Source organism: Theobroma cacao, chromosome 10, assembly GCF_000208745.1.
Source record: "Theobroma cacao cultivar B97-61/B2 chromosome 10, Criollo_cocoa_genome_V2, whole genome shotgun sequence".
NCBI lineage: Eukaryota > Viridiplantae > Streptophyta > Magnoliopsida > Malvales > Malvaceae > Theobroma > Theobroma cacao.
Genome location: NC_030859.1, coordinates 1,741,804 through 1,811,638, shown reverse-complemented (window position 1 = coordinate 1,811,638; position 69,835 = coordinate 1,741,804). Strand labels below are relative to the sequence as shown.

At 33.2% G+C, this 69,835-nt stretch overlaps 8 protein-coding genes and 1 non-coding gene across 13 annotated transcripts; 4 read left to right on the top strand and 5 right to left on the bottom strand.

Annotated features, from left to right (window-relative positions):
- Positions 4,610-6,255, top strand: LOC18586044 (aspartic proteinase PCS1). The gene has a single exon (XM_018129251.1). The coding sequence runs from the start codon at positions 4,711-4,713 to the stop codon at positions 6,049-6,051; it is 1,341 nt and encodes a 446-aa protein (XP_017984740.1). The 5' UTR covers positions 4,610-4,710; the 3' UTR covers positions 6,052-6,255.
- LOC18586043 (E3 ubiquitin-protein ligase SDIR1) lies at positions 7,665-11,353 on the top strand. 3 transcript variants are annotated; one of them, XM_007009183.2, is made up of 9 exons: positions 7,677-7,857; positions 8,252-8,449; positions 8,736-8,790; positions 8,879-8,931; positions 9,041-9,269; positions 9,429-9,543; positions 10,141-10,183; positions 10,608-10,733; positions 10,987-11,353. In XM_007009183.2, exons 2-9 carry the CDS (start codon positions 8,372-8,374, stop codon positions 11,104-11,106), a joined length of 819 nt encoding a protein of 272 aa, XP_007009245.1. In that variant the 5' UTR covers positions 7,677-7,857; positions 8,252-8,371; the 3' UTR covers positions 11,107-11,353. The 3 variants fall into 3 exon arrangements, with proteins under 3 accessions (XP_017984741.1, XP_007009245.1, XP_017984742.1); XM_018129252.1 differs by lacking the exons at positions 10,608-10,733; positions 10,987-11,353 and adding an exon at positions 10,399-10,589 and having other exon boundaries at positions 7,665-7,857; XM_018129253.1 differs by lacking the exons at positions 7,677-7,857; positions 8,736-8,790.
- Positions 11,496-13,884, bottom strand: LOC18586042 (peptidyl-prolyl cis-trans isomerase FKBP20-1). Its single transcript, XM_018129254.1, has 6 exons — positions 13,671-13,884; positions 12,732-12,861; positions 12,439-12,572; positions 12,281-12,360; positions 11,961-12,053; positions 11,496-11,851 (listed from the first exon to the last, which is right to left on the bottom strand). Exons 2-6 carry the CDS (start codon positions 12,838-12,840, stop codon positions 11,701-11,703), a joined length of 567 nt encoding a protein of 188 aa, XP_017984743.1. The 5' UTR covers positions 12,841-12,861; positions 13,671-13,884; the 3' UTR covers positions 11,496-11,700.
- Positions 41,505-41,577, bottom strand: TRNAF-GAA. Its single transcript has one exon. It is a non-coding gene; the product is annotated as a tRNA-Phe (tRNA).
- Positions 41,683-46,222, top strand: LOC18586039 (actin-related protein 5). Of its 2 annotated transcripts, XM_018129344.1 has the most exons (12): positions 41,683-41,845; positions 41,923-41,993; positions 42,080-42,204; positions 42,440-42,484; positions 42,794-42,896; positions 43,134-43,243; positions 43,645-43,754; positions 43,843-43,933; positions 44,001-44,444; positions 44,743-44,870; positions 45,098-45,437; positions 45,539-46,222. In XM_018129344.1, the coding sequence occupies exons 1-12, from the start codon at positions 41,745-41,747 to the stop codon at positions 46,046-46,048; spliced, it is 2,178 nt and encodes a 725-aa protein (XP_017984833.1). In that variant the 5' UTR covers positions 41,683-41,744; the 3' UTR covers positions 46,049-46,222. The 2 variants fall into 2 exon arrangements, with proteins under 2 accessions (XP_017984833.1, XP_017984834.1); XM_018129345.1 differs by lacking the exons at positions 41,683-41,845; positions 41,923-41,993; positions 42,080-42,204 and having other exon boundaries at positions 42,789-42,896.
- Positions 46,432-49,539, top strand: LOC18586038 (protein FIZZY-RELATED 3). Its single transcript, XM_018129346.1, has 10 exons — positions 46,432-47,267; positions 47,456-47,578; positions 47,723-47,827; positions 47,953-48,132; positions 48,257-48,319; positions 48,437-48,631; positions 48,729-48,830; positions 48,923-48,985; positions 49,092-49,160; positions 49,255-49,539. The coding sequence occupies exons 1-10, from the start codon at positions 46,764-46,766 to the stop codon at positions 49,306-49,308; spliced, it is 1,458 nt and encodes a 485-aa protein (XP_017984835.1). The 5' UTR covers positions 46,432-46,763; the 3' UTR covers positions 49,309-49,539.
- On the bottom strand, positions 49,708-53,427 carry LOC18586037 (ribosomal RNA large subunit methyltransferase E). Of its 2 annotated transcripts, none has more exons than XM_007009174.2 (7): positions 52,457-53,427; positions 51,620-51,736; positions 51,453-51,539; positions 51,296-51,358; positions 51,098-51,199; positions 50,288-50,537; positions 49,708-50,202 (listed from the first exon to the last, which is right to left on the bottom strand). In XM_007009174.2, the coding sequence occupies exons 2-7, from the start codon at positions 51,695-51,697 to the stop codon at positions 50,090-50,092; spliced, it is 693 nt and encodes a 230-aa protein (XP_007009236.1). In that variant the 5' UTR covers positions 51,698-51,736; positions 52,457-53,427; the 3' UTR covers positions 49,708-50,089. The 2 variants fall into 2 exon arrangements, with proteins under 2 accessions (XP_007009236.1, XP_017984841.1); XM_018129352.1 differs by having other exon boundaries at positions 51,620-51,721.
- LOC18586036 (scarecrow-like protein 30) lies at positions 53,587-57,267 on the bottom strand. Its single transcript, XM_007009171.2, has 3 exons — positions 57,173-57,267; positions 54,204-56,763; positions 53,587-53,998 (listed from the first exon to the last, which is right to left on the bottom strand). The coding sequence occupies exon 2, from the start codon at positions 56,526-56,528 to the stop codon at positions 54,315-54,317; it is 2,214 nt and encodes a 737-aa protein (XP_007009233.2). The 5' UTR covers positions 56,529-56,763; positions 57,173-57,267; the 3' UTR covers positions 53,587-53,998; positions 54,204-54,314.
- On the bottom strand, positions 62,473-67,157 carry LOC18586035 (telomere repeat-binding protein 3). The gene is made up of 10 exons (XM_018129390.1): positions 66,893-67,157; positions 66,061-66,180; positions 65,089-65,935; positions 64,762-64,965; positions 64,611-64,673; positions 64,449-64,528; positions 64,107-64,351; positions 63,684-64,001; positions 63,448-63,511; positions 62,473-62,983 (listed from the first exon to the last, which is right to left on the bottom strand). The coding sequence occupies exons 2-10, from the start codon at positions 66,139-66,141 to the stop codon at positions 62,759-62,761; spliced, it is 2,127 nt and encodes a 708-aa protein (XP_017984879.1). The 5' UTR covers positions 66,142-66,180; positions 66,893-67,157; the 3' UTR covers positions 62,473-62,758.

Below are 69,835 nucleotides of genomic sequence, written 5' to 3'. Positions count from 1 at the left end.
CAATTATTTCAACTCGATAAGAATCAAGCAATGAAATGTATATATATGATAATGATTGATGTTGCTTAATTAACCCATTTTTGATACATCAATGAAGAAAAAGTCTTAAAGATGATTACAAGGGTAATAGTAATTCAACCTCTATTATTGTCAATGCTTGGCCTTGAATAAATCCAAAATGTTAACATATTGCAAGGATACAAGCATATAATCCAATTATCAAAAAAAAAAAAGAAAACTAAATTTGTACCTTAAATGCACATAACACTTAATACAAAATATTAGCCATGCAAAGAAAATTGTTTAGTATATGCAAAGAAAATAATGGAGCAATTCAAGACAATTTGTAGTTCAAAATTAGAGACAAACAAAGAGAATAATTGATTGAAAATTGTGAAAAACATATGCTAATGGACCCTTTTTTTGTGGTTGAAAAGGATGAAAGAAAGAAATCAAATGGACCATCATGGTCTAGAATCTAATGTCAAAAGGTCAACATGGATTAAACAATTAACATGATAATGTTGGATTGAATAATCTTAATTCTTAGACATAATATTTAAAAAAATTAAATTATTCAAAAATATTTAAATAAATTCTTATTTTTTATTGTGTTTAATTAAACTCTTATATTTTTATTTTGAATCAAATAAATTTTTATGATTAATAATTGACTAACCATTATTAATCAAAATATCATTTGACATACATTTGATATCATGTGGCATACTCACATGTCATAATGATACAATGTAACATGATGGCTTAATCACATGGTACTTTCACACTCCGCATCGACATCACGTAAGTATAAATAACAAGTTTCATTTTAATTAATGACAATTAGTCATAAAAGCATACTCGACCCAAAATAATAATAAAAAAAAAAGACAAACTGATATTGATTAAGTGAAATGGCTTGGGTACATAATGCTGCTTAAAGTCTTCAGCCTTGATTAGCAGAAGACTTTTTGCAGCCAAAAGGCCTACATGTACCCATCTCACATCCCTTGTCTGTACATTTTCACTAAGAACCATCATCTACCATCTTCTCCTTGCTCTAAAGGAAAGAATAGAGACTTAATTGAAAAGTATTATACCTAATTTCTATGATTTAATCAATAATAATAGTAATAAAAATAATAATAATTAAAAAGTATGAAGGGGATTGATCATCAAAACCCACGGGCCTTATGTCTCCCCTATACTAACAACTCTATTGATTAGAAGAAGTGAAAATGATAGGGGGGGGGGGGGGGTCGAATTTATTGAAATTGGGATTTTTTTAGGCTTATAAAGCATCAAATTCAAATCACACTTTGCATGAAGCTTTACCTTCTTCTATCCTTTTCTTGGTGACTCTTTGATTATGAAAGCTCACCCAATTCTTTTGTTTTCTTTTGTTTGACTTCTCCCAATATTTTGGCCCATTCTGTAAGCAATACTATATATTATACCTGCATCCAAGGATTGAAAAACCATCTTTTCTGTTAAGTATTTTTTTTATTTAAACAATTTTGAAAGAATAATCATATAATTCTTCTTAGTCTAATGATTGGATGCACAAGATTTTTGTCCCATTGGCATACATATATATATCTACACTTGTACAATCGATTTAATTTTTAATTTTTCCCGAATTTTAGAACTAAATAAGATATTAATAAGACGGGAATTAAGGTAGAGAGTGACTAAATTAATTTTTACCTTCTTTAACCCCTTTGGTAAAATTTAGAAAGCAAGGAGAATTTTTAAGAAAATAAAATTTAAAATTAATGTATTGTCTCTTCTTAAATTTCGTAAAATTAATATATTTAATACAATTTTTTTTCTAAAATAATATTTTAACTATTTTTAATCAATATTTATAAACACCCGTTAATCGGAAAAAAAAAAAAGAAGACAACTGTTTCATTAGCGATGATTATGAAAGGCAGTCACCATCTTAATCTAGCTATCAACAACTAATGAATAATTGGCAATGAGCAAGTGAAAATGGATGGATTTGAAAAGATGGAGAAGAGAGAGACAATGAAACAGCTATATATGTATATGTGTATATACTAATTACGTGTCATAAAAAATTATGTCTTTTTATGGAGAAAACGTGTATCATAACTGTTGAAAGACAAATTTTCCTATAAATATTGGATGCAAGATAGATAGTGAAAGATTTATATGTTTGCCAGCACTTGAAGTTAATGTATAATTTTTGACTTTAATATTCTTCCAAAAAGTTTAGTGAAAGAAGCTTCTTTCGGTAGTGGATTTTGCAATGTATGGTGAAAGCATCACGATTCCTTATACCGGTAAGATGGGACTTGAATTTATAAGTAATTATAACATGTATGTTTTTTGAATTGAAAATATAAACTCGTGACAAAAGTATATTTTGATATTAGAAAACAGAGACGTTTTGATCAAATATGGATTAAATTCGCAGTTACCAAACAATAAATATGTCTTTTGAATTGAAAATATAATCTCGTGATAAATGTAGATTTTGACATTAGAAATGGAGACGTTTTGGCCAAAAATTGGGTCAAATTCGGCGTTACCTAATAATCGTAGGAAAAAAAAGATGAAGAAACCCAATTTAGTGTGTCTCGAAGAAAAATTGTATGTTTTTGTTGTGACATTTTTCAAAGGCATTAAATTCAGTATAAATTTTGTACCAGAAAAGTTCAATCTTTCATACCATGATCTATGGAACTCGATTGGTAAGGGAAATTAAACTTAAAAAGTTTACCAAACTTTTAAACCTAAATGCGAGTTTGATCCAATTTTTATATTCATTTGTGATTTTATTCATCAGAAATTTTTTTTAACCAAACATGAAATATATTTCATTACTAAACACTATATAATACATCAAATTTATAATCGAAGAAATGAAAAAACAAAAACAAAGATTTAGGACCAACTCTTTATCGGATTCATTCTTTAATATTATTTTATCAATATATAATAATTATATGGTGTATATTAAGAATTATTTAATTATGATCGTAATCTATCGATAGATACAATCTTGTATATTAAAACACATAGTATAAATCGATCAATCATTCAATAATTGCATAAACAATAATTGAGATTGAGTCTATTTTGGTTTTAATCATATAATTCAACAAAATCTAAAAAAAAAATCAAAGGTGTGATTGATTGACTAATTAAAACCCTATCATTTAGCTGTTCTTCACCCCCCCAACCCCAAGACCAAAGTCTGCCGAATGTAATTTATTTCAAACCTTTCTTTAATTAAGTGTCATTATCAAAATTAATTACCCATTTTCTATTAATTAAAAGAATCCAAAAAAAAAAAAAAAAGTCAAGGACTTAAATTAGAGGTTGGTTCTTGGATGGTTCTTCTTCTTCCTTGGTTTCTATAAAAATTTACCAACTTTTTGTCCCCAGTTGCACCTTCCACACAACGCTTTCTAAAAGGGCATGTCGGTTCATTGAGATAAATAATAATAATAAGGAAACCTTGTCTCCATGCACTATTTAACCTACTTCTACTATATATAATTTATTATTTATTACCATAAAACTCTTTATTTACATAGTCAGGTCAACTCTACTCGTAAATAAAATTAATTTAAAATTTTTACTTCAAACATCTCCGATTTTAAACTTACAAAAAAAATATAATTTACGAGCTTCATTTACATAAATTGACCGATTCGATTAATAAGTATTTATAAATACAAATTAACAATAATAATTCTTTATTTTTTTAATCCGAACATATGATATAAGTTGAATTTCTCAAAAACCAAATTTTGGAAGTAAATATTACTTCACCCAAACTTTACTCCAAAGTCCCACCAATAAGCAACAACCTTTAGTTTTTTTTTTTAAGGGAAATTATAAAGAAAAGATAATTAGTAATTTAATTACCCCAATTAATTGGATTTGTTCTTCAAAATTCAAATAAAATTTTAATTACTCACAATTAGATTTTCTCTTTCTAACGCAGCCAGACAAAAGGCTCACAAGTCTATATAATCATATGTCAAAATCATGCACAAAACACTAAAAGTGTGCTGTATTCCATATGTTTTTTCACTTATAAAAAAAAAGAAATTTTAAAAAAATTTACCCTTTGTTTTATTATTCCTAGTTGACATAGATAAATTAAAAGATACAGCTTGTTTGCTCTGTTGCAGTACAATTAATACTGGGATATTCTATATAAATAAATAATATAAGATTTGGGAAATCAAATATGACTATTTTTCTCTTTTGTTTTTTGGAAACTATTTTGATTTAAAGTGGTAACTACCATCATAATTATCTTTTGAACTTCATCGGGATTTTTGTCTTATTTTTTATTTTTTGTCTTATTTTTATTATAGTAAAAATAAAAATAAAATTATATGACAAAAGTAGTAATGGTTGTCTTTTTTAAAAAAAAAAAATCATAAGAAAACCCCCAAAATTGTACTGTATTTTCACCTAGATCACACAAGAATTATCAGGAAATATATATATATTTTATTTTGGTATGAAAATAAAAAATAAAAAAATTTAAAATATTAATAAAATTTAAATAAAAGATTTTGCTGCCCTTCCGACACAACCCTAGTACTATTTAAGGAACCAAAGCCACTCACAACTCAAACCTTGAAACACACCCAACCCTCCCAGCTTTCACGTACCAAAGGCAAAGCCCCGACTGGAAAACACAAAGGAAGAAGAAGATCAATGTCTTCTTTTCGTTTTCTTCTTCTCTTCACGATTTTCCTTCTTCTTCTCCATCAAAACTTTTCTTTTCCTTCCAAACAAACACTCCTTTTACCGCTCAAAAAGACTCTTGGTCATGACCCACGTGCTTTTCGTCGAAGCTCTAAATTGCTTTCCTCCTCCGCCATCGCCACCGCCACCAACAAGCTTGCTTTCCACCATAACGTAACTTTGACAGTTTCTTTATCCGTCGGCTCGCCCCCGCAGAATGTTACTATGGTCCTCGACACAGGAAGTGAACTATCTTGGCTTCACTGTAAGAAAGCTCCCAACTTAAACTCCATCTTCACACCTCAAGCTTCCAAGTCTTACAAGCCCGTCCCTTGTTCTTTGCCAATTTGTAGAACCCGTACCCGAGACTTAACCGTGCCGGCTTCCTGCGACCCGAACAACAAGCTCTGCCACGTGGCAGTCTCGTATGCTGACGCTTCCTCGATTGAAGGAAATCTCGCGTATGAAAATTTTGTAATCGGAACCTCGACTCGACCTGGGTTTTTATTCGGGTGCATGGACTCGGGTTTCAGCTCGAACTCGGAGGAAGATTCGAAAACGACCGGGTTAATGGGCATGAACCGTGGGTCCTTATCTTTCGTAAGTCAAATGGGTTTTCCCAAATTCTCCTACTGCATATCGGGTTTTGACTCGTCTGGCGTTTTACTTCTCGGTGACGCGAGCTTCTCATGGCTTAAGGGGTTAAGTTATACTCCTTTGATTCAAATATCCGACCCGTTACCATATTATGATCGGGTTGCATATACAGTCCAACTAGAGGGTATTAAAGTTGGGAATAAAATGTTGAACCTTCCGAGATCAGCTTTTTTACCCGATCATACCGGTGCGGGTCAAACAATGGTTGACTCGGGCACCCAATTTACTTTCTTATTGGGTCCGGTATATACCGCGTTAAAAAACGAGTTTTTGCAACAAACGAGAGGAGTTTTACGAGTTCAGGAGGATCCTAATTTTGTTTTCCAAGGGGCAATGGATTTGTGTTATCTAGTAAGCAATTCATCTCGAGCGATTTTTTCCAATTTACCGCGGGTCAGTCTAATGTTTCAAGGGGCCGAGATGAGTGTGTCGGGCGAGAGGTTATTATATCGAGCACCCGGGATGAACAAGGGGAGTGATTCTGTGTATTGCTTCACATTCGGGAACTCTGATTTGCTAGGGATCGAGGCCTTTGTGATTGGCCATCATCATCAGCAAAACGTGTGGATGGAATTCGATCTGGTGAAATCAAGGGTCGGATTTGCAGAGATGAGGTGTGATCTCGCTGGTCAAAGGCTCGGGATGGGCCTCTAAAAACAACAGGGACCCACGAAATTGGAGGGGATTTTTGGGGTGTTTATAAAAAATGGAGCCCACATTGTCCAATCCATGGCCCACCTTTTAATGTAGAGGTGGACCATTGATCCGACATTGTATGGTCTTGATTGAAAAAATGTATGGGATTTTTTTTATATTGTAAATAAATTTATTTTTTATAAAAAATTCTGATTCCCTGAATCTCTGTCGAGTTAGGTAATAATAGGGAATAAAGAATCAATCTCTGATCTGAGATCTGGAGCCTGATGATCATGCTCAAATTTTTATTTTTATTTTTTGAGTTAATTTTCTGAAGTAAACAGTAAAAAATGTAGAAAATTCCAGGCTGGCAATAGTGAAAGCCGCCACATGGCATTGGGTAATGGGCCAATGCCAGCTCTCCATGATAAAACCAAAAACTTTTTTTTTTCATTTTTAATTTTTTTTTATTGTTTTGGTTATTATAGAAAAAATAAATATTTTGGAGATTATCCTTGAAATTCGGTGGGAGACTTAACTTCTAAAAAGATTGTATAGTAGATGACTTCTCAATAATAATCAATACATTAATACGAAAGATGAAACTATTATATGATTATATTAATATCTATTATGATATATTAATATGTAATATAATATAAAATATAACTTAATCAATAATTTTTTTTTAAAAAAAATTAATTTTATTTTTTAAGTAAAAAATTATACATCAATCATGAATTAAATATTTGAATGTATTAAATATATTTAATTAATTAGTAATTTTATTTAATTTAAAATAAAGATATAAAAAATTTTAAAATTAAAAAATAAAAAATTATTTAAATTTTTTAAATTAAGGAGTCACATTTTTTTAACTACTTTATAACATCGTCATATTTCTATTCCATATGTTGGTCAAAAAAGTTTGACATGACCAAGGTTGTCGACATATATTATTTAAAAATAAATTTACTTACTACTAGGCTGTTCTGTTTTCTTGAGGTGAAGGCTATTATTGGCTACTTTTCAGTTTTTGCGTGGTAGGGTGGACCCTACTTATCAAAAGCTTTGATACCATTTCGAGAAAGCACGTGTACATCTTATAAAATGCCACTTTAATCAGCAAGTCAAAATCATACGTCGACACGTGGGAAATTGTACGACCCACCTCAGTTAAAACCTTCCTTCTTTTGGCCTTTTTCTTTTTTTTTGTGTTAAAAAAAAAGAGAAAAATAATTCAGAACACAGATATATATTCCTCTGCCTCGGCTGTCACCTTATCTAATTCGTTCAGTTGCTTGTTTGGCTATATCTCTGTCTTGTCCAAATTTAAATAGGTGTAATTTTATCAATCTAATTTTTAATTTGGATAAAAAATAATTAAAACTTACCGATAAAAGAAAATTTAGTAACAAAAATAAAAGAATATTTCAGAATATTTTAATTTCACAATAATTTACACTAAATTTAATCCATCTTTTTAAATAAGGTAATAAAAATAAAAATATTTTTACTTTAAGTAAAAATATTAAATTCAAATAAACATATTTACACAAACGAGACCCCAAAAAATGAACTGTAAAAAACGAAGCCGTGGAAGCGAGAAAGTGCTAAGCGACATCGTTTTGGAGTCTTCGTTATGGTTTAGAGACCAGAAGGCAAAAAAGGCTTCTTTCAAGCTGACGAGGAAAGCGTTAGGCAGGAAACGCCCGACGCGTCCGAGTCGACTCGGTCCTCCAATCTTCTACATGAAAAGGTTGACTCGACGTTACATTTGTCCAAGACGACTCCGATCCGCCGTCGTTTTCCCTTCCGATCTCTGTAAGTAATCTCTCTTCTCTTTGATTTCTTCATTTTTATCAATTTTTTTCCGTTTATTTGAAGCTTTAATCCGTTAATTACGGATCTGCTCATAGAAGCCACTTGGTTATGTAAATAATTAGAGATTAGGTTTTTTAGGTAATTTTCATTGTATTTTCGGAATAAAATCGACGTGTTTTTATTTGATGTTGGAGTAAAATCTGTAAAATTTATTAAATTTAATGCGAAATGGAATTATTTCGATTTTTCTTACAATTATTTGAATTTAAAGAAGATTTGAGGTGAACTTTTAGAACATTTATGTTAAAATTTAATTAAAATATATTGGCTAGAGTAATGGTAAAATTAATATACTGATGTTCTGATTAAACATTTTTTTTTTGAATTTATGCAGATTTTTTAGGAGTCAATATAGTGGGGTTGATTCTTTTATTCTGCTTAAACAGGAAAATTTGGGAACATTTTTCATTATTATTGGTATTTAGTTGAACTGGTGAATTTTATTTACACAACCATGAGTTTCGTTTTTCGAGGGACGAGATCAGATTTAGAGAGTGGATTGCCAGGATTCATTCCGGAAAGGCGAGCTGTGGTATGTTACTATTACTTCACGTGCTTGACTTTGTATTGTTATAGTTATGATACCTCATTGTCTTAGGATTATATTGTTACAATTGATGAAAGTCCGTATTAGGGTTCAAGTTACTTACTTTTAGCAACATGAGGTTAAAATGCTTTTGACCACTACATGGGTTGGACTTAAAAAGTTGCTTAGCTAATGGTGCTTAGACTTAGAGCATTATAGTTATGTTTCATTCATTTATAGTTTTTTGTGTTTTTCAATCAATATGATTTGATGTAAGTCTATTGTTTGTCAGCGTGTCCATGCAGGACGTCCTGTTAATTCCAATTCTCTTGTATTTCTTGTTACAGGTACTTGTATAGCTTTTTGTTTGTCTTAATTCCATCATATTTCATTTAGTTTGTTTATCTTTATTGATATTTTTGTTTGTTGTGACAGTACTTTTGCTATTCATGATATTGAACTCACACCAGATGTCACCTAATTTTCTGGTATTTTCCTACACTAAGTAGTTAAATTTTAAATAGCATATTGTCTATCTGCTTCACAATGTTGAAATTTAAATTTTAAGGGGCTTTCCTGTTAAATCAATTTATGTAGCTTTGGCTGGTCCTCGGAGTGTTTTTGATGGCCACAACCTTAAGGATGTATGCTACCTGTCAACAACTTCAAGCTCAGGCCCAAGCACATGCTGCAGCAGCGAGTGGCCTTCTTGGCCATACTGAACTGCGGTTGCATATGCCACCATCAATTGCACTTGCAACAAGAGGGCGTCTACAAGGCCTTAGATTGCAGCTTGCACTTCTCGACCGAGAATTTGATGATCTTGGTATGGTGTTTAAATTTAGGCTTAATAATGAGTTTCATAGGTCAATACAAAAGTCAGTGGTTGTCAATTTGAAAACCCTAGCTAGGACTTTTTTTGTTTGTTTTGGTGCCCATATTTTCTGCATCCTAATATTCACAAGGAGTTGTTATTTATCACTAGATTATGAAACTTTGAGAGCACTTGATGCTGACAATGTCCCCACCGCTACTTCAATGAGCGAGGAAGAGATAAATGCCCTTCCAGTTCACAAGTATAAGGTGTCTGCTCCTCAAAGGTAAGTATCCATTTTCTTCATTTATTCATGCACTTGATTCGAGAGCATAAACCTTCATCTCAATGCATTTTGGAAGTGCACCCCTCTGCTTTTATAAAATGAGGTATATATTAACTGCAGAGGTTTTTCTTTAGCTTTCTCATTGAACAAGCGAGCATTAATCAAAGCCCTAAAAATTAAGCAGGAAAGAAAAGAAACTTTACAAGTGTATATTGTCTGTGTATGTCTGTACAGTACACTTGCAGCACTATCTTGAGTGACTTCTATCCTGATCAAGTATGGCTGTCCAAAGTTGTCCTTGTGCATAACATTCACTAGCTGTGTATCATCTAGTGCCAATAGTTACTGCTATAGTTCTTCTATGGTGCTAGAAGTTTCGAATGACAAACAGATAACTGGCAGATGTTAGTAATGAGACATTTTTTTTTTTTTGGTGATGCTTAGATATATTTGAAAATGATTTTTAGACAGCTGTACAGAAGTGTCTTTATTTTCAGTTATTTAATCTTTGAGTTATTGAAACATTGTTATAATCTTTTATCTTTTTGAACCTATAAGCCAATAATCTGATGAGAAGTTGCTTTTGCTTTATATCAGTGACTCTTCAATGCAACAAGCATCATCGTCAAACTCACCTCAGGTATTTTTACAACTCTCCCTCTCCTCTTTTCTACCTTAGAATAGTAATTTTTAGTTGAGGATTCATATCTTGTGTTTGGTCTCTTTGTGTTGTTTTTCTGGCTATAGTTTCTTTGTTTTCTTTGTTTTGAGAAGGGTTGTGTAGTGTTTAGCTTAGAATGGTATACAAATGTCCGAAACATGACCACTGGCAGTTTTTGTTGGCAATGAACAAAGATGTTGAATATTGGATTATTAACACATTATGATCTTACCAAGGTAAGTTCTTGGGATACTACATTTGAAAGGGTTTTATCTGTTAGCATTTCACATAACCTGGTTTTTTCAAGAAAATAACGACTGCATGATCTCTTCTCAACCCAAGACTGGGTTATTTTTTCCCGAAAAAGAAGAGTCTAATTTGGTAACTTTATTCTCTTTGGCAGAAGAAGCACGATACTTCTAATCCAGTTTGTGGCATGAAGGGCTCAGAAGATGAATTGACCTGCAGTATTTGCTTGGAGCAAGTTAGTGTTGGAGACCTCATCCGCAGTCTACCCTGTTTGCATCAGGTTTTTTTTTCCCTCCTCAAAGTGGTTATTGTTTTTCAGCTCTTTTAACTATTTTTGGTTTTTCTCTTTATCATGAAAGACGAAAATATTTCCAGTTAATCTGGTTGGATAAAAAGCTCCTCTACATACCCTCTACTAAACTAGTAAAGCTAATGCAGTTTGAAAATGAAAAGAGGCAGTTGTCTTGAATGTCTTTGTATTTTATGTAGAACAATGTCATAGTCTTATGCAAGTTTATGATGAATTGCTGCAGTTTCATGCTAGTTGCATCGACCCGTGGCTACGACAACAAGGAACATGCCCTGTTTGTAAGTTCCGAGCAGGATCTGGGTGGCATGAAACTGGTGAAATAGATGCTTCCTACATGGTTTAGTTACAATTAGCGGCCTGTGCATCAGTATATCTAACATATAAATCTACAAACACAAGCCCATTGACCAAAATGAGAGGTCGAATCCCTTAACTTATTTCTAGAATTGGTGTTATCACTTGACAGCTGATGATTGTATGATCACCTAACGACTTGTATAATGGTTTGTTCTTGATGTTACAAGAGAATTCAGATCTTATGCTGTATCTTATCAATCATGTTGGCAATCAATTTTCGGCTTGTCGTGTGAGTTCCTGACATGTACAAGACATTGAAAGCTCAAACAAAGGCTGCATACCGGGATCAATTGGTCAAGTATCATCTTTTAGTGTGAAAGATTAAACTAAATGTGCATGCTTTCAAATGACATGCATGGGCCATTTTTTTGCATGAAAGCTTGAACAAAGTATATAAGCTTATCGCAATTTTCAACATAGTAGCTATGTAGCAGGGATAAAAGGGTAGTAGCCACCCTTTTTCAACATTGACAGTAACCAGTATCACCATTTAAAAGAGCTTACATGGAAAATAAGTTTGATACATATTTTATTAGTCCAATCATCAAATATAATCTTTATATTAGTGTGCGATAAGCAACTATTTGGCTTTGCCCTTCCCTTTTCCTTGACCTTTCTTGGCCTCTAACTTGGCTTGAATACGGGCGGCAGCAGCAGCTTTTGCTTCTTCTCTCTTCTTTTTTTCTTCTTCCTTCACGGCAGCAGCAAGTTCCCTCTGCTTCTTCAGCTCTCTGATTTTAAGTTTATCAAAAGGTAAATGAAATTTGCATTGTTCCATGTACCATATAGAATGCAGAACCAAAGACAATAAGGACGAGAAAGAATAAGAATGCGACTTACTCTAGCCTAGCTCTCTCCTCTGAAGCACTACCAAGGCTAGAACCTTTTCGTGGCCTGCAGGACAGTAACTCCACCTCGAAAATAAGGGTTGCACTGCCATCAAAAATACACAATCATCTATAAATTCATCCTCGAGAAATTAACGAGACACAAAATAATCCCATTTCAAAAATATCCACGCAGGTCAGTTTGATTGTACACTCAACGTGAGGATCATCCTAGTATAAGTGCAAAATTTCCAGATGCATTAACAGTGCCAATTGTTAACTCTCAGAATGCATTTTTTAATGATATTTAAAGATGACAAGAGAAACACATACTTAGGTGGGATATCAGGTGGAGAGCCTGCACTTCCATAGGCATACTCTGGCTTGCAAGTTATTTTTGCAACTTCGCCAACCTGTCAAAAAAGTTAAAAAAGATATGTAATGGAAATCTAAATCACTTAAAAAAACTGCAGGAAGAAAGCATATTTGACCTTCATGGTTTTCAATGCTATGTCCCAAGCCTGAATAACTGTGCCCTTCCCAAGCTCAAAGGAGAAAACAGAGTTATCTTCATGTGTAGTATCAAAAACTTCACCAGTTTCAGCAAGAGTACCTTCATAATGAACTGTTCAAGACCAAACAAGCAAATTTTACAAATCAGGAATCTATGGTGAGTGCTCATTTATATATTTAGACTACATAGAACGAATAAAGATAAAAAGGAAAAAAGCTTCAAGCTATCTCATAGCAAATGAATAAAAGTCTGCATGCGACAAGTGCATACCATCAACCATAGGAAGGTCCTCAGAAGGAGCAAGAGCACCAGCTTTGGCTCGAGTTATGATCTTCTTAACAACACCTCCATCGCCAGTCAAATCAATTACATCATCCATGGTGTCTAGACTATTAAAAACCTGATCAAGCGAGAGAAACACCAGATATGGAAAATTTTTTTTTGAATTTTTAGAACCTTATCAACATAAGTTCAGTGATTTAGACAATAAACTAACCCACATGCATACATTAGCTCATGCTATACCTTTAGACAATGAACAACAAGGCGAACCACAAAAGACAGAAAGGTAAAGCAATTAAGAGAACTTGTCAAAAAGTTTGTTCAAGACATAAAAATAAGGTAAAAGCAACTCAAATCCAATACAAGACCCCCTCAATCCCCAAAAGCTTTACCATTCTTGCATGTTCACAAAAAACAAACATGTTGATAAAACATTACAACAACAATCACTGCCCTTCTCGTGCAACCCAAAGTCAGATACACGGATCATACCTTGCCATGGTAACCAAATTTGACACCAAAATTGGCAAAAATTTTACAACAACCAATTCAAACTTACAATTTAACTCTTTTCCTTACCATTTCTCTCAAAATTAGGGATAAATAGTAAAACCCTACACCCTTCTACCCCTGTTTCCTTCCCCCCCCCGCCCCCCCCCCCCGCCCAAATTATCCCCAAGAATTTCCCCAAATGGGAAATATGAATATCATACTATCATTTTACATAAAAGGGATCTTTTCTCCTACAATTTCTCTCATAAATCATAATTAAAAAAAAAAGTAAAACCATAAAACCCAAGGAAACCCAATTCCTCGAATTTCCTTCTAATCTAATTACAGTGGCTTAAAAACCCTAGGGCTTTAAAAGAAATTCAGAGCATGAAAATTTTAACTAAACAAATAGATGGAAAGTGTTCTTGGACTGACCCGGACTGGAGCGAGGACTGAGGATGCTAAGAAAGAGTGAGTGATTGGGTATTCGGGTCGGGTCGCGGGCGATGTTTCGGGATAAATCGCCGTCGATTCTGGTGGCCATATAGGCGTCAAATTGGAGCTTTGTTTTTTGGGGTTCACACTGAAGAGTTTAAAAATAAAAATAGAAATAAAACTGGTATTTCCCAAAATGAAAGTGGACAAATAATAATCCCACTCGCGTTGCTAGCGTGTGAAGAAAACGGCGAAGAGAAGAAACGTTGAATTCCATTCCAGTGGAGTAACGAGCGAAGGTGAAGCGTGGTCTTGTGAGTTGAACTCTTTGTTGGTGGTAGAAGCTGGGCTGATGGGTACATGGCTCTATTGCATTAGGCTAAGGCCCAAATAAATTGGGCTTAAAGCCCAAATATGTAAAATTAATAGAGAATGGGCTTTTTAATTGTACAAGGCCTTTGCCCCAAAAAGTACCAAATAAAGCCCAAAATATTGAGATCATGAAAGCTAGACAAAAGCATTTAAAGCTGAAAATTTTCAAGGTGAATGCTAGGGATGTCAATAGGCATCGTATAATCAGATATTTTATAATATTTGACTCATTTAAGTAAAATTAGAGTGTTTTATAATCGGATTCGGATAACAAAACTATTACCCGTAACGGGTTCAAGTAAAGGTTTTAGGATTCCCACTACCCAAACTCATTTATAAATAATGATTTTGAATATTATAGTAAATTATTACCAACCATTTAGATCTCATGAATTCATGCTTTGGATAAAGACACAAATATTGAACAGGGGAAATATTCAAATTACATTTCATTAACTTTTAATTATTATCTTTATCGAATAAAATTTGTTCTCATCATTTATGATTTTTTAAAATCACTTGTCGAACACATATTCTCTTTCTGACATGCAGCTCATTTAATAATAAAAAAGTTAGTTATTCGAGTTATCCGTAATTACAACAATCGAATTTTTTGTTACAAAACGTACTAAAAATTGCTAAATCGACATATACAAACAATTCCAAGGACATCTCATTACTCCAATGCTACATCTTATGGGATGAAGTATTAAAAGCCATTACTCAAAATTAACAAGGCCTTGTTCATGTACAAGGTTTACCTAAGTCCAAATGCAATGCATAAGCAAAGAAATATGGGGGAAATTTGGAGATTTGGTCCAAGCATACACACCCACAATACAAAAGTCTAGGCTAAGGCACCCCTTATTCAATGTTTAGTGATAGTCTAATAAAAGAGGATACCTTCTTCCTTGGAGCAAAGAGCCTTACCCTACAATAATTGCCTCAATATTTATTTTATTTATTATAATTTTATAATTTTAATTAAAAAATATATCAAAATTTCAATAATAACTATCGCGAAACTAAATCCATTCCGACAACTCTAAAACTAAAATACTAAAAATTTATATCAAACTGGAAGAGTAAACACTGCATCTTGCTCAAACGAGAATTGAGGAGGGAGGTGGACCCACCTTAGATTACCCAATGGGCCGAAAAGACTCCCTTGTGATGGGGGTGGGTCCCAAATTTCTAGCGTTCCATGTGACTGATGGTCCCATTCGGAAGGTGACTGTCCAACGGGGCGCTACCATCTGGTATGGTTCTAATTTCAGGCATTTATCATATTGTTCCCAGCTTCTAAGCTTGCGTGTCCTCGATGTGACCATTGACCAAACAGGGACCTAAGGTTCGGCCTGTTTCATAGACCTTGCCCTATATAAGGAAATTCTCTGGGTTTAGGGCTAGGCCCACAAATGTGTTTACGATTTTGTCTTTGGGTAAGGGGTAGTTTTCTTTTCTTTTTTTCCTTTTAAGGCTTTGTTTGAATACTACTTTTAACGTGAAATTAAAATGGTGATAGCTGTTGACGGTCGACATTTTCTTTAATTATAATATATAAATTTTAAAATATATAAATTTATAATTTTATATAATAATTAATTTTTAATTATTTTTTATATAAAATCTCAAATCTGTCATTGCTTTTAGAATTAAGATTTGGGACTTAAATCTATTGACTCTTTAATAGACAAGTAGAGTAATGGGGTGCCATAAATTGTAGTAAGGTTTTTTAAGGATATAGTGGCAGCTTTCCTTGAACTATGGACCACTCTAACCCCAATTTGGATTATGTTATTGACATAAGAACATTTTTCTCTATTGACATTGAAAAAAAGAAAAGAAAAGAGAGATATGGGATTTCATGGTGGAACCAAATAAATGACAAATTTTGAACTATAGAGATGGAAAAGAATTAATATTTTATAGAGGTTGTGGTCTCAAGCTAAGATTCCATAATCAATGCAAAGCAAAAGAAAAAAAAGGAAGATTTGGGTCATTGTTGCATATAAATTTGGGTCAAAATTGGTTAAAAAAAAAAAAGAAACCCATCATTAGAACCTCCGAAAAGAAATAGAAAACAACATTACTTTTATAGACCCACAATTGACTTAGTACAAGAAAAAAAAAGAGTGCAAATTGATTTATCATTGTTATCCAAAGTGTAATGATTAATAAAATTAACACACCAAAATATCAATTCAAAGATACTTAATCATCCTAGTAAAGATTTGTGGGGTGACCAATGCTCCCACTTTCTTTGTTTGANTTAGTGGGGTGGGCGGGGGGGGGGGGGGGTCTAGGCTACCTCCTCTACCCTAAAAGTTTAGGGATTGGGAAATTTAGCAATTTGCTACTATTTCTTTTTTCTTCCTTCTTTATCATTTTGTTCTTGTAAATTTTTTACTTTTGGGGTCCCATTGAGCACGCCAAGGCTAAAATTCAATCATTTATGTTCAAATCTTGATCTAGTTTCTTGAGTGATGTTTCTTTGATTGCCTAGAAAGAGCATGCCATGCAGAAAATGTGAAAGGCGATGAAGAAAATATAAATAGATAAAAGCAAGCTTCTTCCTTGACCTATGTCTATGAGGATCAAAAGCAAAAGTGAAACACAAAAGCCAAAAAAAGACAACCTATTGCACTGATTTGTCTTAGCCCACAATGGAGATTTAGTGGTGATAAGGTTCCATCAATAAACTTGGACTAGGTAGGGATGTGATTCATGTGAAAAAAATTTTTATTCATTTTTTTAATTCAGATGATACAAAATTAGAAATAAATAAAGATATGGGTAAAAATACCTAATTTTTACTTTTTTTTATATAAAATATAGCATATTGATTATTATCGAAATTAGGGTACGTAACGAATTTGGTTAAAATTTATTATTTAATATGATCATGTTCAAATTCAACACATTATTCCTCTTGTGGAAACATGAACTAGACATGTTCTTTTACCTTACAAAGTTATGCCCATAATAACAAAACTTCACATTATTAACAACACATGTTTTGGCATTTCCTTTGGACACAAACAGACCAAATGTCATGGTTATATAACAAGATTGAAAGAGACCCATCATCCATCAATTGATTCCATATATATACCTATGGGTCTCCTCTCCTTTATTCCTCGACTAATCGCTTCAAATTTACATAATATTTTATAATCGAATACCTTATGTTATTCAATTCAATAAAATAAAATTAAAATACTTGATAATTGAGTTTTGATACTATATTTTAAGATATTTTAAAATTAACGAATACTCTAACGATTGACAACAAAAAGGAGAAAAGAGAGATTTTGAATTTGAGTGTTGCAAATGTGAAATGGGTACCAACTTTTTCATTTCCAAAGCTACCATTCTTACCTCATTGAACAAATAATTAAATAATAATAGTAAATTTGTGTATCTGTATAATATGCAAGGCAAAAGAATTTAATAATTTTACTGTAGATTACTTATTTTAGTACTGAAACTTTATGATTTCCAAAGGGTTTCCATTTTTAATAAAGGAAAAATGAATGGTCAGATCCATGATCAAAACACCCACACTGCCATCACCCACAGTATCAACTACAGGGAGAACCCCAGCTGTAAAAATAAATAAATAAATAAATCTTTAGACAGAAATACCCTGCATTATTAATGAAAAAAATAAAATTACTAAATTACCAATATAACCCTTAATAGGATAAGAGGTCAAAGTGGTCCATAACTGGTCAAAGGCCTCAAAGTTGCAGGATAATATGGTCATTTGGATTTATATTGCAGAAAAACATTGAAAATAGTGCGTCCCCAATTACTTCTCTCATGCCATCGTCAGCGTTTGTTTGCAGCATTGGAATCATACAAAATTCCTCTCAATTCCTCTTATCTGTGAGTAAATTTTTGTACAAATTAAATGTGCAGAAAAATGGAAGAGAAAATGGTATCTTGCACTGCTGCCCCCCTTAAGGGCATCCAAGGAGAGGAAGACATACACAACTCTCTGGGTTGTCACACCTCCAAATGTGTCTAAAAATAATTAAATTAATATAATTAAATAGTAATCTGTGTCAGCAACACCACACCAGATCCACACAGAGCTAACCCTGCAATGGTTGAATGGAATCTCTCTCTCTCTCTCTCAAAGATTTTAGAGAGTCTTTGAGATCTCAGAAATCAAGAACAAACCCAGAAAAAAGAAGCAGCCATAGATATGAATAAAAACTATAATTGATTCACTCTATTTATATTAATATTAATCATTTGATTGGAAGTAACAGTCACATTAAGAAGAACCCATCATCTCCTTCAATGGAGATTCAGAGAAAAAGATCTACAATTTCTAATCCCAACGCAAAAAAGGCAAAAAGAACAAATCTTTATATACAAGTATATATATAAGTTGATAATCTTCCTCTTCCTCCTGCTTGGATGCCAAGAAAAGACAAGAAAAGAAAAGAAACGAAAGCCTAGCTAGCTAAGCTAACCCCAAAAAGGCCAAGAAACCATCTCAAAGAAAAAGGAAAAAAGAGAGAGCACTTTCTGTTTTTGGCTTCTTCTCAAGAATCAGTGTAGTCACGCCAGCATATAAGCATGGTAACGCAGCGCCGCATGATGTAAAAACGTGCCCTTTGCTCTTTGACCAGCCTGGCGCATTTCCTTGTAAAAGCACATCTCTTATGAGAGGAGGAAGAAGAAGAAGAATTCTTGATGAATGAAGATGTTGAAGAAGACCTGCTTCTTGATGAGCTTTCTTTCTTTGACAACTTCCATTTATCATCAAAGTAAAAGCTTGGTGGTGCACTTGAACATGTAGCAAGAGTTGCAGCCATGGCTTAAAAAAAACCCCAAAAAGGCAAAAAGATCCAATCTTTGAGAACCCTTTTGGAAGCAAAAGAGAAAGAGAAACAGAGTGAGCTAACAGGGAGTGAATTTTGGAGTGGTAAAGAGTAAAGAGAGCTTCTTTTCCTGAGATTCTGAGGCAGAGTAAGGGAAGAAGGATGAATTAAGGTCTGTATTTATAATAAGTTAAGATGGGTGTGGCAAAGGGTATCACCTGGGCTTCTTTGCCTCCAGAGGCCCACCAAATAATATATTTTCTTAAATTTTTTTTAGTATAATTAAATTAATAATTACAATAAAATATAAATAATTAAGATATTTTAATAAAATAAAAAAGAGGTGGGTTCCCAATGAAAAACGTCATGGTGGAGGATAATTAATTCAGTGGATTGAATGCAGGAAATCTCAGTGAACTTTTTGTGGGTGGTGGGGTCTCTGTAACTGTAAAAAAAAAAAAATTTCTAGGTAAGTAAAAAAAGGTGGGGAATTTCTTGTGGAGATCAAAGGGGGTGAAAAGATAACACAGTGTCTTACGAAGAGGATCAAGGTAAAAGATCTTGCCTTTTGCAGTAATTGTTTTGTGCAGTAAATTCTAACTGAGCCCAAAAGGCAAAAACCAGAAAAAGGAACAACTCAAAAAAAGTTTTACTGCAAAGAATAGTTTAGGTATGGGTGGGGGCTGTAAATGGAAATGAGCACTTCAAGTGCCCTTTCTTTTTTTTTTTTCACTGCATCAATAGTGTAAAAAAAAATTGACAATTCCTTTTGGCTTTGCCTTGGTGACATTTTCCTCATTGTTTTGTTTATGATTTTGACCATTGGGATGCTTGAAATCTTAGTTGCAAGAAAAAGGGCATTTGTTTCTATTAACATCAAATTGGCTTTTGGTAAAGGTATTCCAATTTGGAGTTGTTAGTTTGCAAATTTAAAGAAAAAAATAGTATGGAAAGGACAAACAAACTTGGGGTGTTGAAATTATGTTGAAAACCTAAAGAAAAAAAATCGTAGTCGAAAGATAATTGTTTAATTGTAATTGATAATTAAAGTATATTTGTTGCACTGTTAGTGTATACTTCTATTTTAAAAATCAAACAATTTATGCACATTTGTAGTGTCAATGTAAACATTTGCATTTGCAGCATCATAAATTTAATTTTATATTTGAATTCTTAAATTATAAACATCGAGTAAAAATAAATGAGATTATAATGATGGGAATTGAAAATTATCATTGTCGCTTAATTAACAAGAAAATTAAAAGAAAGCTAAAGTTGATAATTCAAAACTTTAATCCTAAATTTTCCAAACCCTAATACCTTTGCCTAGTTAGAAAGGAAAACATTAAATTCAGCATACAGGATCCGAGGCATTAGACTTTCTAGATTTAGAAAAAATCATGGAAACAAAACCCATTTCAAGGTTTTGGAAACCCCCAAAAAAAAAAGTAAAAAAGTAAAAAGAAATATTATTAACTGGTTGATTTGGAAGTTACAAAGCNCCCCCCCCCCCCCCCCCCCCAACTGTTCCAAATTAACAGCTGTCAAGTCGTCAGTAAAAAAAAAGTACTGAAGTGAGATTTTGAAGGGAGAGCGGTAAATAGTTAGTAACTTTCACCTATTCCAAAAGGGTGCGGCAAATCTTTCCTGCACCGACTAGCTAATCTCCTAACTCAAACACACCCAAACTGGCCAGGCAAACTCTATCTTTTATCCATGTTCTTTGTTTATAAGATTCAAAATTGGAAGCTTGGATTTATTGTGTAAACCATTTTCCTTTTCTTTGTTCCCCTCTTCATCTCATAAGGATGATGTACTTAACACATGATAATTAATCACGATTTGCAAAAGATGCCCTATAATCAAATATAAAGTATCTTAATTTTATATTATCAGATTGAATATTTACAGGTATTTATATAACAATAATCCATTTAAATATTTAATTATGGAAAACACTTATGACTAAAAGGATAATAATAGTAGATATCATGTTAAATTTTTAAAATATATATCTAACTTAAAACAATCAAATTGTACAATTAATTTGTAAAAATTAAATTTTTATATTTTTTAAAAATTAAATATAATATCAGAAAGAAAAACATTTTATAAAGTATATTTTGATTTTCTTGTAGATGGAATCGTACCCATGGATGGAGCAGACATGCTCTAGTGGGGGGTGGGGGCTTTGATTTTTAATCAAAGGAAAATGGGGAGATCAGATCAAAAGCAGGGTGACAGATCAGTGAGTCATGATCAATCAACATGCTATTACACTACTATAGTAAAGCTTTTAGACAATGTTAAAGGCAAAAACAGAAGAAGAAGGGGTTGGAGCCCCCACTCTACCATTTACATCATCAATTGGGAAATTTGATTGGGATTTTGATAGATTGCCATTCCAATGAATGACTGATAAGAACTATGATTTATTGATATATCACATTTCATGCATAACAAATAAAGAAACAAACAAAAATTATTATAGCACATTATTTTTTGAGTAAATTAAAAAAATTTTAAATTATATTATTATTTAAGAAAAATTAATGACATCCTCAGTTATACCCTAATAAAATATTTTTTTCTATGATAAACTTATAATTCTTTTGAATAAAAAAATAATGTAACTCTTCTATAGAGTAAATTATTAAAGAGGTACGGATAAATTTGCGTATTCTTAATTTTCATAAACAAATTAATAAAATTTATATTTATAAAATTAGATTAAATTCACTCGTTACCTTCGAGGTACCGTCTTTTCGAAAACTAATAATAATTAGTTTTATTTTTTTTAATTATAAAAAAATAGAGGTATTAAAATTTATTACTAATACTTTTATGCACACGTGTCAGTCGGCACAAAGGCAGCCCCGTGTCTCCGGTCTTTCGGACCAAAAGTCCTAACCGGTTATTTTACTTTGGTTCAAATCGTCGGAACAATACCTGGGCTTACAAAGAATCTGGCCTGAACTCGTGCAGCTTTGATTAATCATGTTTTTTTTTTTATTATTTATTTTAGTATATTATTTCAATTTGCTTCATTATTTTTTTCTTTTTTTTCTTAATCCAAATATATTAATGCAAAGAGAGTTGAAAGTTTATTTTGTTTACTGTACGTAGGCTTTTATTTCTGGGTACAAATTAATTTTATGTTTTATTGATTAATTTAGTATAGTTGAGTTATTTAAATAAATATATTAAATTGAAGGTGAAATTTTTTAAAAAAGTATATGATTTTTTATAAAATTTAAATAAATTTTTATTTTTCTATTGTTTTTATTCAAGATTTTATATTTTGAGTTAAATAAATCCGTATAATTAATAGTTGACTAATTAATGTTAATAAAAACTCAAATAATTTTATAATCACGTTAACTCTCACATGTTGTTGATGTGGAAAGTAACAACTAACACTTGATTATATCATTATATTATATTAATTTATTATGTAATAATTCATTATAATATATTAATATTTTTTACATTAATATTATGTGATATAAAATAATAAATAATATTTTAATTACATCGATACTATATAACAAACCTCATACACAAGAACACTTTTTCTTCTGAGCTAAAACTTGTCTTTGCTCTTGCCTAGAACAAATCCAAGACTGCCTTCCATGAATGAAGATATTAAAATTGGAAACAAATCACCAATTTCTCTTTGTCAGTGCAATGAATTGCACCTTCAATCATCAGCTCTACATGTGGAATCTATCACTGCATCACTTTCCCCAACTTTTCATAACAAAAAGAACAGAAAAATATGAAGAAATGATCAACAGGAGCTCCCTTAAAGCTTGCCATGTTCATTGGGGAAGCAGCATTTGCTCTCAAAATACTTTAAACTGTTTACTTTGATTGGATTTTATTGGTATCTTTGTTTTTGCTTAGTATACCAGTCAAAGTTCTCGGCAGTAGCTGACATGCTGCTCCATAAAAAAAAAAAGAAAAAAACTTTTACTCTAAGTTCATTAAGTTAAATGCAAGAGAAGAACTAGTTTAGAGAATGAGGACTTGGCATCTTGGATCGAGGGCTAGTCAATAATTAGAAAGGGTTTTGTCTTATTCTGGATTACCCTTTTGTTTTCTCAAGCTCAAGTGGAGATTACATGCTGAATTTAACCCAACGGTGTTGTTTGTTCTTATGTATCAAGTGGCTACTGAGAGATGAGAACATTCACATGCAGCCATGTGAGGCAAAACCTTCAAACCAGAAGATTCGAATACCGTTTTGAGTCTTCATATCCAGACACCAACCTCCTTGCAAAACTGCCTAACCATATGCAAGTAACAACAAAGAACATAAAAATTTCTGAAAAAAAATTTGCAGTCAAACCCTTTTGTTTTCTTTCTTCTCAGGGATATGATAAGAGGGAAAGAAAGAGAGGGTCCTTAAGAGGAGGCATATGCAGTATTGTTTTCCATATTCTTTTGCTTAAAGAAGAGTTTCTTTCTTATTGCTGTCAGAATCTATGTGGAACTAGAACTTTGATTAGAGAGAGCAACAACAAATGTCTGATATAATTTGACTGTTATATTTGGTTTATAATCTAATGATTTGATACTGATAACTATGATTGGATAAGATCTTCTTGCCTTGTTTGACTTTCTTTAACCAAGACAATAGATTTCATTAACATGATCTGCCCCATTTAAAGCTTTGCCAATCCTCTTTTCTTCCCATAATTCTGTAACTATCTTCCCAATGCCAAACGTTAATGTTGCTTGCAGTAGATAAACACCAACCAGTATGCATGGCCTAACTATAGCCACACAAAAACACAAAAAGGTATGCAGTCAGCGCATTAACTGGTATATAAAACAAAATTCATAGCTGTGATTCAATTGTCTATCTTGAGCCTAAAAATTCAATCTGTCCCAGCTGAAAGTATCAACCACACTGATAGCATACCATCCGGTTACTTGATTAGTTATAAAGTTCATATGGGTTTTGTTAAATGCATTTGGACAGCTTATCCCTGAAAAAACCATCTGTTTCTTGTTCCTTCAATACCATTTTCAGTCAATCTTCCTTGGAGATATTCCAGATACCCTTGCCTACTTCAAGTATTAACTGTTTCCCATGTACAAAACCAGAAAGTTACCTTGATTTCCTGATTACTTCATATCCACTTATAATGGGGAAATTTGCTTGCTTAGTAAAGGCCCCAAACCAATGATTACTTCGATAGTGAACTAGAAGTTCAATTAGCCATAAACAATTCTTCAGACAGCTCATTTCTCCATGTCAGCATTATAATTAAAAATGGATATCCAAGACTGCCTTTATAAATGATCTAGAAATTATAAAAACTGTGAACAAATTCGTTACTATATCTTCTATCAGTGCCGGTTCATTCTCAATCATAAGCTTCTTTAAAGCAATTCAAATTTTAGTAATATGCTTAATATAATCGAGTTTCAAATGTAGAAACAGATCCCTTAAAGCATGCCCATGTTCTAGGAATAGGGTGCAGTGACCAAAAGTAAAATACATGATGATGTTTTCTTCTTCCATTTGTTATGTATGGTCATCAAGCTTAATTGCTAACTTAATATTCTTCTAAACGGCTCGAAAATGCGTTGTTATGTCACACCGCATCATCTACCACATGAAGAACAAATACATACTAAATTAAGAATCGAAGGGATAGCATCTAGGATCATGGGGTAGTTAGATATTGTCCTTATTCAAAACATATATAACCAAGCTTTGCAGCTAAGGCTGTTAAGGGATGACATCTATATATCTGAATGTAAACTTTACAGATTTTCACTTAACTGCTCAAATTATTAACTTAATGGACGTGCCTAGCACAAGCAGGATATATAGACATATAAACAAATAGTTTAGCAGGGAAAATCTACCTGTTAGTGAAGGATTAATGAACTCATTGCCTATCTATCTAGTCAGTTCCAAGGGGGGGAAAAAGAAAGTCACATGCTTCCATGTGAGAAAACCCTTTAAAACGGTGGCATCATGCAGTATTTGGATGTTCACAAACCAACAATGCCTAGGAGCAGACAAAAGAAAGAAATTCAATGGAAAAATAGTGCAAAAACCTCAGTCAAATCTTTGCTGCTACAAAGCATGGGAAATTTAAAGAAGTGAAAAAGGATGATGAGACATTATTATTTATCACTGTTTAAGGGAATATTTTTAGCATGCTTCTTAATGCTGTCTGAAATTTGCTAATTATATCCAAAAGAAAGCATGATTTGGAGCAAAAAAGATGGTGGGGGGGAAAAAGATGACAGCATTTGACTAACTTGTTCATGGAGGACTGCTTTATTGACCGAAATTTCATAACTAATTTCTATGATGATTAGATGAGATTTGATGCTTTTCTTTTCTACCAAAAATCATCCATCTATAAAGATTGTTTTCTTGGCTGGATAAGGCGCCGGATTGATGAAACTGTTGATAATGATTCCATTGGGCAAGTACCTAAAAAATTTGATGGAAATTTGGCATATATACACAGTTGTTGAAGCAATCATAGAAAACAACACAAGTTTTCAGCTTGTAATATGCCTCTAATTTAGCTTGTCTCAATCGAATGTATCTTCAGGATGACTAAATATGATCCCCCCAAAGATTTTCAGGGTTTGGTGGAATGCATTTAGACACATACACAATCCTAGAGATCAGACAACTTCCATTGAAATTGTGAATTGTTCATAACAGGGACAGACAAGAAACTTTCTTGCTTCCTACGAATGAATTGAACAACTTCCCTGGTTGTTTCATTTTCTCTCAAATATAAGTAAGTTCTCTTTACTTATAAAGTAGAACTCCAGACAGGAGATTTTCCTTGCTTGGTACAAATTCAGACCAGACAGTTACTCATCACAGAAACCCTTCTACTTACATGGCCTTTCCTTGGCTTTGATCAATATCCAAACTCTAATTTCCATGGATGAACTGCTACAAAGCTAAAGAACAATCCCTTTTTTCTGGGGCTGAAGGTGAAATTACATGAGGAGAAAACTCCTTCAAAGGCCAGACCATGCCATTGTTCAATGGATGGGATATTATCTTACTATTCTAATGTATCCACCTCTTCTTTAACAATTTCTTTAGCTTTTTCTATAGTTCATGGGGGGTATCTTTTTTATGCTTGTGAATGTGTTTTAGTTGACTCGAGACCAGTCAAAGTTCTACAATATCAATGTAAACAAAACACATGCAAATGTAACATTAGGGTTTTACATTTTTTACCTAAACCACATGCAAGAGATCAAGAACTCAAATTAAGAAATAAAGAGGCATCTAAGCATCATAGAGGTAGTTAATGGATCATAAATTATTCGAATCCAAAATCAACAAATTATCTATATTTACTTGTGATGTTATTAATTTTTTAATAAGATATATCAATGAGACGTTAGTGTAACCGTTTTACATATTTATGCATGCGCATGAATCTTCTCTCTCTTTATATATATATATATATATATATTTACAATAATTAAGTAGTTTTTGCTTGCAACCTCACATGTTTTATTCTAATTTGTAGGTTTCTATCCACGTCACTTCCATGTGCTACTTTCAAAGAAAATTATAGCTTACATTTCCCATTGAAAATGTTGTATTTTCAGTTGATAAATTGAAAAAAAAAAAACATAGGAAGAAATGTGAAAGGCAAAGGTAGATAGCATAGCAATCTTCTTCCATTTATTCCCACTACTTCTAATAATTAGACCCTTAATTTATCCATTTCCAAATCTTTTTTTCCATTAAAAAAACCCTTAATTCATTTATTGTTGGAGCAAGTTGGTTTAGAGTGTATAAATTTGCCCCCTTTCATTTGGCAAATTTGGGGACACATGAGCATCATTCCCCATATCTTTGTTCCAAGCCTATTTATTTATTAGAGTTGATGTCTAAATCTAAAAATTGATAAGAAACATGAATAAAATTATGTGGAGAAGAAACAAAGAAATCTGACCCACAATGATTGAATATTTTATTTATGCTTTGGGGTAGTTTAGAAGATTTTAATGACAAGAGATTTTATGCTTTGATTTGTCAGACAAGAACCAATGCTTAATTTATTTGCAAGAAATTAAACAAAGCTTTCTTATTCAGATTTATTAACAAAATAATCAGAGGACTTAATTGCATGCATGTATTTTTATCTGCCAAGTTGGGCTAGCTTATTAAGGAGTGGTAATTTTGATTTTCCAATACAATATAAAAATAAATTCAACATGCAAAACTCCATTTAAACAAAAAAAATCGATAGGATATGATTTATGATTTGAATGTTATCATTTGAAGTTTAACCCCGTAAATAAGTAAAACGTAAATTTATCATCGAGTTAAATGTTTGATTACCGTAATATTCAATATATCAAAGAATCTTTAATTTTGAGTTTTAAATCAAGACCAAAAACTCTATAATTCCTTATTGTATTGACTTGTTAGCAATCTCTCATGTTAAACAACTATATACAAAAATAATTTAACTTAGTTTAACCCTCATGTAGAACAGCTGAATTGATATAAATAAATTCCAACAATTGCCCAGAGGAGATATAGGGTGATTACTTAGGCCCATCAGTCCATCTTCTTAATATCAAGTTGGGCTAACAAAATTATGGCCCAATATAAGAAATGGGTCATTTCCAGGCTTTGCCCAATAGTTTTATTTGGAGAAATTACATGAAAGATTTTATACAAAAAGCCCAATTTGAGGTGAAAATTATTAGGATTATAAATGAAAAATTGATGCCTAGTTAAGATATAAGGAAAAAATGATGTATAAATAACTATTAGATCAAACTATTTTTCTAGCTTTGCATCATCTTTACAATTGATACCTTAGTTTGGTAAAAAAATAGATTCCAATATTTATTATATACTATAGCGTATTTACAATTTTCTTTGGAAAATCAAATGCCCCATAAGAACCTTGACTAGGAATTAGCTAAAAAAAATTGAAACCTTAGCAAATAATTATATTAGGTCAATCAAATTAATGTCAATTTAACTTATTTCTAATAATACCAAATCAAATATATGGATAGAGGGAAATTTGGATATTCCAATGGATGGAGATTTAGATATGTAGATAGCAAGTGGTAGGAGGGTTTTGAAAGGAATTATCATATTGGATATGTTGTAGTGTTAATCAATTAGTTATTCGAACAATTAATGATCAAATTTATTGCAAGTATTTTAATTTATAAAATCCGATTTAACCTTTAAAATCAAAATTTTAATTAAAAGTTTTTTGTTTTTTCCATTAAGACGAATCTCACGCATCCATATACACATTTAGGTTTTGTTTGAATAGAAAATCAAAGACAAATAATAAAGAAATAAATCAACCACATGAAACCTTAGCCATTTTCTTTCCTTGGCATGTAATCTTAGTAAAACAAGATTATTTGATACTTAATTACTCCACGTTATACAATGAAGTGAATGAACTAGGAAACCTTCTAAATGAAATACATAAGCTTAATATCCAACCCAATTACATTTGTAATCCCATCAAAAGGATTTTTTTTATAATTAATTTTATGAAAAGGACATGCAACAATTAATTAATTAGAATAAAAAAACACATTAGATTAAGAAGCAACCATTAATCTTTGTGGAAGATCCAGTAGTGCACATGGTAATAATGAGAGAGCCAAACTCTATGTATGACCTGTGAAACAAGAGGAAACATCAAGAACTCAATGATTAAACTAAATGGCATGCAAAATGAACTTTTTCTGAGCTTTTTCTTAATTTTTCACAGTGATTTTTATGTTCTTGGTAAAACTTCATGAACTCAATGATAAATAGTATATAAGACATTAGAATAGGAAAAGAAAAATAGAGAGAAACCATCCAATATGGCCTATCTTCCATCATAAAGAACCATTTAAAGCAAATATAAGTAAATAGTGAATGACAAGACATATAGCCCCAAAGTACAATAAAATACACATTTTCATTGTATAAGTTTAAAAATATTTTTAAAGCAATTAATTTGAAAGGAAAAGAGAATGAAAATTAGAAAAGAAAGAAGGAAAAAAACACAGTACAAAATGAACAAAAAAATGTACAGCAGTAACAAAATGATTGTATGAAAGACCTGTTCTATATTCCCAAGCTGTGAGCTGTGAATAATATGTAAAAGAAAAGCTGCTTACGGAGATCTGAAGACTAGCATAGTCTTTCTTTTTCCTTTCTTTTTTTTCAATATGGAAATTACTTAAAGATCTAAGAGAAGAAACCAGAAGGGAAGAGAGAGTAAAAGGGACTAAGAACCTCAAGTATCCAAGAAATAAAAAGCAACTACCTGATCATCATTTCTCTTTATGGTACATAAAAATTTAAAGCAAAGTACAGACATACCCACTGAAGAAATCAGGAGTTTTTGCAGCTGAAAATCTTCTGAAAATAGTCAGATAACAATCCAACACTGAAAAATGAAATCTCAGACAGATATTATTACATTATATTGCAACTTGGGTCATAGCCAAAACCCTAATAACATTTATCAAAATGTTAAAACATCTTTACTTAAAGAGAAAATTAGAGAAATAAAAAAGGGAGTTAACTGAGTTCACCACTTCACCTTCATTGGTTTTTTGAAGCTGGTAAAGTTCATCAAACATGATCATAGAATCCATGTTTGGATAGCTGTTTGCTTGTACCTTGTGGATGGAAATGGGAGCATAAAAATTTAGCCATTTATTGCCGCTGCAGCATCATCAAGATTCCCATACATATTCAAAGGGCTGATTGTATAGTGAAGCATGATCTTCACCATTGATCATTAGCCCTAAAAAAAGTTTTGTGAATCTTGATGATGCTCCATCAGCAAACAGTGACTGTTGTATCATCATTAGATCTTCAACTTCATCATCATATCAGCCCCATGCAAAAGAAAAGGAGTGATAAAAAAACCCTAACCCTAACCCTAAATCATAATTATCCCAAGTGAAATAAAAAAGAAGAAAAAAGAAAAGGGCAAAGAAAAAAGAAAGCTAAAAAGCAGAAAATAAAAATAAAAAAGGGGGTTCAAAAGTTTAAACCCAATCTCTAGAGATGTGAAATAAGCAAAGACCCACTTGAGATAAAAAAGAAAGGTACTTGTTTGTGTGGTTGCATACACTTCAAAAAAAAGTAAGTGAAGAATGATGAAGCAAAGTTTATCAAAACTAAAAGGAACCCTTTAAAACTAAGAGAGAAATGAAAGAAAATATGTTGAGGACTATTGAGGGATATAGAAGAGAGGGTTGAAGGGTATAAATATATAGAGATCGAGGGTACACCAAAGAGGAAGAGGAAGAAGAAAAAGAGAGTAATGAATAGGTTTGGATTGGTTGGTGACTTGGGGTGAGTTGAGAGATTTGTCAGATAGAAGAGAGAAATAGAAAGGGAAAGAGAGAGAGAGAGAGACTGAGTACCCACAACAGTTACACATCGTAATCGTTGGTACCAAATTTACCAAAACTCTTTACTCTTTTCTGTGACTCAGTTTTTTGCTCTATTTTTTTGTTTTTTTCACTATACATGTCAACAGAAATATCATTAGCCAATACGAAAATTGGGTAAAAAAATAGAAAAACAAAAACAAAAACAACAACTTACCCAGTAATGGTGGCTTTGATATGTATATGTTGCGTCCTGAACAAGTATTTTTCCATCAAGTGGTGGAGAGCTGAGGCTGGATTGGAATTGACAGGGCCCTGACTTGACCCCGCCAAAGGGGTCTCTCTCTTTCCTAGTTTCCCTATAGCTAGAGAGCTAGGGTTTCTCTGCCTCAGCAGGTTCCTTGTTTTGATGCCCTCACTTGCCATTTTTTGGTTCTTTTTATCAAGCTTTTTTTCTTTCCCAGTCTGAGTTTTACAAAGTTTTATACCCTTTTTTGGTACATTTTTAAGTTGTCAATTTCCATGTTTAGTTTATGCATTAAAACAATAGGTAATAACCCCTCCATTAAATTATTAAATACTATACTTAGAAGCCAGCCCATAAATATTTCTTCTATTTGTTTCTCATTTACATCCTGCCTTTGAGAGAGGTTGAAAACGTTGAACCTATAATAAGTTCTGGGCCCCCGATCAACTGCTGGTTAATTATTCACTCTTTTCTCTTAAAGATGAGCTAGCTAGATTGATGAAGCTATACCCATTTTCACTACATATATATGCCATAATTTTATGCTTATATACTTAGCATTTGTTTCCTTCATATGCTTTTATTTGGTATCTTGTAATTTCCCTCTTTGATTATTAATTCTAGTTTTATGTACATATATAATTTCATGATCTCTTTAACAAGTTCATTCCTATTCAAATTGATGATGAAATTGAGGTGACTGTCATAATTCAAGAAAAGAGGGGAAAAGAAATCAAAGAAAAGGCTGGTGCTGACAGTAAAAGTTCATACAATTCCTACATCCCCTTGTTCTTATTACAATTCCTTGCACGGATCTATCTATATTGATTTGTATTTTTTCTATGATAATACTTGCATACGCAATCTTTCCACTAGTACTTGTAAATGCATGATAGGTCAGGAATGACGTATCGATTCAGAATATTATCTTTTTTTTTTCAACCCGAATATGATTTGAAAGGTAGAAAAATTTTTGGTATCAATCAGATAAGTTTTAAGTACATTTATGCGTTAATTAGGGTAACAAACAAGCAGTAGAGTTTGAAATGATTAGAGATTTTCTCTAAACCTCTTTGATGAAGTTGATCTTTTTTATTCTCCTTTTCTTCTTCCCTTTCTTTGGAGATTCTTGGCCGTCTAGCACTATAACATGCATCAAAGAAAAGAAAAGAATGAGAATTTCGAACCTGTTAAATTGTACTATTAATCAACAATGCCTACTTCTTTCAATTTCGAACCTGTTATATTGTACTATTAAATCAACAATACCTACTTCTTTCCAACTTCCATGGTAAATCATAGAATTACGAGTATTCATGTTCCTGAATGGGCCATGATGAGTCTCATGACAAGGGACAAGGAATGATGGATCACTCCCCTCTAAGCTTTTTCTCTCCCACATGCATTTGACTGTGTGATGCCAACCAAATAAGATACAATGTGCATATGATTGAAATCTCTCAAATGTAAATGTAAATTTGCCAATGACTTTGGGATATGATCATATCTCTCTTCCATGTTGATAAAGGAAGAGAGGCACAGGAAATTACCCATTGCAAACATATACCTACTAGAAAGTAGAAAGTGAATTGCCTTATAGCTCCTTCTCGGGAAATCTTGCAAAACAAAGAAAGGGCAAAAGCTTTTGATCCTTGATGATGATTCCTCTGAGAAGTTAAACACTGTGTGTGCTTTCGGGTGTATTGGTGCTTCAAAAGAGAGAGCTTTTCTTCATACGCAATAGCGTCCCAATAAGTGAAACTCCAAAATTATTCTAAAGTTCCATATTCAACCCAACCCTCTTCTCAAAGAAGAGCAAGATGATGTGACATCGATTTGGCTGAAGCTGTACGGACAAATAGAGAGACGGACAAGCGTCGAACACGGAGAAGTGGAGCCAGTTTGCTGCACACATATCCTCGTACGGACAATCTGCTGCTCCGTCTCTTCGGTTACTGTGTGAGTAAATAGCATATGCACAACAAAATTAAATCTTTACACCTAGACTATATCCTCTTGTTGTGAATATGGTGAGAGTAATGATTCTAGCAACCTAATATATGTTAAAAAGATGTGAAAGCTTTGATTATTTCCAACATCTTTTTATAAATTCGGGCTTTCTTTTTTATTTTAAGTATCGATAAAAGTGCAACGTTTTTGTACGATACAATAAAAAAGAAATAAAAATGTAACTTTCGGATAATATTTTTATATTTATTTAAAAAACATTATAAATTAATTAATTTTTAATTATCGTAGACCATTCAAACTTAAGAATGATGCAATTTACTATAAATTCATTAATATAACCATTTCGATACTATGTCTATGTGTTTTATGAAAACATGCAAGATAAAAATAAAGTAATTGATCAATTCGATATTGTATGTCATACTCATTCATATATAAGAGTTGGGTTAATTTATAAAACTTCTTGGCTCCCAAGACAACATCAACTTTGCTCTTTTATATCTTTATTAATGTCTTTTTGGAGGGTGAGTTGTCTCTAGAGCTTAGGGTTTATAAATTGTTTGCATATGTTTTAGGTGTTTATCCTTTCACTTTATTTTTACATTTTTAAATTTTTCACGTCTAATTACACTGACACGTGTGTATGCATACACACGTATATATAAAAAGTTAAGTTTGAACTTTAATTTTACTCTCGAGATGAAAGCTTAACAAGTTAAAAATCATCAACTAGGTTAAGGTCTTGTGTCATTTTGCAATAGTTAATCTTGAATCTTCATATGCTCTCATAATATGTACCTAATTAATATATAAATTCTTATTTCTGCAACTTGTTGCTGCATATATTGTATAATTTTATTTTATTTTTTGACAAAATAACTTTTTCATCCTTCCTATCAAATCAATAAAACCTAAATTGATTTTCCAAGAAAAAGTAAAAGAGGGTATCGCTTAACCTTTTTAGTAACTTTTAAAGGATTTTTTCTACACCAAGCAGAAAATTGTGGCCTACCCAACTAAATATCAGCAAATAATTGGGAAAAGCCAGAAAGGCCTTCCCTTCCAGTTCTGCAGCCTGTCCCTAGCCTCTCTCTACTTAACCAGGATAAATACATACATGCATACATATATATTTGCCAGAGAGACCCACAAAATTCAATTGAAAGCTTGACATGATAACAGCAAATCTGGTGCCAACCAATATTCTCTCCATTCTTTGCAAAAACCTGAAACACACCCCACTAAATGCAGAAAATTTGGAAATATATATATAAATATATATGTTATGTTATATGTTATTCACAGCTGTATATACTTTCTTAATTAAGATAATGGCATCAAAGCATCTGGCTACATGGCTCTTTCCTAAGAGAAGGTAACATTAAGATTTTTCAATTTTGGAAAATCAAATTAAAAGGGGTCCATTTTATTTAAGGAAAGGCTGATGATGCAGAGAAGAGTTTTAATTAAGGGTTTTTTCTTTTGTCATTTTTTGTTCACCTTCCAAATTAAATGTGCAATTTATTTTTGTTCCCATCAATAGCTAAGCATGGTATCAGCTGCTGAGAGGACCAGGCATGGCAAATTTGAGTAAAGTTATTAAAATTGGTTTATAGTATTTATATCATCAAAAGAAAATATGTCTTTTTTTTTTTCAGTCAATGAAATCTAGATAAATCAGTTATCCCAATTTCTATCTTATAACGAAAAATTATCAACTCTTGAAAATTTAAGACTTCTGATCATCGATAAACAAACGAATTAACCGATTCAACCGATTTCTCGTTGGCAAATAATTAGGTTAACTCTAATACTTATCCTCTACATTAGTCTAATAATGTGACATGCTTCCACATCAAAATTTCTCTATCGTTCTCCATTATGGTGTGTCAAATCAGAGCTTCTTGCTTTCTCTTTGAAGTGATATATTGATGATAATAAAAATAAAAAAAATCTAAAGGGTAATATATATATAAGAAAATAGAAGGAAAAAGAAAGGGAGAGTGTTGCTTTGCTTCCACATTGATTTGGCAGAGGATCTTCCTTTTCACAATTGTGTGGGGGCTACGTGTATTTCTCGTGGCCTACAACCTTGTTCTCCTTTCAAACACAAAATCAAGTTGCTTTCCTCAACTATAGCTTGATATACATATTTTTTAATTTAAAGCAAATAGATTAGAATTCATATTATTTAAATAAATATATATTTATCATTAAATTAAATATCTAAATATTTAATCGATTTAATTTATTATTTATGGACAGTATATTCGATGTACACAAACTATTATTAATCTTTCCATATATCAAGAAAAATCCATGGCTACAAATTCATACATAAATAGTTAGGTTTTTTATTTTAAATTTTTGGTTATTTGTTTTTTCAATACTTAAATAGCGAGCCCAACTTACTTGGATTCCAAAATTTTCAATACTTTTTAAATTTTAAGTTGTAAAATTTTATAACAATTATATTAATTAAAGTTGCTAAATTCGATACCATAATTATACGTCGGGTATTCTAAAAAATCGAATAAAATGACAACGTTTTGCTTGCATCTTGCAAAATATCTTAACAATAGATACAACCTTACGTTGATTTATTCCGTTCCTTCTTATATGAAATAATTATATCTTATATCATATATGTTAAGTAACGCTTTGTATATAGACTTGTTAAATATAAGAAAAAAAAAAGATAAAAATCAGTAGTAATTAATTAATTACACTAGTACTCATTAATCCTCTCATGTACTTTTTTCTTTACAAGTAGACAATAACTACATAAGCTAGCCCTAATCTAGTTGGTTTGACAGCAGCCTAACCCAGCTCTGAAATGATTTGTCGAAAACACCCCAGAAATTCCGCTGATCAGAGAAGCACTGCCTTAGATATATTACATTACTAAGCAGCAGCAGCAGCTGGAGGCATTGCATCCATGTATAGCTTTCTATAAATGGAAAGCCCAAACGTTCTTAGCCTATTTCATCGTATAGCCTTCATTCAGCTGCCATTTTTTCTTTCCCTTGAACACGCCATCTCTCTCCCTCTTTATCCATTGTTTTCTTGACCCCTTTTGGCTCCTTTCTCTTGGGTTCTAATTACTACTTATGCCTGTTTACAACTGAATCTTAACTATATAGTTTTTCTTGGTTGGCTCTCTCTCTCTTATGTTATACAAAAAAATTTAAATATTAATTCAAAAGATCATCGAAACATATAAAAAAGTAAACTAATCACATGATAGATGATAAGATATGAATGTTTTACGTAATTAAAATCAATTGACGCAAAAAAATCAAGTCCAATAGTCATTAATTTCTAAAAATGATGATTGAATGATCATGCAAGCATTAAGTGATTAAATGAATAATTTTTCCTTATTTAATTGCTTGTAAAATTCAACCAAAATCATGCAAGCATGAAGAAAACTCTTTTCCTTGTGGCATTGGGTGTTGAAATTTGCCAATACAGTACAAAATTTCTGAAAGAATTTTTTGGTAGTTGTGTGTTCTTCATGCCAAATGGAATCACATATATCATGGAGAGATGGTGAAAAAAAAGGATTGGGCTTTTACTTAGGGGAATCTAAGTGATGGATAAGATGGTGAGATCTTTTCGAAAACAAAACTGTGGGGTTCTTGTTGATCGAGGTAAACAAACCACTTGCTCAATTGTACCCATTTTTAGTCATCTCTTTCCATTGACATTTGATACCATTTTTTTTTGTCAAATTACCAGTGCATTGATGGAGGCTAGGCTACTTCTCTTTTTCTTTTAATAAGTGCATGACTGTGATCACATGCATGATGTTGATGGTGATAATTTTATTTTCTTTTATGATGATGATGATGGTGATGATCATGCCATGCAAAGCAATGCTCTGGTCCCTAGTTAGCTTTGGGTATGGATTTCTCTGAGCATATTGTTCCATCTTGATGTGATGCCAATGACGCCATGCATTTACTCATCTAAGAAAATGTCTTATAAGGTTGTCAGCTGATCAGCAGTGAGTTCTCCCTCTCTCACCTCTTTCTTTATCTCCTTTTTTGAAAGAATGGAGGGAGGGATATATCAGACTAGCTAGGGCTCTACATTCCACACAAAGGAATTGTGAACGTGTCTAGGCAGGGAAAACTGGTTAAAGCAAAGTTTGGGCAAGCTATACAAAATTTCAGTACTCTCGTAGTTGACTCGGGATTCGTTCACCCGCAGGCGCAAAGCTGGATTCAGCATTGTGCAGGTCAGAAGGAGCAGCAAGCTCCCATCGCATTTACATTATTGGTATCTCATAAGGTTCATGCGCTAGACTCCCAAGCGTTTTCCTGTTTCTACTCCCTTAATCCCACCCTTAGTATCATCGATCGGGGCTATTACCTTTGCTTAAAAAAGTAATCCGATAGTGTGTGCAATACAAACACTCACAAATTTTTTAAAATTATTTGTCTGATATAAGATTGAAATATATATATAATTTTTTAAACACTTAACGTGACATTTATCTTTATCTAATTTGACGATATATCATTGTCATCATCATCAATAATCCTATCTATATCTTTTTGAAAATATTTAAGGTCAATGGAATCAAGGTTGAGTTTGCTTCAATACTACTTTGTCACGAAACTATTAATCTCTCCCTAAAAGACTAGCAAAATAGAGTAGTATGCAACACCGCTTGATGTGGAATTGAAACACGAGTTTTTTTTTTTTTTAACTTTGACTGACACCTGTGCAAGGATGACACGAATAAATTGGAATAAAAGAAAGACATTAATTTCTTTTTCACTTTAATCCAAAGATAATACGACTGGATTCGATCCATTGAATTTCCAAAGCTGCCCAAGTACTTAAACATGCTGTTATATCAAAGAGGGAATATATTGGATCAGAAGGGACCCATAAAATCACCTGAAATAGAGAATCCAATGCCCATAAGGCCGAAGAATGCCAAACCACAAAGAGAGGACTAGCTAACAGCACTGCACCAGACCGTTGGTACACCTCGTACCCTTCAATAAGTGAACCTTGTCACCTACTTTGGTACAATTATGTTCCAAATTTAACTTTCCCTTTCAGGTTTTCCATGACCTTTTTTTTTCCCTTTATTTCTTCTTGTTTTCCAAGTGTGAGTTTAGCATAACCCAAACTTGATTCCGATTTTGACTCAAAAAAAAAGTAGGGTTTGGAGAGAATAAGATCGTAAAAATATTCGACTCGGATCAAAGTGTTTTCGTTCGTACCTCACTTGAATTAAGTTCAGTCGACACTAAAATATATGTAAATGAATAAAAACTCTTTTAATTATCGTGATTAAATTTTCATAAAATAGAAACTTTCAACTCAACATTGATTCGAGACACAGTTTTAAGCGATTTTATATATCTCATATTAAATTATTTTTTAAATTATATTACAATTTGATCTTCGCATTAGTCATTATTATTATTATTTTCAATGTTCATTTCCAATTGCGTTATATTTTGAAAAAAAAAAAAAGACAATTTTGACGTGATCAATAAATAACATTATGAATGAGTTTGGGCTTACAAAGGCCCAATATTTCGACCCAAGAATGCATTTAATTGGTCCAAAGATTACCCTAAGCCCAATCCTTAGCCCAACTGAAAAATCCACTTCTCAAAGCCCTAATCTCTCAAACCCAATATAAACTCCTCTCTCATATTGTTCAAATAATTAAACCTTTTTTTTTTTTGGTTCGGTAAGTTCTCTTTTTAATTCACTAAATAAAAAGCTTGGTTGAAATTAGGGTTAAGTACAAATCGGTTAAAATGGTTCCATTAATTTGATTAATTCAGTATATTCTCTCCGTTTTGATTTTAAAAATTTTTCCTATTAATCGAATTTTAAGATGATCTTTTTAGTATGTTTAATCAATCAAACTTTTAAGATAATCTTTCTATAATTAGCACTTATCTACGACTAATTGTAATCCTGTTACTTTAATCCGGTTATTGAAATGTATGATAAATATTTTTTTAAATATCTTAAAAAATATATAAAAGAGTTATAGATTTAGCTAATATGTAATTTGAAGTAAAAATAAGCAAAAAAATTAAAATAATAGAAATCTAGACTCTAAAAGAACTTTAAATTAGATTAATATCCTTAAGTAGATATACACAAATTGCATCCTTATCTTATCATATACACAAAAACCTCCACAAACAAGTTTAATTGATGATAATGATTTTTTATATATATATAATTCAACATTGAAATATTAAACTAAGAATAAATGGAAATCAATGAACTTATATTATCATATGGATAAGTTATTAAAAACATATAATAATATATATAACATATTAATATTTTATAATCTTGGATATCGGAGCGTTGTAATGTTATGAGACTTGTGATGTTAAAATTTAAAGAATTTACTTTTATTTATTATGAAATCAACATTAAAATATGAAAATATGAAAATTGAACTTGAGTATATTAAAATCCGTTACTAAAAAAAATCGAATTAACCGATTTAATTCGATTAATTAATTAAAAATTTCGGTTTATTTTTACTGCCCTTCCCATTAATTTTATTAAAAAAATTCCTTAATCAAAATACCCCAAGGTACACGTCTTGTTAGAAATTTATCAAATATGAATAATTAAAAAATTAAAAAAACAATATTTACACTAATAATCATATTTTATTCCTATTATACATCACTTAATAACAAAATATTTCAAATTTTCAGTATCAAATAAGCTTGAAACCAAAAAAAGAGAGAAAAAGAAAAAACTGTACAAAATATGACTACTACATAAAAAAAGAAAATTTAATTTACGTGGAATTTACAAAACCAAAAACGACAACAACTTTCGCTTCAAACGCAAGCTTCCCTTCTTGGCACCAAATCTGAAAACAAAGCCTCGAGACCAGGTGGCTTAAAAAACCCACCCTTCGGTGGCTCCACCTTCTCGTAAACCGGTCGTTTCTTCTTCGGAGCTGGTGGACAAGGCGGAGACGCCGTCTGTATCGGCCGCCTCGGCGTCATGTAACCTTCTTCGTGTTCGTAAATCTCCATGACAGAGAGAGGAAAAACAGAGAAGCAAAAACGAAAGAGATGGAAAGGAAATGGAAGGTTTGGAGCGGATTTTATACGAGAGAGTTTTGCTGGGTGATGGCGTCTAGGGACGATGGGGTGGTTTCTTTGACTTCTCTAAACGTGTGGTAGAAGCAACTAGAAAACGAAAAAGCTGTCGCTAAAGTGGATCCCACGTCCGATGAAAAACTTACGTGGCATGACACGTGGCTGCTTGATTTGACGTTTGAAACTCGGACTTTTTGGGTCTCTTTCTGTCGGCGTGGGGCCCTTTAGAAGGTGGGGTGTGCTCATGTGGTGGGATTGGGTCCGATTGAAGTGACTCATAAAGGGAGCTGGGACAGAATCGAGTTGATGGTTATGTTTGAATATTCCCTTATCCTCGTTTATGGGTTTTACGTGGGCTGGGTTCTGGTTGTAGGGTTAGTGGAGAAAGTTGGCTACGGGTTGAATTAGACATGCTTAGTTGGCCCAATGAAACCCCTAGTTCTCCAATCTCTTTCTTTCAATTTTATAATAATGGTGACGGAGTCAAGGTAGTGATGGCCATCATTTTTCAATTTTTAATTTTTAATTTTTTATTATTATGTATATATAATAAAAAGAAATAAATTCATGAATTTATATAATTACTTTTTAGTTATCTCTTATACAAAATCTTATATGAGTCACATTATTCCATAAACCATATGTTTTTACATAGTTGTATATGCGTTCGATCCATATGATATTTTAATTTCTCATAATGGATGACATAATATGTTGATGTGAATAATGTGATAATCTAATTGTCTATTATGACAAATCAATATATCATATGAGTATAAATGATTAATATCATTTTGACTAATGACCTTTAATCAACCATTACTTGTAAATATATGTTTTTGGTTCAAAAAAACTATAGAGATTTGATTAAATATAATAAAATATTAAAGACTTATTTGAAATTTTTTAAAAAAGTTTATAGATATTTTAAAGTATTATGTCATAAAAAAAAATACTAATTTTGTTCAAATTAGGCTTATATTTAGATTTAACAAATTTGGATTTCACATCATCTAGGTACAATATTATTAAATATTCAAATTAAGTCAAAATGGGAGTATAATTAATAATTTATTTAGAACTATTTTATACATATGCTAATATCCATAAGAACTTTAGGATTGATATTATAAGTCAGTATATCATATAAGTATAAATGATCAATATCATTTGACTAACAAACGTTAATTAATCATTATTTGTAAATATCTATTTTTGGCTCAAAAAAACTATAGAGATTTGATTGAACATAATAAAATATTAAGGACTTATTTGAAATTTTTTTAAATAGTTTATAAATATTTTAAAGTATTTTGTCATACAAAAAAAAAATACTAATTTGGTTCAAATTAGGCTCATATTTAGATTTAACAAATTTGGATTTCACATCATTTGGGTACAATATTATTATATATTCAAATTGAGTCAAATTGGGAGTATTATTATTAATTTATCTTAGGACTATTTTATAATATGGTAAGATGCATAAGAACTTTAGGAAATTATTGATACTAATCTTACTCTGCATGCAATATTTATGGGCAATTAGACTTATAATAAACCATGAAAATAAAGAGAAAATATGTTTTAGCCATATATATTTTAGACTTATAATAAACCATAAACCATGAAAATAAAATATAAGAATGATAATTATAAAAGTAAATGATAATACCATTTAACCATGGATAATTAAAAGTAAATGATAATTATAAACCATAATGATAATTAAAACCATGGATAATAAAAAGTAAATGATAATTATAAAAGTAAATGATAATACCATTTAACCATGGATAATTAAAAGTAAAGGATAATTATAAAGCATAAACCATAATGATCATTAAACCATGGATAATAAAAATTAAAAAGTAAGTGATAATTATAAAATTGCGGTGAGCGTGGATCGAACACGCGACCTTCAGATCTTCAGTCTGACGCTCTCCCAACTGAGCTATCCCCGCTTTCGTTTCTTTTTGCCAACCTTTTTATTTATCTTAGAGTGTTTTCTTTATTCTCTACCAGTCTCACGCTTCACCGTCTCTCCGCTTCACTCTTAGAAAAAACCCTTTTCCCTGGACTCTCATTCTTCCCCATTCAAAGGCAGTAACCAAAAAACAGCCGCCCAAAAATGCCTTTTATATCGAAAATACAAAGGCAAACGGATTACGATCTGTTTCCTTCCTCAACTCCTATCGTCATCGACAATGGCGCTTCCTATTTTCGTATCGGGTAGCTTAACCAAACCAAACCCTAACTTTCTTCTTTTTACTTGCTTACATCCTGACTTGTGTATGTGCATTTCACAGCTGGGCAGGAGAGAATGAGCCGCGGGTTGTTTTCCGTAACATTGTTCAAAGACCTCGTCACAAAGCCACCGGTACTCTCTCTCTCTCAAGCAAAACCGAAAAGTGAAAATTGAAGATGAGTTAAGGTTAAATTATGTTTTGTTTTTGGGTGTTGCAGGGGAAACCGTGACAATTGTTGGTGACCATGATCCTGCTTTACTGAGATACTTTGATTGCACACGTTCGGGCCCTCGTTCCGCTTTCGATAGCAATGTTGTCTTCCAGTTTGAAATCATGGAATATGTATGTAAAATCTTTTACATACATCATTCCTTTTTATTTTCTTCAGTATGGAATTGCGTGAAGTAGCGAATTAAAATTTGGGGTTTGAATGTAAAATAAGAGATGCCTTTGGTAGGTCGGGAACATCGGATAAGAGTTGGTCTGGCTTGGCTGTTAACGTGATTGTAATGCTTACTTATTTGTTTTAAGTATTGGGAGCATGCTAACTTTGAGCATTCTGTTCTTGTATTTACAGATTCTTGACTTTGCCTTTGATCGATTGGGTGCAAATGGATCTCGGGTACAATGATAACTTTATAGCTTTTGTTCTTATCTCCTAAATGGCCTGAATTACATCTGCTTGTGTTCTTAATTAGGAATGCTTTAGCAATATGTAGATTATCTTCAGCTCGTAGTTTTAGGTTAACTTATATGTGTCTTTGAACATCTGCACACCTATAAAAGACTTGAACTTTGTTTGTCATTTGTTCTTCATTCTGCATTGTTTTATTGGCTGCCATTTCCAGTATTAATACTTTTTGTGCTGTACTTAATGGTTCAATTTTGATTTATTCTTTATTGATTTGTTGTTTGTTTGAGGGCAGAACAGATCGATCATCCTGTCCTGATCACAGAATGTGTGTGCAACCCAGTTCAGTCTCGTAGTAAAATGGCAGAACTTCTTTTTGAGACTTATGGAGTTCCATCAGTAGGTATAAGCACTCCTTTTAATTCTATGAAAAATTTTTAATGTTACCTATCAGGCTCAGTTGTTTTACCAGAGGGATACATGGTCTTGCCCACATGAGTAGGGCCCAAGTGTTTCTTTGAAATAAGTTTTGTTATTAGTTGGGGCTAATACTTGTTATTTATATTGTGTCTTGAGAAATTATTTGCCCCAATGATATTTATGTCCTCTGATGTATGAGTTTTTCTGTATGTGATTACAGCATTTGGTGTTGATGCTGCTTTCAGCTATAAATATAATCAACAGCATGGAATTTGTGACAAAGATGGTCTAGCTATCTGCCCGGGATTTACAACAACTCATGTCATTCCAGTATGTTTTATAGACTTCATATTTACCTTTGGTGCATATATTTGCGAAGTTGAGTGGTCATTATTTGGTTTAGGAGCATTTTTAGCATGTTGGCATTAATGGGGATGACTTGATAAATTAGTTTCTGTGAGGAATTTTCTTTAATATGTCATCATAATGATGTCAGCATCAGAAAAAATGTTTAGCGCTGGTATCTCACTACGTCTCTTCGGTGAATCTGTTTAGTGGTCTGGTGCATGGCTGGCTTAGGAAGGTATATCATGTTATAGACCGAAGAATAGGGTTTTGGGAAATGTGACTGATACAATGCATTATTAGATTTTACTAACAGAATGTAAGCATTGAGGTTCAGGATTTGGTTGTCTTTCATTTATTATGATGTGGGTTTCCTTTGGCTTCAGTTTGTTGATGGTGAGCCTGTTTACAAAGGATGCTGCCGAACTAACATTGGTGGATACCATGTTACTGACCATTTGAAGCAACTTCTTTCACTTAAGTATCCTCATCACATGTGAGTGTAAATTCAGCTAAGTTGCCAGAATCAAATACGACCTGCTTGCATGGAACATCTGATAATGTCTTTTAAATGCTTATAATAGGGCAAGATTCACATGGGAAAAGGTTGAAGATCTGAAGATGGAACACTGTTATGTTGCACTTGATTATGCTTTAGAAGCTCAATTATTTCAGGTAATGACTTAGCTTTTTTCTTCTGCCATCCTTTTTGCAACGGCTGAAAGTTCAATTACTGTGACAGAAAGGGGGCAAGGAAGCTGAAGATAAATCCAGGTGTTGGCAGCTCCCATGGGTTCCACCACCAATGGAAGAACCTCCTTCAGAAGAAGAGATTGCAAGAAAGGCTGCTATAAGGGAAAGACAAGGTCAAAGATTGAGAGAAATGGCTGAAGCAAAGAGGTCTTCTAGAATAAATGAACTAGAAAATCAATTACATGGATTGGAATTTCTTTTGCAGCAACTTGAACAAGTTCAACAGGAAGAAATTCAGTCTTTCCTGTCAGAGACTGGTTATGTTTCTAAACAGGAAATAGAATCAACTCTGATGAAAGTGTCACAATCATTAAGAAAAGCAAAAGGTGAACCAAAGGCTGAACAAGCTGAAAATGAGGAGAAGGCAGATTCTTCTACAAGCGAGAAGTATCCTCTTGTCAATGTTCCTGATAACGTGCTTACACCTGAGCAGGTAACCGTTAATACCAAATGGCTAATCTGCATCACTTTTTTGGTGTTTGCTTTGTTAGGCAAATGCATAAAACATCAGGTTAACCAGTTGGATGCAGTCAGGAGTTATGGGCAAAAGTGTTTTATGTCATAATGTGAAGAAGCAAAATAAAGATTTAAGAAGGCCTTGGGGACTGTAATTGTCAGCCTACTCAAAATGAACTACGTTATTATTTTTGTTAGATTTCTTGTCATTGATGATTTTTTTCTTTGCCTGAAATTCATGATAGTATTTACCCTTGACTATATTGTTGTGACAGCTTAAGGAAAAGAAGAGGCAGGTTTTTCTTAAAACCACGACAGAGGGCCGGCAGCGAGCTAAACAGAAACGCTTTGAAGAAGAATTAGAACGGGAAAAGAAAAATCAACAAGATGAAGAAAGACGCTTGTATGCCTCAACCTTATGAGTATATTTTTCTTTTTCCTTTGTCACATTCATTTTGACCTTGTTAAGAAATGGGGGCTGAGGTGAGGAGAAAAGAGCAGCCCTATGTAGTTCAAGTAAAGATTTGTTTGTTTAATTCGAATTGGTAGAGAGACAGTTGGGCTTGGGGATTCTAATTTGCTTTTCTGACTGGTACTTTCTCTCTTCTTATTGCTTTTTCCTTATAACAGGGAGAACCCTGAACTTTATCTAGACCAGATGCATAGTAAATACAAAGAACTGTACGAGAAGGTTGAGCAGCGGAAAAGACTCAAGACAAATGGAGGCCATGCAAATGGGAATAATTTGTCAGGGGGTGTTGGGCGTGGGGAAAGATTGAATGCTGCCCAGAGGGAAAGGATGCGCCTTTTAACTACAGCAGCCTTTGACCGAGGGAAGGGTGAGGATACTTTTGGTGCCAAAGATGAAGATTGGCAACTTTACAAACTAATGAGCAAAGATAATGATGACGATGATGATGGAGCAGATGTAGATGAAGCAGAGCTGGCCCGTGTTTGTGCTAGGCTCCAGGTTAATTTAATTGCCCTGTTGTGTATTAAATTAATTTGGAATTCTCCTAATTATCATGTAAGATGGATCACTCATTACTTCATTGATCTCTGTTTCTGCAGGAGATAGACCCAACATTTGTTCCTAAACCAGAATTAACAGCTGCACAACCAGCTACTGCTGAGGCACCACGTGCTCGTCCACTCACCAAGGAAGATTTCCAAATTGTGCTTGGGGTTGAAAGGTTTCGATGTCCTGAAATATTATTTCACCCCAACTTGGTTGGGATAGATCAAGCAGGTTTTGATGAGATGACTGGGGTTTCGATAAGGAGGTTGCCATCTAAGGATGGGGCTCTGGAGGATAGATTGACCAGTTCAGTCTTCATGACTGGTGGGTGCTGTCTCTTTCCTGGTATCAGTGAGCGCTTGGAAGCTGGAATCCGGATGCTTCGACCATGTGGGTTGCCGATTAAGGTGGTAAGAGCATTAGATCCAGTTCGTGATGCATGGCGTGGTGCATCTGTTTACGCCGCAAACTTGCAGTTCCCACAACAAACATTCAGTAGGGCAGATTATTATGAGAAGGGAGAGGACTGGCTTCGCAGATATCAACTGCGGTACACATTATAAATTTATTTTCAGAAAAGATCATACTAGTAGATAGATGCCCATTTCGGAAAGAACTAGAATCCAACACCTTATTCCTGAACAAGTTTCCTGCAAACTATGAACTTTCATGTATACGGTGCTACTTCTCTAGTTTTATCATTAATCATTATCAGAAGCAAAGACATTTCCTTGAGATGGTTTATGGTCATATCTCGAAAAAGGCTTACATAAAACTAGAATCAATTATCGCTGGTTCGGCAGGTATAGAGGAGTGAAAAAGGGTCAAAAGGAGCAATAAAAAATGTTCAGAAGCAACGGCTATTTGGCATTTACATGGTAACTAAACCAATCTGACAACTCTTATGAGCTTTGATTTGTTCATGAAAATGACCGTTACTATAATTGCACGCACCACGTCGTTTTTAATTCTTTAAACAGTAAAACGACAGTATCTCTACTCCCTATCCCCACTACTCTGCCCTTTTTTCCAAGCACATAACACAGACCGCTCCTCTCTATCCTACCAAAAAAGAAAAGAATTTTTTGACCGTTGCAAACCTTCCCCTTCAGGCTTCCCAAAAAAGGCAGGAAAATCAGCTCCCCTAAAACACTCTTTGAAACCAAAGGGGAACCTTTTTTCCAGCTCTTCCATTTCTCAACTTCTTTTCTGAAAACAAGAGAAACCCATTTTTCTCAAGCACTCAAAGCTTCAGAAAGATCAAAGAAACACCTGAAAATGGATTCACCGCAAAGGAGAAAAAGTGGTCTAAACCTCCCTGCTGGAATGAATGAAACTTCACTTCGGCTGGAAACTTTTTCGGGTTCTTCTTCTTCGTTTCGTACAGTTTCGATATCTTCACCACGGATGATATCGAGTTTAACTTCACCATCATCGTCAAAATCATCAACTTGTAGCGATAGGTTTATTCCATGCAGATCTTCTTCAAGGCTACACACTTTTGGGTTGATAGAGAAGGAGTCACCGGCTAAAGAAGGAGGAAATGAAACGTATTCCAGGATTCTGAGATCTGAACTTTTTGGTTCTGATTTTGGTTCTTTTTCTCCTGCAGGTCAAGGTTCACCTATGAGTCCTAACAAGAACATGTTAAGGTTCAAGACTGAGCATTCTGGACCTAATTCTCCGTATTCTCCTTCCATTTTGGGCCAGGATAGTGGGTTCTTTAGTGAGGCCTCTACTCCTCCCAAGCCTCCACGGAAAGTGCCCAAGACCCCCCATAAGGTAATTCAGTCGTTATTTGCCAGCTATGCTACAATAAATTTTCATAGTTGGGAACTTTGAGAACTGTAAGGTCATATAACTCTAAATAGAACATTGTTATATTGCATTAGTTGAGCTTTTTCTCTTTCAAATTTTTGGAGTGAATCACTCAATTAGGATAATATAGTTAAATTGTTAAATGATTGCAGGTCCTGGATGCGCCGTCACTTCAAGATGACTTCTATTTGAACCTGGTTGATTGGTCATCACAGAATGTACTTGCAGTTGGGTTGGGTACTTGTGTTTATCTATGGACTGCATCAAATAGCAAAGTAAGTTTGGATGCTTCAATCTGTAAAATTGAAACCATTGAGGAATTTGATACTGAATTGCCTTTGAAAATGGTCCTTTGTTTGAATTTTGAGGGCGGTAAATGAATGTGTGAAGTGTTTAACATGTTTTTATCTTGCTCTCAGGTAACAAAGTTGTGTGATTTGGGGCCAAATGACAGTGTGTGTGGTGTCCAATGGACCCGGGAAGGTTCTTACATATCCATTGGTACAAATCTTGGTCAAGTTCAGGTAAGCTAAATGTTGATTTTATATCAAACTTTGCATCCATCAGATAATAATTCTTCATATTTGAATTTGATGCATAGGGTGAACTTCAACACAGTTAAGTTTAAGCATTTTGGTTCTTGTTATAGGTATGGGATGGAACTCAGTGCAAGAGGGTCAGAACCATGGGCGGCCATCAAACAAGAACTGGTGTCTTGGCTTGGAATTCACGAATCCTATCATCAGGTAGCCGGGATCGCAACATACTTCAGCATGATCTTCGAGTTTCAAGTGACTATGTCAGCAAGCTTGTTGGACACAAATCTGAGGTAAAGCTTTATCAATACTTTCTGTCACTGCATTAACTCTTTATTCATTAACCAGAAATTTAGTAGAATATCTTAACTGGTCATTTGTTAACAAGTAATATAACCTTCTGTTCAAATCCATCAGGTTTGCGGGTTGAAATGGTCACATGATGACCGAGAGCTTGCATCAGGTGGAAATGACAATCAGGTAATCATCAATTCATTCCCCCTTCCTGTTTTTCTTCTTTCTAATATTTCTCTTCCTTCTTGTTATCTGAGTAAATATCAGTTTTCTTAAAAATCGGTTTTCTTTCTTGGTAACCAGCTGTTGGTCTGGAACCAGCATTCCCAGCAACCAATTCTTAAATTGACAGAACACACGGCTGCTGTCAAAGCCATTGCTTGGTCACCCCACCAGAGCAACCTTCTTGCATCAGGTGGTGGAACTGCTGATCGATGTATCCGCTTTTGGAACACTACCAATGGTCATCAATTGAACAGCATAGACACAGGGAGCCAGGTTTTTGCAATTATACTTCTTTTTCATCACATTTCATTTGTAAGCATAATTAGGTTGCAACTTGCTCATTTACTCGATCTTAATGTTGTGCCCCCAGGTATGCAATCTATCATGGAGTAAGAATGTGAATGAGCTAGTTAGCACTCATGGATATTCTCAAAATCAGATTATGGTATGGAAGTATCCATCAATGGCAAAGGTAATAGCAATAAAATGTTTTTCCACTATTACCCTCCTTTTACATTTGTTGCAAAAGCACCAAACTATGTCGCCCCTTTTGTTTTTTTCTAGGTTGCAACTCTAACCGGCCATAGTCTTCGAGTCCTCTACCTTGCTATGTCGCCCGATGGACAGGTTAATGATTCCTTGATCATTGTAGCATTATGTTACCCTCATACATAGAAGCATTCATTTTATAAAATATACTAATTAAGACCATCTTTGGATACTCATCATGCAGACCATAGTGACTGGAGCAGGGGATGAGACTTTGAGGTTTTGGAATGTCTTCCCATCTGTGAAAACACCAGTAAGTATGGAATATTTGGTCACGTTCTTGACCCCTTTTTTTTTCATTAGATTCTTCAACTATTCCTAACAATACCCATTTTTTTCTTTTTCAGACACCGGTCAAAGATACAGGACTCTGGTCATTAGGACGAACCTACATTCGATGACACTTGAATTTTTTGTAAATGGAAACACTGCCATAAAAGCAATCAAGGGAAAGAATTTACAAAGGGATTTTTCTTTTCTATTTTCATAAAAATAGAAAAGGGATAGGATTTGAATGTATCTTTGTATATTTTTGTTTCATTTTCTGATATTTGTAAGTAATCATAGCTTTACATTGTTTAATTGACACACGAGGAAACAAGGAAAGAATTGGAAATTTTCACTATTTTGCAGATTTAATTGAAGTGTTCTTTCTGATGCTTAACAAAATTGAGATCCCAACTTACCTTTCTTGGATACATCATTTAAGTTTTCTCTTAAAAAAATTGAGATATTAAAGTAGATTTTATTTGATATTTGAAGCACAAATGTTGCTCCATGCAATCACAACTCTAAACAAATTAATAACACCAACAACATCTCACATTTCCACAATGAAGGCATACAGAAATACCCTATGTGCAACAAAAGTTATAAGAAAATTATATATAGAGGTTCATTGAGGTCACAAGACCTGTTTATCTGGCTACGCCGACAAAATTACAAATGACAAGAAAATTAGCATAGCTTTGTACTGCTGGTTGTTGGGACCTGATGATGAGAGCTGAGTAGCTGAAATGAAACTGTGCCTGGATATGACCTGTTTTCTCAGTTTTTATCATTAGTATTAGAAAATGGCTAGAACATAAGGTGCAGCAACATCAGGCAGATATAGCTTCATCTTGGCTGCCGGTTGTTGGAACCTGAAGAATAAACCAATCCAAAAAAATAAACTGATCCTGGCTATGACTGCAAATCTTGACAAATTAAATAAATTTCTCTAGATGAGGATCTTGTAGCTTTTGGCCTTAACCATGATGCCTTTTTGAAGAGTGATTTGCAGGTCTGGCACAACTCTGCAAACAGCCAGAAGAAAGTGATAAGTAAATTTCGTTCAATGGTAGCAAAACAGAATAATTGTTTTACAAGCTAGGTTTCCACCTTTTATATCCTCGCTCTCCAGAAGCTTAATGACGAGATGCCCTCTGGATAGCAGTACACCATTATCATCTGGACCAGAAGTGTATGACTCTCCTTCACTTTGAAAATTATCATCTGAAAGGTTGGCAGCTCTACCAACAGCCAAATCAAGTGCTCGCATACCTAACTCAAAGGATAAAGCTGCATCCTTAGTTGTAATTCCAGAAACCAAGGGACACATATCTGAAAGTATAACTGAGAACCCTTTTTTCTGCATAAACACAAAACCAACCACATCTGTAAGAGGAGCAAGAGACTCCTTTTAGACAAACAGAAGAACCCTCTTAGGACTCACTTTGTGTGGACATAAGGGAACAGTAACAGTAACCTTTTAGAAACAAAGGGCTGCTCCTTCCATCAGGGCAGCAAGTTTCATTACCAAACTTATTCCCTAAAGCATTCATAGTGTCTCCTTCATACCAGGTATATCTTTTTTGTTGAATACTTTCTTTCTAGCTGGTCTAAAGTGTATCAAAGCCACAAATGATGCCAAGTTTGGTTTAACATCATCACTATGATATCAAATCTGAATATCTTCCATGGTGCAAAGACAGCTTAGGATTCAAAAGTGTTTAAGAAATTTGTAAACCTGATTTTATTTGCATATATGGTTGATTAACATTTGACAACAGTTAACAAACATCATTTAATCACTTCAAAAGGCTAATTGGATAAACATTCAAATTCTAACAAACCCGCATAAACTCTTAAGAGGTGTAAATTTTAAGATGTTGTATATGCTAATAATAGACATAAAAATTCATATACTACCTGAGGAGAAAGTTCCATAACTTGTTGCTTGGGTAGTTTCATGACATCAGCCGAAACAGTTTGAACCCTGGAATCGCAGTGAAGAGAAGGAACTTTCACCTTCTGTTCTGCAAACCCCACATTTTTTTCACATTACAATCAAACTAAATACAGCACTATTGCCCCAAAAGTAATGAATCAATCAAGAAATAAATATACCTTAAGATCAATTCCCACAACTGCCCCACCATTCTTCAATGGACCCAAGCTCTGACAAGCAACCTATAACACCATAGAATGCCCATAGAATCAAAGGGAACTAACAAAACAACAAATACCCATCGAAGAAAGAAACTTGTTCGAGAAAAAGGATAACCTGAAGCCAAGCACCAGGGGCACAACCAAGGTCAAGAATAGCAGAACCTGGCTTTATCAACTTATATTGCTTCTGTATCTGTAGCAGCTGAAAATCAAGCAAGAAAAATGATTAAAAAATCAACAATAAAAAAAGAAAGAAAAAGAGAAGTTAATAAAAATAGAAACCTTGAAAGCAGAACGAGCAACGTAGCCAAGGCGTTGAGCTTCCCTGTAGAAAAAATCCGGTGCTCCTGCTCCGCTCATCTTTCAGCAAATCTCTAAAACCCTCTTCTCAGTTAAACCCTGTTAAGAGTTAACCTCAGTTCTTCTTTAAGGCCTGAAAGCCCATTTAAGGCCCATTAAGCCTGTAATTATGGGTGGGCCTTTCTTGGATAGGGTTCGGATACTCATCTCGACCCGGTTCAGCATTTCAATTTATTTAAACTCTCTTGGATTGATATTTTTATTATTTATCATATTATTTTTTTAAAAAATTAAAATCCATATGTATATATTAAGAAATAGTAATATATGAATGCTTAAAAACTGTAATTATTTACTAATTTTTTAATAATATAAGTCTTTTTTTTTAAATTGAGGAAGCTAAATCAATCATTAAATCCATCTTAATCAATCAAATTTTGGTCAATAATAAAGTCCATTAATAATTGTGCTAAAGGTTAAACATCTAATCCCACATTGTTCATCTTGGTTCACATGTCTATGGCAGTTAGGCACGTCCACCAAATAATTCCTTAACAAAGGGAGAAAAAAAAACGTAATCAAATTCTCATGACTCTGACTGCTGACTGATGTTTGTTGATTGCTTCTAATTGTTGAGATATTGGTTTTTATGCTCTTCTTGTTACCCTCTCAAATCACATCACCTCGCTTGAATAATAATAGTTTTTTTTTAATTATTATTTTTTGATACATCCGTTTTTTTTTTTTACGCAAACTACTTACGCATATATAAAATTAAATCATTTACCGTAAACTTTTATACCAAAAAGTGAAAAGTACCGGAAGAGAGCTGAACCCTGACGTATGAGAAGAAAGTGTACTGGTATTGAGGTATAGTACCAATGGCATGTACAGTATTCTTCAGTATATGGATTTGGTAAACTGCCCCATGGAAAATGTTAGACATGGCATTTTCAGTCTTTCCTTGTACGTAATGCATGACATCAAATGATCAAACTATGGCATTTACAGCATAAAAACAGCTCTCTCCCTAACAACAGATTGGTTAGTATTATATAGGATAATTAACAAGGAAGAATTTGATTATATGACCATAAACCGCAACATTTGACTTCTAAAACACAGAATTTATGTACTACGACTGCGTAAATCTGATTACAACATTACTTGTAACAACATGATGCATTGTTTGTGTATAGATTTTAAAACTATTTTGAGTGAAAGATTTTCACCAGCAGTTCCCTTGTCAGCATTGATCATCTAATAAATTTAAGCACATATGACTCTTTCTTGCTGTCCATTGGTTAATAACAAAAAGAATTCTTCAACCCCCCTCCACCTTAAATTATTGGTCCTGGTAAGCAACAACTATGATTGGGTAATTATTGAAAACCTAGGGATTGTTCATCCAATCCTAGGCATACTTATCCATTAAGTAAAGGATAATCAATAAAGTCTTACTACCACTCACAGATAACAACACTCCACAGTATCAAGTCTAAAACATATATAATCTAATGTAAAAGCAGGGATTAATCTTTAATGCAGTTGAACATGACAGTGATGGAGATAATGCCAAGTAAGATGCATGCATCCATGCCACTAGCTACAAAATTAAAACTATTAAATAATATAGAGAAGCATGAGCAGCAACTTTTTAATTAGAGGGTGACTCCCCACAACAAATTGTCATTACTTCATATTATAGAAAGAAAGATCTCAGGATTGATATGTTGATGGGGCCCATTTCACTAACTATTCCATCAGATATTGTTAATGGATTTGGTACATTGAAGTTGTTTGTTTTTTTCCATTAAGAAAATGGCAGGAAAGTCTAAACAGTGTTGTATGTTAATGCTACTCATTGGAATTCTATAGCCAATATCATATACAACTGTGAAGCAGCTAAACACCCTTCTCCCCCACTTTGAAAACAATATTAGCAGATATAACTTGAATCCCCAAAGAGAATGTTGATTGATTAAAGGAAATGTGAGACCCAATGCAAAACAAAGAGAGTTCCATAACCTCTTAAAAACTGACAACAAGCAACTACTTTATGCTGAAGAGATTCTAAATAGCATTTACATTCCCACTAAATTGCTAGCTTTGACCTAACTTCATCGCTGTTTCGTTAAGGTAATGTGGGTGTAAAAGCCATTTCCGTTGCTGTTATTCCCTGGTACTTCTTATGTATTATGAACATACATGTAATTAACTCAGACCATAACGTAACTGCCAAAGCAATATAGTAATTGGTAAATGATGCATGAGCTTTGCTAAATAATAACAGTAAGCCACCTCCGATTTAAGTCTTCAACAGCATGAGAAAAAGCCCCAGCAAGATCTTACTTACATAGCCTGTTCATAAAATGCAGTCAATAATTGTCAATATAAAGTTTTTTTTTATCTATTGTATGCAACAAAAATGGCAAGATTGGTATGCATATTTTTCTGCATTTGTGTCTTTATGTCTAAATGCGTGCATATAAGTGAGTGTGTGAGTAAGACTGCAAGAGACAGAAGAGGGAGAGATTTTATCTATAATGATATAGGAAGTCAGCACCTTATCTTCGTATATGTGAAATCCATCATGAAATCCTAAGCACGAAAGGCTGCAATCCAACCACAGCATTTTACAAGACCTTGCCTTCTGTGAGTAGTAACAAATATGCACTTAAGAGGCAGGCACCCAAGAAGAGAGTGCATAAACAATTCGTCCCTTCCACCCCTGAAGCAACCACCGGTTATCCTCATCAATTACAAAGTCTTTGTGGTAGCTTGTATCCACCCTCTCCTTTGCTGTCTTCATGATTTCCTCGTTCAATGGCAACTGCCTAAGCCCAGCCCTTGAAATCCGGACCTGCCACTGCTTGTATGTCTCAAGCCTCTCAATTCTTTCAGCACCCTCACATGCGATGACATTCATTGCCTCCCACCCAAATATCTCCCTCTCAATCAGCATCCGCTCTGGAATTTCACGAGGCACATTAGTCTCAAGCATATCAAATAAAGTGGAATAGTGGAAGAGAGCCTCCCTGAATCTTGTAATAAAGAATGGAGCATTACAGGCACCATTCACAATTCCCAGTATGAAAACGTCAGGATTCATCTTCCTGATCAAGTTCAGAACTTTATTCCTTGGACTCTCCACAACCACAGTCTCATCAAGTAGGTTTCTAAGCCTGTACATGCAGTTTACAACAAGCACCTCATCACTATCAATCCTGAGGTCCTCAATTTGAATGGTATCCCACTTCTGTGCAATTGCATGGAACTCAAATGGAACTTTGAAAGTCTCTGCATAGTTTGCAAGACGGAGCCCTGTCTCTTCAACCCTTTCTGCTGGGCGGAAACCTGGTTGTGGAAGATCAATCCCTGTAATCCTTAGGTTAGGCGGTCCCCCAGGTCTAGATGAGAGACGCCGTATGAGGCAAGGCCATTGGAAGCCATATAGAATACCAAAATCAATAATGTGAAGCCTAGGTGCATTTTCTGCTAGATTCATTATTGTCTTATTTGAGAAGAAATTTGAGAGCTTCCTAAAAGGACATGCAGCAAGAAACAGATGGTAAGCTTTCAAAACGTCGGCAGCTGATGTTGGCTTTGTGATAAGAGCAGTGTAAATCTGGGTCCCAGAGCCAGCTAAGCGTGCCTCTAGGCCATCAACAAAATAGTGGGCCATCCTCTGCATCCCATCACCCATAGGTGAAGAATGCTGCCTGATTTGCTTCAGCAGCTCATTTGCACTCCTCCGATCATCAGATGCAACAGCTTGTGCACAAAGGGTCAGAAGAGTTCTCAAATCCACCACATTCCTTTTACTTCCCTGTTTCTTCCCACGTGCCTTTCCACCAGTAGACCCTTTCAGTTGTCCACTCTGCTGCACATTCTTGCTTGTTTCATCTTGCAAAGCTTTGCGAAGGTCAGTTACACTTTGACAATTTAATAGTACCTTATCAAACATTTCAGAGCTTACAGTGGATCCAGTGTAAACTGCTGACTGCTTGTTACTCCTCCCACTCTCTAAATTCACATCCTCAGGATAAGGGTTCTTCTTTCCCCTTGATCCGTTCTGTGAGAACTCATTCTTCTCTGCCTTATCGACCACACCTTTAGCCTCTTCCTTTACCTCCTTGAGAAACAATCCATCACTCTCCACATCAACAAACAGGCTCTGGCCATTTGGAAGGAACCTACTTGCTTCTTCAAACCCTTTTCTAAATTGCATGGCAGACTCACTATCACTAAATATTTCAGGAAGCCTAAGAGTACTCACTGGAGAATCCACAAAGCCATCTAGCACACTACCAGTACTGTTCCCTGAGCTATGGAATGACTGAGAATTGGCCTGAGAAGCAAAGGATGAAGACCTCTGCTCACCCAAATCATGGCTGCACCCAAGATCGACTAAGTTACTGCTGCTACTACTAATGCTTGCACTACTACATCTCCAACAACTTTGATCATGACTGTCATCAAAGCTCTCTTGGTTTTGATCAGTAAAAGGTTTCAATTCATATTTGGGAGAATGGGGATTACTTTGTCCAAGAACCTCATAAAATGATTTCTCTGCAGCTTGAAGTGCCGCTGAGGACTCTTTAAACATGCAGGTCTTATCTTCCATATCTTCTTCCATAAGCATCTCATTAATGTACTTAAGAACTACATCACTAAAATCATAATCCTCATGTGAATCTCCCTCCTCATTCACACTCGAGGAAGGAACTAAATTTCTCGGCATTGGAGCAGGTTGCAAAGGAGGAATATCAACATAAGTTTCTTTCTGAAACCCATCGTCAAAATTCCTACCAGAGAAGGCCAACACAGTATCATCGTTTAGTCTGAATCGATCAACAGAACCGTAAAGTCCCTTCAACGACCGATCCATGACAATATATTTTACAAAGGAATATCACAGAAGCAACCAACACCAATACCCAAATCCAAAATTCTGAACTACCAAAGTTCTGCACTTTCAAGTGCAACATTAAACGACCACAAAGAAAACTCAGAAAGTCCAACCTCAAAGACAACTCTCCTCCCCTCTTCTTATCTTGCAACTTGTCCACAAAACAACAGCTTTACAACTACAAACTATTATGTTTCTTCATTCTCAAAATTCCCTAAAAACGTCAAAATAGTGCAGCATCAAACATATAGAAATCTGGGTCCAAAATTAAAATGAAATCTTTGGACATCATAATAACAAAAAGTAACATCTTTGAACTGTATACAACATAAAGATAAGATCTTTGGACAGCACATAACGTGTATATATATAAAAAATCATCTTTTGGGACAGTATAAAACATAAAAACAAACATGTACTCAGAAAATGAATAAGGGAAATGAATATATATATATATATATAAACCCCAGATAGAAATGATCCTTGTCAGAACAATATAAGAATCAAACAAGGAACAAAAAAGAGATTCTTTAAGGTTTAAAAGGACAACCTTAAAAACCCATCAAGCTACTGCTAAACTAACTGTAAAAAGAGCAGAGAAAAGATGAAGAGAAGTAAAGTACCTCAGTGAAAGTTTCACAGAGAGAGAGAAGAAAGACCGAACAAGGCTTAACTTTTTGGAGTTAAACAGAGAAAGCACTCTTATGGTTGGGTACAAAAGAACTGATGTGTTAAATAAGATGACGATGATCATAGTTCCTCCATGGCGATTTAACGTGGCGGGTGATTGGTTAAATCTTAGCCGTCCATTCATGTCTTGGCTTTGACACTGACCGTTTGTTTTCTTCAATGATCGTTAGTGCTGCTTTTGTTTTTTATGTTTTCTTAAATTATTTTTCCATGCGATTATCATTTTTCTCTATTTTATTTCTACAATTATTTCTCAAAAAATTACTACTTCCATATAATATATACAAGCCCTAATTATTTGATTTAATTAAATGAACATGTAACAAACGTATTAACCCCGGTTCGAAGATTAATACTGAATGATTTTTTTTAATTATTTAAAAATATTATTGATTTTTAATAAAAAATCATGATAATTCCACATTAATGGAATATTATTTTAAAATATTTGCTTCGATTTTTGTTGGTTAAAAAGAAGTGTGGGTGAATGATGGATGATAGTTATTTCAAAGTGCTAATCATAGCAAAGCTACATCAAAGAAAGTCAATCAACTTTCATGAGAGTGGTTTCTTCTTATATGGAATCATTGCTGGCTCTTTGCTAATGCAAGCTTGCAATTCTTCGATTAAAGGACAACTTTGTTCATGACATTTTATTTTCTAATTAAATAAGGTTATTAATTGTATTTATGGTAACGTCACGTCTGCAATGTTTCAATCTCCTATTAAATGAAATAAAAGATTTTGAAATACTTATGAGGGTGTGTGCTACAAGATTTTTAAATTTAACTTTTTGAAGAAAAAATAATTATCCCATGAAATCGTGACAGGTTTTGAAAGATTTATATTAAGCTCAATTTAGACATATTTAAGAATGATTTGATGTTAAACAAATTAGCAAAATACTCAAGAAACCATATTTAGGTTTTGTTTCTAACCATTATTAGAATTAAGTAATAAGAATCTTTGCTTAAAATTTTTTCCCTAAATCACTACAACAAATTTTAATTTTTGGTCTTTCATGCATATACTAATATGGGTTTTCAAAATAGACAGGAAATAATTAAAAATCTCTCTCTCTATATATATATATTACTTTGTTTGAGTAATTATAATTAAAATTTTCTCATCAAAGGAATTATTTTTATAATGTGAAAAGGGAAAGAGTGAGGAAGCAAAATGTAGGGAAATTTATTGTGTAGGAATAAACAAATGGGGACCATAGACCATGAGACACGCCATCACTAGTAATGTCTTTGTTTTATTCCTGTTGTGTCTTTATCCGACATAATTAATGCTTTAAGGTTGATCCCATATAAATTAAGAGAAAAATATTAAAATTTTTTTTTAAATATGTCTCTTTTTATTTTTATCTCTATATTTTCGAATTTGAACTATTTAATGTATCTCAGTTTTGATTCCAATCTCTAGTTGTGATTTTATTTTTAAAATTATATTATTTACATAAAGTACCATTATTTTTAAGGTAAAATACACTAATCTATTTGACTTTTGATTATAATTAAATATAGGTCTATTAATTTTTAAAATGAATAATTTATCTTAAAATATTTATTTTTGTTCGACACATAAGTTTAATCAAACGTTAATATTCTGTAAATTTGATAACATGGTAATATTTTTAAGATAATTTTATTATTTATTAATTTTAAAAATTATCATTATATAAATTATAATTTTTATTTTAAATTTCTTTTTTTTTTTTTCAAAAAAAAAATTCATCCAACCACCCACGGTCGACGACTCTCCCTAAGGAAGCTCAGGGAGATCCGGCCAAATTTGGCATTCCATGATCAGATTCGCTCTCAAAGTGACCAGTCAGTATAAAGGAGCGTCATTAGTTGATTTGAGAAAAAGAAAAATAGTGAAAAAAAGAAAAAAAAAACATTTAGACATTTCACGTTTAAGCATTAAAGTGGTTTACACATTTGAAACGGAGTGTTGATTTTGAAAATTAATAGATTCACATGTAATTATAGTCAAAAGTGAAGTGAATTAATATAATTTACCCTTATTTTTAGTTTTATATTTTTAAAATTTTAATTATTTAACGTGTTCTGGTTTCGATTCCAATCTCTTAATAAATGTTTAGCCATGTAAATTAGAAGGTTTTAATAATAATAATAATACTCTCAATAAATAGTACTATAATATATTTGAAAACAATAGTTAACAAAATTTGTATATATAAAAAGGTGGAAGCCTCCATCATGCTACAACAATTGTCCACTTAGATTAATTAGGAACCAATAATATCTTATGGATTAATAATGCATTGGATGTTTTGACCCTTTTTCCCTCTTGCCATCCTCATCATCTAGCACTAATACAAATTAAAAATTATTTCCTTAATGAAACTCACTAACTTAAATTCTTACATTAATCATAATTACTTTTCTAAATTCATGATGGGTAGGTACACCTAAATGGAAAGAATTTTTACAGGGTGGGGGTTCTATCATTAAAAAGAAAATGGAGAGATGTTTAGGTTAGAGGAAGTCAAAACCCAATTTTTTTTCTAAAGAAAAATATGATTGAAATCAAGGATTAAGATTAAAGTTGGATAACAAGTAATTAAATGATACCTTTCTTTGAATAGACGTTCCAGGGATGTTGATCCCTTCCCTATGAATAATTGTACTACCGAACTCAATTTAAAATTACATAAACTATGCTTTATTATTTTTAACGAATCTAATACAAGTTAAAGACTTCGTTAAATAAAATAAGATTTAATCAAATGGCCTATTATCACACCTAATCAGAGTATTAAAACCCATTTTTAACTAGGACAAAGACTCGTCGAAAAGAAATGATTAATCTTTTTTTGTAATACATGAGAATAAAGAACTAATTAATTGTAATTAAATTAATAAAAAAATATTTTTTTGCCCTTTTCTTCCCATCCACATCAAAGCAAAAAGATAAGGTAATTATTGTGTTGTCAAGTTATCAGTGATAAAGATACTAGCTAAGCCTAAAGAGGTTTTTTTTTTTTTTTTACTGTAATTCCACCAAATTATCTATGCCCACAGTAAAATAAAAAATGGGCTGACTGTAGCTTCTAGGAAGAATCATCCCAAAGGTAAAAGTAGTCTTCTGGGTTTTGATTCAATGATTTTTGTCATAATCTTAAGAAAAAACAAAACAAACTGACAAGACAAGATCATGCGCCCAAATGTATTCGTCAAAAAGGATCAGGTTTTGGATTGTTCTGTCCAACTTTTCCAACCATGTGTGCGGACTGAATCACACAAACATGGGCCCGCAATCCTTAATGATCTGTCCATGTTGGGTCAGATTTTGAATTTTTTTTAGTTTAATCACTGATGGAGTTATGAACTAAATATCATGATTTTTGAAATGGTCTAAATTGCTTAACTGTTCAAAAAAGCAAAGGAATCCAATCTCTTTGATACTCATATCACAAGTAAAAATTGATACATGAATGATCATAATTGACGTTTATGAAGTGCGTACGTTACGTTAAATAATCGACGACGATAAATGTATTAAAAAATATTAATATTAAAAATTAAAAATTTTCAAGATCTCGAATTTGAATACTGAGATAAAAAAAGATCATTCTCAATTATGTAATCAAATGTCTAATGGATCTCGAAGAGAGAGAATGGGCTTTCGAGTCAAGCCCATAATACGGCGTCGTATAGGAGAACAGGGACTCTAGGCCCAAGATGTGGAAATTGGGTTTGGCCTTTACAAAATTAAAAAAAAAAGAAAAAGACCGTTTGACAAATGAAATTATTCTTGAAGAATATGCTCCAAATTGGCAGTGGTCACCTTGATGTTTAAGTAACCAAGTTGATTCCATTTCTTTCCAAAAAAGAAAGTGATATGAGATCAAATATTGGATCCTCTAAAATTTGATAAAATAAAAAAAAGGCAAAAAAGGTTTTTTTTTTAGTGAATTACAAACAAATCCCACCAAGAAATTTAATAATTGGACTGCAAAAGGCTTCTCCTATGTTATAAAGTTGGAAGGATCTTATAATTTAGCATTAAATAGTTCTTAGACTCTATCATAATTCAATCTTCATAAGAAAAAACATCTATATTCTAATTAAAAATAATTGATCAAAATTGAAGTAAAATTAACCCGAAAATCGAAAATTAAGAGAGAATAATGGGTTTTTTTTTTTTACTAAATCAAGGGATCCAATTTAAGTCAAATTACTCCTAGATATTTACTACATCGAGTATAAATTTGACAAATCAAGGTGTAATATGTCATTTAACAAGTTCGTGCTCTATCCCAAAATCTTTTTCTTTTTTATTTTTAATACATATTAAGAAAATTTTTTTCTTTTACGTATTTCGTATCCTAAATTCAAGAAAATTTTATAACATTGAAATGTTCATAAAAATAATCATGAAACCAAATGATTAAGTTATGAATCCGTACATAATCCATGATGATTCTTTTCAAGGATTAATCACCCAAAATTGAAAATTATTTTCATTTTCAATATTTTTCTCAATCATGCCATTAGAATCAATAAATTTAAAAAGCCCCAAGAGCCCAAAGGCCTCATTGAAGAGCATCCAAGCCACCCCCAAGACTTGCTGGGAAGGTGCAGAATCCCCATTTCCCCATCTTCACTCCATGTGCATGAACATGTGCTTTATTTATTTAACAATATATTAAATTTAATGGTTGCGTAAATATGGCCAAGATCTCTATCCCTGCTGTTGCCTGTTCCTACGTCTTTCCCATTGTTTGATTTCAAGTGTCTGAATTCCTACGAAACGAAACAGCTTTTGATTGACTCAGTCACATGGTGTAACGTGCAAGGAACAAGAACCTAAGTCTAGAACATGAAGCGATGTCCTTCGCTTTGCTGTCTAAAACTAACCCAAACTTTGCTTAGCATCGAACAAGGTTTTGGTAAGGTTTTGTGTGCTTAATGGACCGGAGGTGGAAAAGGGTGTTAAAACTTGGAACCTAGAATTTAGATTATAGAATAAAGATAGATGTAAGAAAGGAATCAATTATCAATCCCAATGGAAAACCCAGAAATCCAGAGGAATATCTACTTGTGCCTTGTCCTGAAATCTGTCGGTTAGCATTCATAATTTCTGACAGTGACAGCCAACTCTCCAATCCCAACAACTATTTTTTCATGTCAATGCAAATATGGTTGGTAAAACTACCACAAAAATCAAATTAAGTGAAAATATTCTATTGACAAAATGAAGGGAAATACAAACTACAGGAATCTCTGTTTCTTCTTCTTCTTTTTTCTAATTCAATGATATGAATTACAAATTTAAATCAAATGAATTGGGGGGAAGAAAAGAACGTACTGTGAAATCTGGTTAGAACGATCTTTATTTCATCGAATCATTTACAGATGCCAATGGTTCCACGATGGGAAGCTGGCAATGAATCAGGTGAGTGTGAGAATATTACATAAATGAGAATCATTTTGTACATGTTTCTTTCTCCCTGTCCTTGTCAACGTTTTTACCTTTCTTTTTTACATCATCACGGTTGGAATAGCTGCTGCAACTCCGTTTCTGTCAGCTTGGGCATCGGTAAGCCTCAAAGTTCCAGCATGATGCTTGCCTTGTTGTTTAGCTTGATGTTGAGACCAGTAGGCATGAGCTGCCAAGACCCTGTCCAAGAGCTCCTGGGGTACGGGCTCTCCTCTTCTTTGCTGGGGGGAAATTTTTGCAGTGTGAACCAAAGTTTTCCATTTATCCTGCAGACAACAGTAACACATAATTAGTAACAGTCAATCCAACTAATACCAACAAAATATTCCCAATTGTGCAAAACACATTACTTAATGAAGGGCCTGCCTGATAAATGCAAATATAAGCTCAGAGATCAGTGACAAAATTGAACTAGCCATGAATATGGGAATGAAAAGAATTATCGAAAGCCTAGGTTACACTAATAGGCATAAGACACTAATCAAGACTCAGCTAGGTTGCGCCCCAATTTTATACGCTTTTGTAGAAAGCATGGTATACAACACAGATTACTTTAAGCTCAGAGAAAGCATGGTATATCATTAAATAAAGGTCGCTGGTTGTCTGGCAGCAAACTGATTACTTTCTCAACTGTACCCCCAGGGATCTGCTCTATTGGTTATCCTTCATGATATCCCTTCATCACCCATGTCCCTTTCATTACACAAGAATAGGAAAAAATGTATTTTACCTTTAAATCCACATAAGTTCGATGTTCAGCATTCTCAAAAGCTCGCAATTTAACATCACGCCACCTGCAGAAGCCAGAAGGAGAATGACTTTTAAATTCTGGACATCCTTATAAGCTGCATTCTCTTCAACAGAGCGAATTGAAATGATTGCTTTTACCCTCTTCAGCGAACCCATGAAAATGGGGAGTCAGAAGCAAAAGAAACATGAGTAGAATAACAGCACAGGAAATTATACCTTCCGGTGCCAAGCTCCTCAACTGCCTGTACCAATGCTTCTACTTCAGACACAGAAAATGGCCTCCTTGTTCGACGATGTGCAAGCTCAGATTTTCTACTTTTCTGATTGACAGGAACAACAGCTAGTGCCTCAACGTTCATTGCTGGAACTGGAACCAGAGCTCTAGACTGTGGCAGACTTTGATCAGTTAGCATGTCAGTTTGGGAGGAAACCGGTTCATTATTACTATCCACATGATTTGCTGAATTGGTCAGTGAAGGTGGGTCAGGTGAGGCATCAAGAATCCCTGTATCTACAGCTGGAGTGGCTGGAGAGCTGAAAACCAAGCACTAATTAATCAAAAGGTACAAGTAACTCATAATGCATATGCATGAAATAAAGTGATTTAAAACAACCTATAATGAAACATCCAAAAGTCACCTTATTAAATTTTGAGGAGCTGCTTCACATGATAGTAAAAGTGGTGGTTCTTCAGAGCACACAAGTGGAGGAGCTTTAGCTGGACCAGGCTCCAAAGTGAAACCAATAGCATCCAGATTGTCCTCACAGGAAATACCAGTCTGTGATAGAGTTCTGCTGTCATCTCTCACCTTCTTCCCTTGAAGGAGTACCCCAACACGTATTCCACCACCAAGTAAAGCAGTCACTGCCTCCATTACTGTCCTCTGCTCACATTTAGTAACACCAATATAAAAAGTTAGAAACCATGCATTAACTAAACAACTATATTCATTAATGAAGAAAGAACACGTATTTCTATACCTTCAGTGAACCAACAGTTGCAGTTTCTGGCACCTCAACATAGAGTTCTGGAATCCTGAAGGACTTAATGCTGAATTTCACTGTACAAAAGAACAAATCTCAAATAAGACATTCCACTAAACCAGAAGAAAGTAAGCTGCAATCCATCAAAAATAATTTTACCGTGAGAATCCTTGGGTGGGTGGGATGCTTGATGACCTGTAAGAAAGGAGGATACCCCACATCCTACAGAGCAGAATAAAATTGTTCAGCAAAACTAGTTAACATCTCTAAATTAAAAAGTATTAATAAGATAATTGCAGTTGGGAAGCACCTCCATGGGACAATGCAGCTGAGCTACTCTTATCTCCATTCATAACCTTCCCAGGTGAATTAGAAACGCTTTCACTACTGTTCCCTCCATCAGAAGTTACTATTGAGCTACGGTCAGAGAACTTCCTCCTTTTATAAAGTGTGTCATATTGACATCTGTCATAGTTGTAACAAGTTTTCCGCTTGCGATATAGAGGCTTTATTCCTAAAGTATCCCAAAAACAAAAATCAGCTAGAGAATAATTCATGAACATCAACATAAGATGGTAAATGAACTTCAATTACAAATGGACATGCAATGAATGCTAAAACTGTTGGAAGCACTCACCAGCTCTAGAATTTTCAAAATCGTTCAACTTTGGAGCGACTTTCCAGTATTTGGATGTCAGCAACTTCCTTATTCTTCGGTCTCCAATACGTGTTGGAGGCCTAGAAGCCTTAAACCTGTTGCTAAGCTTATTAAACCTAGAAAAGTTTTCGTCATCATCTCTACTACCTAACTTAATATCATTCCTATGCCTTGAAAAAGAAGCATTAGGAACAGGGTCCCTGCGTGATGGCAATTTGACATCTCTGTCAGAATTAATGGGTGGAGGAAATGTCATAGACAATTCCACCGGATCCTTTGAGGGGCAAGTATTAGCAATATGCAAAGCCCCAGTCTCCAAACCCCTGGCGTCTTGCTCTTGCTTAAATCCATTCTCACTTTTACCATCACACAACTCCCCAATATCAGGGGAGTACCCATCTACATTAGCATTACAAGGAAAATTACCATATGCTACATTGCCTTTGCAAATTACAGACTTTGAATCACCACCGATTTGCTCCAAGAAAGCAGGCTGTGTCTTTATCAAAGTGCGCTCCAAAATGGCGTCATTCTCAGCATGAGTAAATTCCTTCAAATTGTCACTGTTTTCAGTAGTTGACACCGAGGCGACAACACTGGCTTCACAACTTCCTTGCTCAAAGCATTCAGTTTTCAACGGCTTATCATCATACTGAATTTCCTGTTTAACGACATCTTTACCTATGGAAACATGATCATGACCTTCAGACGCATTGCTAGAAGCAGAACTTTCACTCTCCTGCAATAGCTTCCCGGCTAAAGAAGCTAACAATTCAAACGCGCAAATTTGACTGTCATCAACTGTCCTCTTACTCTGACCCCTCCTCTGCAACCAACAACAACCATCATTTTTATTCATCAAGTTAGATCAAAATTCAACATAACCAAAAACTAGGCATAAATCAACATGCAACCTTAAAAACTAAGTTACAAAAAAAAAAAAAGACATACCCGAGTTGATCGAGGGGCTCGGGGTATTTTCGGAACATTGAAGGCGTTAAATCCATAATCCAACCTCTTCTTAAACACCATATCTCAGGCATGCATGACAATTCAACTCATTCAAAGTCCCTGTAAAAACCAATCCAAAAATAGAAAAAGCCCATATATCAGTATAATTACAAGGATAACCGCAACAAACCTTATAATTACAAAAATGATCCAATTTCATTTTGCTTTATTTAGATAAGCAGATCCATAAGCAAAAACCCAGGAAATTAAAAAATTTAACTATAAACCCCAAAAAGTAAAAGAACAGAAAAGCAGAAATCAAATGGCCAGCGTTAAAAGAAAGAAAATTGAACCAATCAAATTACAGAGAAAATTGAACAAATCAAATTACAGATCCCAAAACTTATAATAGTACTATCTCAAAAGAAGAATATTGTTGCGTAACTTTGATAAATTTCAAAATTCCGTTAAAATTACATTTCCACAGTAGAATTTAAATTTAAATATGATTGAAAACCTCGAAGTCAAACAAGAATTTAAACCATTATTCGCCAAAAAAAATAGACGTCAATTTCTCATTCTCTTTTAGAAATTACTTTAAAATTAGAAACCAAAATGAAAATATCATAAACCTCAAAATTCATCAGAAATTTCAAATTTCCATTGGAAACAGATCAGATCCCGATCCAAATCAACACTGGAATCGAAATTCACTTACGTAAATCCCAATTTGCCTCATAATTTGGCATAATTCAACGAAAAAAATGGGAAAAAGAGGGGCAAGAATTCACCTAAGAAACAACAACAGAAAAAATAGAATGCAAACACTCACCTTTTAAATTGATACGAACTTCAGTTTCTTAAATCCCTATATACATTTATACAAAACAAAAGTTTTGAAAATGAAAATTTTCCTGAGAAAATTCCTTGAACGATTCCCGAGAAACAGAGATCGGAGAATCCAAACAATCCCCAAATTTAATTCAATTGAAATTCATATAAATAAGATCTAATTTTTTTCTTTCTTTTTTTTTTTTTTAATAAAAAGTTTTATGTGGTTTGGAATGGAGAGGAAAATTTTAAGACAAAAACCCTTCAAAGAAAAACCACCAAGAAAATAAATAAATAAAAGAGGGAGAGCTTAAACCCCATATATCTTTATAGTTATTGACCACAAAACCGGATGAGCCGGTTGATTACCGGCAATAGAAGGTAATTAAAACCCCCCCTCTCTTTCTCGGCTGTGACCGGTTCTTAACCCCTTCTTTATATCCGAAAACCAGATAGGTATGCCACGTGGATGCCGTATGATTGTAGGAAAGCTTGTCAGATTTCTTTTTATTTATTTTTTAATTTATGGGGATAAGAAAAAGAAATAATATTTCATGGTTCGGATTTGTTGTGGGCATTTTTACTTTTGTATCGTGCACTCATTTTCTCATTGGTTTTGTTTTGCAAGGTTTACAGGAAAGGCATTTTATTATTTTGTAATAATTAAAAATTATAAAAATATAATGAATCACAAACATATTGGACTATAAAAATACAAATAATATATTTACTTATTAACAATATTTTTAGTTTTTTTAGTGAATTTCGATTAATTTGTTTTCATACATATGAAAAAATCTAAATGAAGAAAGTGATTAGAACTTTAGATTTTATTTTGACTTTATTTTTCTTACAAGAGATTATAACTGCTATGGTAATTAAACCTAGTTGGTAAGAAAATATAAAATAAAAATCTTTATCTCTTGAATGAAAATATCTTCGTAGCTTGTAACAGCAAGTATTGATCAATTGAATAAATCGATTAATATTGATTGAATTCAGTTTATTCAGTTACTCAATTAATTTTCAATGTTCAAAATTTATAATTAAAAAATAATCATTAATAGAATTAATTAAATATTTTATATATAATATAAAAGGTTGAACAAAATAGAAAAACCCATCAAGTTAACCGACCATAAATAGGTTTCGATTATTTTGATTTTAGGATAGAATTTGATCGATTTTATTATTTTTATGGAAATGTAAGTAAATCAATTTTTGAAAATTTAAAATCGAACCGATTGATCATTCACCTCTAATAAATTGAATTGAAAAAAAAGAAGAAGAGATTTTAATAATCTTTTTGGGTGCCAATGATTACTAAGTTGATCATATATTTTGATATATCGATAAGAATCATTTTTTTCCCTTATAAACACAAGTAATTACAAGGAAGAGTAATGTATGTATGTGAATACTAAACAAATAAAAATAAAAAACTAATGCATATAGCTTGGTGGTTAGTGATCATATTTTAAAGTCACCAAGCTTTATATTGATGTGCTAGTCAAGTGGTCACATTTCATTAAAATAGTGATAATTAAACAACAATTAGTTAGTATCTCATCATTGCATTAATAGTATTTAAAAACAATACCACTAATCTCATCAAATCTCTCACTTATATTATAAAAATGAGATTTACAAAAACACCCTTAATTTTTCTATATAAAAGACAAAGCTAAAATGAAAAAAAAAATTACAAGAGTAGATTCAAAAGTTTGGTAACTTCTTACCTAACCCCCTTTAAACCATTGTGTTGAAGGATAATAATTTATATGCTAATTATCTCTCATTTTTACTCTTAATTTATATTAAATTAAGACAAAAAATTTGCAATCAATTTAAGTGATTATGATTCTTAATTTTAATAATCAAATATATTACTTTACAAAAAAAATAATTTAACCATTGTAATTGAAAATTCATAAAACTATTGGTAAATCAAATACCCACATACGGGTTTTTATCAATTTCGAGCCTTTTATTATCAATCATTAATTACATTTTTTTGAAAGTTAATCATTTAATTACATACATCTATACAATTAAAAATAAATAAATTCATTATTTATGAAAATTTTTAAAAAAATTGCATGCTGGTGCATGATAGTGTGGTGATATGTCCAGTCAGCAACGTGTTTTAAATTTTAAATTATAGTAGTATTTTTGTAATAAAAATAAATAAATAAATAAATAATTATTTTATTTATTATTATTATGTGGTTGGGAAAAAGGGGTTGAGAGCCTAGAAAGTACCAAAAACAAGTGGCCCAAAGACTGACGATTATCCCATCAAAAAAAGTGCCGGATTATCTCTGTCTTTTATTTTACACCAAACAAAATATAAATAAATAATAATTATAATTCGGAAATTACTGCCGGTTTCCCGGTATGCCAAGTGGCGATAAATTAGTCAAGGAAGTGTTAGGTTTGGACACGTGGCAGTTAGGGGAGGGTCAAAGAAAGGAAGAAGGGAAGATAGGGGTGGATTGGGTCTGGTTGGGTTTTTGGTTGGCTACCCTTAAATTTTAGGCCATCAGCCATTTCATTGGCTTTGGTTGGCTTACTTGATAGGGCGGGCTAAATCAACATTTGGAATAGGCTAAGAATATTTTGATGGGCATATGTCCCTTGTAGCCTTTAGTTTTTTTTTATTTTTTTTTATTTTTCTCTCCAATTTTTATATATAAAACAAGATTTATAGATTTAAAATACTATTGTTTTCAGTGTCAAACAAAGAAATAAGTTTTGAAAAAAAAAAAAACAAGGAAATAAGTTTTGCACTTTTTTTTACAATATTGTTTTGTTTGATATACATAAATTATTCATGAATGATATAAAATTCGTAAACATCTCGTATCAAAATTGAGTATAAAACGTTAATTTTATATGAATTTTACTATTTCAAAATATAAGTGAACGATTGCAGGTCGAAACC

What these genes read in the sequence shown, in the direction of transcription:
- LOC18586044 (XM_018129251.1), top strand. Translation starts at nt 4,711, where the DNA reads ATGTCTTCTTTTCGTTTTCTTCTTCTCTTCACGATTTTCCTTCTTCTT.
- LOC18586043 (XM_007009183.2), top strand. Translation starts at nt 8,372, where the DNA reads ATGAGTTTCGTTTTTCGAGGGACGAGATCAGATTTAGAGAGTGGATTG. An exon ending in TCTTGTATTTCTTGTTACAG is followed by an intron (nt 8,791 to 8,878) that starts GTACTTGTATAG and finishes TTGTTGTGACAG; the next exon opens with TACTTTTGCTATTCATGATA. An exon ending in AGATGTCACCTAATTTTCTG is followed by an intron (nt 8,932 to 9,040) that starts GTATTTTCCTAC and finishes CAATTTATGTAG; the next exon opens with CTTTGGCTGGTCCTCGGAGT.
- LOC18586042 (XM_018129254.1), bottom strand. Translation starts at nt 12,840, where the DNA reads ATGGATGATGTAATTGATTTGACTGGCGATGGAGGTGTTGTTAAGAAG. An exon ending in GGACCTTCCTATGGTTGATG is followed by an intron (nt 12,573 to 12,731) that starts GTATGCACTTGT and finishes GGTCTTGAACAG; the next exon opens with TTCATTATGAAGGTACTCTT. An exon ending in TAGCATTGAAAACCATGAAG is followed by an intron (nt 12,361 to 12,438) that starts GTCAAATATGCT and finishes CTTTTTTGACAG; the next exon opens with GTTGGCGAAGTTGCAAAAAT.
- LOC18586039 (XM_018129344.1), top strand. Translation starts at nt 41,745, where the DNA reads ATGCCTTTTATATCGAAAATACAAAGGCAAACGGATTACGATCTGTTT. An exon ending in GCTTCCTATTTTCGTATCGG is followed by an intron (nt 41,846 to 41,922) that starts GTAGCTTAACCA and finishes TGCATTTCACAG; the next exon opens with CTGGGCAGGAGAGAATGAGC. An exon ending in CAACAACTCATGTCATTCCA is followed by an intron (nt 43,244 to 43,644) that starts GTATGTTTTATA and finishes CTTTGGCTTCAG; the next exon opens with TTTGTTGATGGTGAGCCTGT.
- LOC18586038 (XM_018129346.1), top strand. Translation starts at nt 46,764, where the DNA reads ATGGATTCACCGCAAAGGAGAAAAAGTGGTCTAAACCTCCCTGCTGGA. An exon ending in TTGTTGGACACAAATCTGAG is followed by an intron (nt 48,133 to 48,256) that starts GTAAAGCTTTAT and finishes CAAATCCATCAG; the next exon opens with GTTTGCGGGTTGAAATGGTC. An exon ending in TCCCATCTGTGAAAACACCA is followed by an intron (nt 49,161 to 49,254) that starts GTAAGTATGGAA and finishes TTTCTTTTTCAG; the next exon opens with ACACCGGTCAAAGATACAGG.
- LOC18586037 (XM_007009174.2), bottom strand. Translation starts at nt 51,697, where the DNA reads ATGAGCGGAGCAGGAGCACCGGATTTTTTCTACAGGGAAGCTCAACGC. An exon ending in CCCCTGGTGCTTGGCTTCAG is followed by an intron (nt 51,359 to 51,452) that starts GTTATCCTTTTT and finishes ATGGTGTTATAG; the next exon opens with GTTGCTTGTCAGAGCTTGGG. An exon ending in GGAGAGCGAGGATATAAAAG is followed by an intron (nt 50,203 to 50,287) that starts GTGGAAACCTAG and finishes GGCTGTTTGCAG; the next exon opens with AGTTGTGCCAGACCTGCAAA.
- LOC18586036 (XM_007009171.2), bottom strand. Translation starts at nt 56,528, where the DNA reads ATGGATCGGTCGTTGAAGGGACTTTACGGTTCTGTTGATCGATTCAGA.
- LOC18586035 (XM_018129390.1), bottom strand. Translation starts at nt 66,141, where the DNA reads ATGGTGTTTAAGAAGAGGTTGGATTATGGATTTAACGCCTTCAATGTT. An exon ending in TTTTGAAAATTCTAGAGCTG is followed by an intron (nt 64,966 to 65,088) that starts GTGAGTGCTTCC and finishes GGGATACTTTAG; the next exon opens with GAATAAAGCCTCTATATCGC. An exon ending in GAGGAGCTTGGCACCGGAAG is followed by an intron (nt 63,512 to 63,683) that starts GTATAATTTCCT and finishes TGGCTTCTGCAG; the next exon opens with GTGGCGTGATGTTAAATTGC.